Source organism: Chinchilla lanigera, unplaced genomic scaffold (assembly GCF_000276665.1).
Source record: "Chinchilla lanigera isolate Chin_1 unplaced genomic scaffold, ChiLan1.0 scaffold00009, whole genome shotgun sequence".
Classification (NCBI taxonomy): Eukaryota; Metazoa; Chordata; class Mammalia; order Rodentia; family Chinchillidae; genus Chinchilla; species Chinchilla lanigera.
This window is the reverse complement of record NW_004955410.1, coordinates 24,844,251-24,905,718: the sequence shown is the minus strand read 5'-3', so window position 1 is coordinate 24,905,718 and position 61,468 is coordinate 24,844,251. Positions and strand designations below refer to the sequence as shown.

Below are 61,468 nucleotides of genomic sequence, written 5' to 3'. Positions count from 1 at the left end.
AGAAAAACAAAAAAAAAAAAAAAAAAAAAAAAAAAAAAGACTACGAGCTGGCCATCTCACAGTCACTGGCTACCTTGTAGAATCTCATCTGTGTGTGTGTGTGTGTGTGTGTTTATACAAATTAGCAATGATTAGTAGTAAATGCAGCAGTGAAAAACAAAAAATTTTAAAAACTGTATTTAAAAATTTTCCATATTGTATTTTGGTGTGTGCAAACTGACCTTTCATGATAATGGATCTATTATTAAAATAAAGCTTATATTTAAAGAAGAAAAGCAGGGATGATGATAATAATAATTCAAATGATGGCCAAAATTTGCAGCAAGTATAATTAAATGCATCAGTACATTTTCTACTATTAAATCAAACATCAACAATTTAGCAGCAACAAATAACATCATCCATTACTCTAATCTTGATAATTTTCACTTATTAGTTATTTCACATATTGGTTGAATAGTTTGTATTTAATTTACAAACATGATTTAGTTTTAGATTTCTATAAAATAGGATAAGGCATTTAGACTTCATTCACCTTAAGGAAACATTTTAATTAAAACAATTTAAGCCAGTGCTGATTATTTATAATATTTTCTTTGAAGGATTACTTCATTTTGTGTTCAAGAAACACTAACCTAATGAATAAACTCTTATAAATACAAAAAAAAAAATCTTAAAGTAGGAATAGGAAGAAGGTAGAAAAAACCATACTCTAGGGCCCATTTTTTCCTTTCAGAGATTTTGCTGATGGGCTTCTAAAATTCTGAGTCTGATTATTCTTGTTGTGGTGATCTATGTTGCTTTTTAAAGAGTTTGTAATCATTTGTTTTACCTATGTGGAACATAGCAGAAATTTAAACATTTATCTTGAGGTATGTTTTATGACTTTTCTACAGAAATTTGTTCATTTGTGCTCCGATGATATCAATCTACTTTCAATTCTAAGAATATGGTGAGCTCTTTCTCAACACTTTTATATTCACTGAGTCATTTCGTTTCCAAGCACCAAACCCCATGTTTCTTTCTTTCAGATCTTTGGGTCTGTATTTAAACATCACTTCTCCCAAATGCACTCCCATGACCTCTTCTGTCTAAGGACGTTTTTTGTTTTCTCTCATCACTTTCTTTATCTTTCCTGTAATACAGTATCTCCCATTTAAAATATTCACTTTAGCTTTTCATTGCCTATTTCCCTCATCAGACTGTAACTTAAACAAGGTCAGGACTCCACATTCATCACCTTTTTTTGTTTTGTTTTGTTTTATTTTATTTTGTGGTGCTGGGGATCAAACCCAAGGCCTCATACATGAACAAGAGCTCTACTGCTAAGGTCCACCCTCAGCCCCACAGCCAGGATTGTGGCCATTGTATTCCCAGTGGCCAGCACACTCTTGGCGCATAATAGAGACTAGCGGGCATTGATTAACTTTGGAAATATGGTAATCTCTGCTTTTATGACTTAATACATTCCTGGAAACCTTACCACTTCCTATCACTTAGGAAACCATTGTGAAAGAACTGAGAACTTATTCAGTGGTGGAAACATTCAGTGAGGAAATTTAAAGAACCACTAGAAGGTCAAGGTGTATTGGTTGAGCTATGTGGTTCAGACCAATTAAAGTAGAGGCCAACTCCCCAATAGAGTGTAGCTTTGGTATTTGAGCTACAAATACCTGTGCTCATTTGCTCTCCTTAATCCCACGGGTGCTTTTCTCCATGGTTTGATGCGAGGGTGGAGAGGAAATATTGGTCCTTTAAGGTTCTATTCCGTTAGAAAGAAGGCAATGATGAGTGCCTGAGTCAGGATGAGATCAAAGCAAGTTGGTACTCAATAGAGTCAGTGATCAAAGAAACAACCAGTTTGTAAGCCTCAGTTATTTATCCTTTCATCTTAGAACTCAGCTGAGTCATATGCTGGATAATTACTATTTCTCATTAACTCTACCATGCACATTTTTCCCACCTTTGAATTGTCTCTGAAATTGATCTTGAAAATAAATGCAGTGTTTCCTTGGCCAGTCTACTTGTTCACGTTTTTCTTTATAGAGTAGTCTGATGACAGTACTCTGGAACATTTACAATAACACAAGAGGCAAGTCACTAATATCAGTTTGCCCAGGGGAGGAACTTAGAAGCCCCTTTCTAGCAATCAGCCACTGTAGTAACCTTTCAGCGAAATATAGCCCCTAGCAATTCCTAGATTGCGGTTGCTTTTTCAGCCAGAAGTGGTCTTCTCTCAGCCTGATTCTAGCTTGATCCTGTGCTTTACTCTGATCGATACAATGTGAGAGAAGTGTACTGTATGACCTCTGGGCCTTGAGAGGGTTTCTAGTTCCTTTGAGAAGCCTCAATGACGAGAGGTTCTGTGGGGACAGAGAGGCACTTGGAGGAGAAGTGAGCAGGCCCAACCAGCAGCCAGCACCAGGCCCCAAGCATCTGATTGAGGTGTCTGAGCATCTTCCAGCCACCCTTGGTCTCCGACACCACCATGTGGAGCAGAGGTGAGCCACCTCCACTGAGCCCTGGCTGAGCTCCTGACCCCCAGGAGCAACAAGATGATTTTTGTTTTAAAATATGAAATTTTAAAATGTCTTCTAATGCAGTAATAAATGAGATACCACAGAGGTAGGATTAGAGTCCTTCAAACTGCTCTCTCTGTTTCCCCAAATTTTGAACAAATTCTCTTCTAATAAAAAAATACCCTGCGATGATGTAAACCTTAGAAAAATGGCCCATGTTTCTCCTACCTCCGATTTACTGGCACTAACAAAACCATCATAAAGTGCTATGAGGGGTCACAGTTTAAAAACAAAGGCCACTGGAAACATCATTTCTCTAAATCACCTTCTTACTTGATTGTTTCCATGTGATAGCACTTCTTGAAGTATCTGGGGCTTTCAAAAGAGATTTTCATGCATAACCCGACATGAAACTGTATAACTGATAGCAGGATCACCCCTAACATGTTTAATCCTGATTGCCTAGCAACTCCACAAGACAGCTACTTTGGACAAGTATTGTTCAAGACCATGATTAGTTGATGATCTGGGGCTAACAAACTACAATGGCACAGGCGTGCCCCTCAGACCAACTCTCCTGAGAATTGCCACTCAGAAAAACTGACCTGCTGATCAAGCAGGATATCCTGAGTGTGCGGCAGTTTCTCAATAGGAAGTATGAACATCAGGAACATTGCAAAAGGGAGGGCAAGAACTCTGACAGATTAATATCCGGTGAGGTGTGAAAAGGAACTGTAAGCTACTTACTTTGCAGTAACAACTTCAGAATGAAAGCTATTTTGGTAACCAACTGTCGTTATCCTAACCAAGTAAAACTGCAGCGTCATAAAACTAGGAATGTGCAGGAATCAATGAGTCTGGCTTTCCTAATCCCATTAGTTCTTTTGGAGAAAAAATTTCCTCTATTGCTCCATGAAATACAATATGTGTGTGTGTGTTTATACTTTGAAATAAGCCACATTATGTCATTAGGCCCTACTCTTCCTATTCCAGTTTAATACATGAATGCATGCCATCATTCTAGTTACTTTAACATTTCTTTGAAAGTAAACACAGCACTTCAACTCTGTGCCCACCTCTTTTTAATGAGGCACTAAAATTGAAAAGGAATTAACCTTTCCAGCTTTTGCTTGGCTTGCCTTCTCCAGGGATTAACCAAGGTTATAAAACCTTCCACTAGTGAGAACCCAAATCAACCTGCCATTCTAGAAAACTCTCACAGCCATATGGGATCCATTTGGATATCAATCTACTGAGGGATGCAGTCAAGACAAGTATCAATACCATCCTTATTACAGTTCAGTACGGTGTCGTACTTAGATATGTGTTGCTACATAGCAAGGAGAGACGTAAACCCAGAAAAAAACCATGGGATGGAATAATTACTGAAAAAAGCAAGTCACAGAGGAAAGGAGAGTGTAATATAGGAAAAGTTGAACCTGACAAACACTGCCATGGATGCAGTGATTGCCAATGAGGCAGGAGCAAAGACATCCTCTAGCGAGTGCAAAAGCTCCTAGCCAATTGCCACTGGGGCAAAAGCACATTGAGGACACGCAGGAGGCACTGAGACCTCCTGGCCTTTACTCTGGCCTCTACTCTGGCCTCTATCAGCAGACTTAGGGGAAACAATGCCAAATATTAAATGGCCATCTACTACAAATTCTCATTTGAAGATTAAGTTCTCTGTTGGTTTTTCTTCAAATTAATTTAGAAAAAAAACCCAGCTCACTTTATTTCTAGCAAATGATGCAGGGGAATTCACATCAGACCAGAGACCCAAAGTTGAGGCTCCTCAGGTGTCACCCTTCTTTTTTGACAAAAATAGTTGAAAGCAGTGTCGGGAGGTAAGAGTGAGAGTGAGCAGTGACATGGCCTCGTGACATCTCCCCAGTCGTCAGGGTTTCCCTTCACAGCACCTGAGGGTTTTCACTTCTCTGTGTGGCTCTCCGTGAAGGACCACCAATTGTGCCTGCTTTTCAAGAGGAAAATGGCCCTGACTCTCAATCAGGGTTGATAGCAGAGAACAGGAGAAAGCTAGATCCAGGCTATATATTGAAAGCTTGAAGGCTGAATGTACCTAGGACAGTGGTCTTTATGGATACTGTCCAACAGTGTGGACAGGGAGGCTGAGGAGAAGGGTGGGTGAAGTGGGGTGATGTGGTTTAGGGGACCCATGGGTCTGGGAGAGGGACCTTCAGAGAAGGAAAAAGGTGCAAGAGGTTTGTGGAAGGGAGACTTTCAAAGGAGAATATGATCTGAGTCAGCACCCCCAGAATGAAGGAAAGGAGGGAGTACTCCTCCTGCACCCATGGTTTAGGTTCAGCTAGAACCATTAGCTTAGAGACTTCACTTCCTAATGGGCTTCTTCAGCCTTTCTGGCATCTGGGGACAGGTCTCACCAAGCTCGATCCCCTATTAACTACCTGTATGACATGGCACATTATATTCTGCAAACCACTGGCTTAAAAACACCATCTGTCACCTGCTTTTAGAGTGAAACTCTGTCCATAGCCTATATAAGATTTTTGAGGGTCTGTCTCTTGTGGTCATAACCACGGCCTTGATAGGGTGAAGCCCTCTTGGTTTAGGGAGCCATTGGGTTTCAGTCAGGGATGGGTTTGGAACAGTTAAGCAACAAGGCAGTTTTCTTCATTTTCTATGCATTTTTAGCCGTCATCATGATTCATATGGCATAGTTCCTCGAAATACTGCAAAAAAAAGGATGAAACAAAATTCACAAGATATTTCCTATTGCCTGTGGCTCATGGATACATATTTTAATATTATTTATAAGTATGTAAGTATGTGTAGGTATGTTCAGGGTTAGGAAAAAAAAGTAAGAAATATTTATGGTGATTAAATGTAAGTACCGGGTAAGACTGTTTCAGATCTATTTTTTAAACTCCCTGAAAACAAACTGAAAGGCAGTGACTTTTGTGACAAAGCTGACTTCTCAAATGCAGAGGTAGAGTTAAGACTTTGGAGGTATGTATATGACACAGATCAGTTTTTAATGTTATGTTATAGACTAAAATTGTGAAGTTTAATTCTCCTTTTAACAGCATATTTTTTTAAAAAAGGAAGTCTAATATGAATGTAAGAAGATTATAAAGACATTAGGCCAGCTGTTCTCAAAGTGTAGCTGGAGGGTCCCTGGGTTCTTTCTAGGAGACTTCAAGGTCTTTCCATTTCCAATGACAGTTCTGTGTACAGTTAGATTTTTGTTATATTATTCAGCCAAAAAAAATGTAACTAACATATTAAATCAGAGGGCATAGGGACAGAATTCTAACTGTTCTCTAATGCCGGCACAGGAAGATGCCCATCTTATTATCTTTTTTGGGCTAAATGCAGTTAATATATATGAAAGATGTTATTTATGTTGTTATTTTAAGTGAATAAACACATATTATGATAACTTTTCTGTTTTAATTTCTAACATGGAAATATTAATAAATATAAATCATATAAACAAATGACCTTTAAGGTCCTCAATAAATTTTTAAGAGTGCAAAAGGATCCAGAGGCTGAGATGGTTGAGAATCCTGGTTAATTTTTCTCAAGATAATTCTCTAAACTTTGTACCTACGTGCTCTGGCTTGGATATGGTTTGAGTTTGCTTCCTAAGGGTTCATGTGTTGGAAGCTTGGTCCTTGGTGTGCTTGCTAGTGGTGAGGTGGTGGGACCTTCAATAGGTGGCCAAAAACTTGGCAGCTGGCATGGAAACTAACCAATCCAAATGTTTGCCTAACCATAGACAAAGTTTGCCTAACCTGAAAACCATAGGTTCAGTCCCACTGTCTCTGAGCTTCTGAGTCTTCCCTTCCAACTTGCAAATTTCATCTATTCTTTAGTATGTGAGAATTTCCTCTCCCACATAAAAGACCATTCTGCTCACAGGTCTATCCTGTGGCTTAGTATTTCATAGGAGCTCTTGAACCTGCACTCATTTATCTGTCTCAAGCACAAACTGTGCTTCACCTAGAAATTTTCCTCAAAATTGTAGAAGAATACCAAGTAGGATTTTACTGTAATGAAAGAAATGGAAAGGTCCCTAATGACTTTCATCACCAACGTAACTTATCCCAAGGAAATGGACCTTTAAATAATCTAATATTGTGTAATGCCTTGAACATCAGAGTCAGATTTATTTAAGTCTTGGAAAAATGCTAACATACTTCAACGTCCTCACTTTAACCCAATCAATTAAATTATTCTAAATAAGACCTAGTTAACACATTTCCTGAAGTGGAGTAGAATGAGCTTGTGATTAAAAATGCATGGAATGTACTTAGATATCTAATTTTCTGGTGAGATGAGATTACAAGAATTGGGAAAACTAGATGCAGGGGATTTCCAAAGGTCTGAGGCCAAACACTGATAGACTTTGACCAAGTTGGCAGAATGTATGACTCCTCATGCATTTTCCTTGTCACTTGCTTTCATGGATTGAATTGTGTACCCCTACCCGTCCCTAATTTGGATGTTGAAGTTCTAACCCCCAGTACTTCTGAATATGTTATTTGGAGATAGATAGCTCTTTGTAGAGATAATCAAGTTAAAGTGAAGGTGGGCACCAACCCCGTTTGACTGATGTCTTTGGACACAGCAATACATACAGGGGGAAGGTGATGTGAGGATACAGGAAGAACACCATGTGAACACCAAGACAGATGTCCAAAGCAAAGCAGAGAGGCCCACAGCAGATCCTTCCTTCCATCCCTCAGGAGGCACAAACCTTGCCGATACCTTGCTTCTTGCTTCCAGAATTTGCAAGATAGTAATTTTCTGCTGTGTAAGCCACCTAGTCTGTAATGGTTTGAAGATTCCTTAAAGGTTTGTGTGTGCCCTTGTCTGATCTTGTCCTTGTTCCTGCCCCCATTTCTTTCTCTCTTTCTCTCTCATTCCCCACTGTCATGATGTCAGCAGATTTACCCTGCCACACCCTCTCCCCTCTGGGTCCTCACCACAGACCCAGAGACAAGGGAGACAAGTGAGCATGGGCTGAACCCTCTGAAACCATGAGCCAAAATAAATCTTCACTTCTTTAAGTTGTTTTTCTCAGGTGTTTTGTCATAGCAGTAAAAAACTGACCAATACACAGCCTCTGGGACTTTGCTAAGAGCAGCCTCCGTGACCTTGCCTTCTGATTCCCAAACACAGTCCCATTTTTTTCTCAGGGGGAAGAACTTTCAGGGAAATGATTCTAAAGAGTTCTTTATTTCAGCAAGTGATAGTTAGAGGAATAATGGGCATTTCCTTATTATAGCTCTGACAACTGCCTCAGCCACACATGGCTCATGTGATGAATGCCTCCTTTCACCTTCAAACTGAAGAGGTATTCAGTAATAAACAAGTGGAAGTGTGGTCCCTTTAATGCTGGAAAGTAGGGAGTGTGGCCTGGCACATATGAAAGCCAGATCCCACAATCTTTTGGACATCACCTTCATTTGGGGACTTATCCCTTCTTGGGTACTTATTCCTCTGCTTTTCAGGCCCTCCAGAACCTGACCACACATGTACCCTGCACTCTTGAATCACCAATCAAGTGTGAATCAAGAGTCAATCAAGAGTGATATGAAGCTAATCAGGACTTTGACATTACTGCTGACCTAGGCATGCTCCAGTCACAACTCAGCCTCTTCTTTCTATGCCCACATCTTCTTTTGCTCCTCGCTTCCCTAATGCCTTTGCTCTTGTCATCACATGCTGACCAAAGAGTCATCTTTAACCACTTTAAATGTCCCTCTGCTACCCTGTGTTGCCAAGTCTCATGGATTTCTCTTTTGGTTTCTTCTCCCTGTGACTTTCTGTATATACCCACTTCTACCAGTTTTTGTCAGGCTATTGGATGATAGTAGGACACTGGGAATATTTTAATGTTGGGGTACCCAGTAGGACAGGATAAAAGATATAAGGAAGTCAAGAAGGAACAGGATGAGAATCAAGAATTGGCTTTGGGTTAGGGACCAGGTAAAACTAATAGCATGGGGGAAATAAAGGAGGGATGGAATGATGGCATCTGTTACATAGATATCATGGTAATAAATGGAAGTTAAATGTTCAATGGCTTGAGGAAATTAACAACTGGTGTGAATGTCAAAATGTCAACTACTCACAGAAAGGCAGTATCAGAGTCCTAGGTCATTGCAGAAGTGTCTTTCTACTTGCTTAAAGTTTCTTTCTCTAATAGTATACATATTTACACATGATTAACTGCACCATTGTATTTATTCATAAATGAACATTTTTGAGCAGACTTCTTGATACTCAGATTTGACAGGACGTAAGACTGACCTAATGAATCCATTATTTTCCTACCATCCTCTCCAACAACTCCTACTCCAAGTGATTCATAGTCACAAATGTTTAAAAGCAAATTTATCACTGAATCCCCAAATTTTAACTCATTTATTGTAATCAAAATAGAAATTAAAAGGCAAAGATATTGAATGATTACTGGGGTGAGCACCGCACAGTAATATTATTTCCCTCTGATCACTTTTTCCTTTCTAGGACAAAATGAAAAAATGAGGACATTCTGCAAAATGCAGAAATTATCTATCCTCTCTGCCTTGTTGTACCTTTGTTTCCTTTGTTTACCATTTTTGTCTTCTGAGCTTGAGAACTTCTAAGCCGACTTTTTGGAATCCATACGAGAACAAACCAGGTGCTTGATTTGGTGCTCTTCTAACTTTAACGCTGCAGTGTGACGCAGCTTCCAGTTTCTAACCCTGAAAGGCTGGGCGATAAACCACTGCGTCCACCTTTCTCTCAGTTTTTCTTCTTCAGATTCAATACAACAAAGGCCCAAGCAGGGTCCCTCTCCTCTAATCCCAGCACAAGAAAGCTTTCAATTAGTCTCTCTCAGTTAGCTGTCTTTTATAAAAATATCAATCGTACATTTTTGGAGAAGTCAATCCATTAAAAAATATGATATTTAAATTAATGTACTTGATTTATAAAAAGGATTGTTACACCGACCTCACAGAAGGTCAGAGGTAATGAATTATAAACTGCTGAACATTTTTTAGGTGAAGCCAACTAAGAGAAAGTTTGGTTTATACTGGGAAAGCATAAAGATGAATGCCATCTGCTATGAAGTATTTGATTCGTCACACTGTAAGTCTCCTTCCGGGCCTCCGCTTGCTTGTGTGGACTTGGAGGGGGTCCAGGGGCGGAAGTTGGGGAGAGGAAGTCCATGGAAAATGCCCAGTTTTCATTATCACTCAAGTCTTCTAAACAGATGCGACTTGTCTGGACCTGTTTGAAAAGTTTTGAAGAAATACTTTACACATGACAAATGAAATTCTGGTTATAGAAGCAGGAACTTAGCTAGACTGTCCCAAGCTCATGGCAAGAGGGAACAAGAAAGAGAAACTTTGGTTTAGGTACATATAAGGAAGTGCGTGTGTATGGGTGTGTGTGTGTGTGTGTGTGTGTGTGTGTACGCGCAGACAAAGAGTCGTACCCATGGAAAGATGGGTATTTGGACACGTGGCTATTATATCATCAAGCCACTAGGAACCCACTTGTCCGCTGAGCCCGCAGGCCTCAGGTACAGGTCCCCATTGCAGCCACACTTGACACATGGTCTTAAAGCTCATAATAATTGAATGAGCACTTACCAGGTGCCCCGAATTGTGCATTTTACAGATACTGTTGGATTTAGTCCCCTTAAGATACCGAGACTAAACTTAGCCCCAGTTGGGAGGAGAACCCTGATACCCAAGAAAGTTAAAAGATTTGCCCCAAACCACACACTTAATCTATCCATCGCCCAGAGCTGTGTAAGCACCATCCCAGCTCCTTCAGGGCTGTCTCTGGTGGCTTTTTTAATAGTTAGATGATTCTCTCAGAATAAATACAGAAACCTCCCATCTGCCATTACAAACGTTCCTGAGGATTGCTATGTGCTAGATTATGCTAAGAGAAGATGAAAACGTATTAGTATATAGGGCTGAGGAGATAACACTCACCTGGCACATCTGAGGTGCTGGGGTTCATGCCCCAGGACTAATTAGTATGTAATGCATATATAATATATAATAACATAATATATATAACATATATCTGAAATAGCTCTTCATTCATTCATTCATCTGTTTAGTAAATTTTTCTTAAGCATTCAAGCACTGTGAGGCCTGGTGTCTCAGACACTATGTGATGTGGTAGGGTTAAAAAGCCAAGAAAGAGTCTATGCTTAATGCTAGCAGTGATAATAACAACATTAATAATGATAGCTAACATTTACTGAGGGCTATGCTAAGTGCTTTCGCTATTCTAAGCACTGTGCGCCCATTAACCCACTCAAGCTTTTCTGCGAACATTTTGGGTACTTCTACCATAATCTTCAGTCAACAGATGAGGACACTGAGGCACAAAGGGATTAAGAAACTTGTGATGGATCCAAGAGTGAAACACAGTTTGAAAACTGAACATCATGTAGGAAGCAAAAGCAACAACCAAAAAAGTTTTTCAAAATGAGAGAATTGAGGGCAGCCTATGGTCATTAGGGCCAAGGGCAACCAGTGACCAAGTATGCCTGGCTAGGTAGCTTGTCCTCCAAGTGGGCTTGTGGCTCTTGGCAATTAGGTTAGAAATGTTGACAGAGTATGATAAACTGGGTATTCAAGAGACAGAAATGAAATTCTTACAACTTCTTTCAGCATCATTTCAGATGTATGTGGCTGTTTCTATAACAGCTGAACTCAGGGTCACATGGCAGAGGTGATTTTGGTTGTGTTTGGAAAAGGGTCAGCAAGATCCTAGTAGCCTCATACTAGTAGGAATCCTGAGGTGGTTATTTCTTTTATTAGGATTCAAATGCAAGGTGTTCCTGTAGTGTTCATTCATTTGTTTAATAAATATCTATTATTTATTAAAGTATCTATTATGTACCTAGAAACTTTTATGTACCTATCTATTATGTACCTAGAAACTTTCCTATACACTCAACACATGCAGAGAACAAAATAAAAAAAAAAATGCTTGCTCTTCTGGTTACATTCTTGTAAGTGAGACAAACAGTAAACAAAGCATAATAAATATGTATATTACAAAGTGAGTTAGAAGATGATAGGTGTTATTTAAAAAGACATAGCAGGAGATATTTAAATTAAGCCCTGAAGGAAGTAGGACTAGCAAGTGCCAAGGTCCTGTGGCAGGAGGTTCCTGGTATATTAGGAGACCAGCATAACTAGCGTAGAGTTAGTGAGGGGCAGAAGAGCAAGAGGTGAGATTGGAGAGAAAATGCCTGCTGGGCACAAGGTAGGCAACTATGAAGACTTTCTGTTTTAGAACCAGTAAGGTAGGGGAGGCTGTTAGACATTACGGCAGAGAGGTACAGTTGGGACTTGGGAAGTGGGCGGTGTATAAAACAGAATAACAGTCCTTAGTACATGGGTGCTACTGAAAGCCACAAGGACAGATGGAATCACAAAGGGAAAGAAAGAAAAAGAAGAAATAAGACCAAAGGTTGAGCAGTGGCCCTTCAATGTCAAGAAACGAGAAGGATGCCACCACAGGAACTAAAACGAAGCGGTCACTGCTGGAAGCAGATAGGAGAATGTGGGGTCCTGGGACAGGTGGAGAACATGGGTTGAGGAAGAGCATGCAGCTGTGTCTGACATCCACTGGAATGACACATCCAATGAAAGTCGTGTCCAAGCCTTTCTCCAGTACAGGAGTCAGGACTTAGGCAGATAATTTAAGGGACAGAAATAACTTTCTAATGGAAAAAAAGGTAAAACAAAATTTCATAATGAGATGATAGGAGAATAACAATAATTAATACATCGTATATTACTATCTTCAAAGTAGTTACCCAGAGTATAAGATATGGGCATAAAAAGTTCTCCAGTCAATATTAGAGCAACCTTCCTTTTCTATGAACTAAGTGACACTAATAGTATAATTAACTTGCATTTTTCTCCCTTTTTCCTTCCTTCCTTTCCCCTTTCCCCCATCCTAGTTTCTTTTTCCTTTTTAGCAATTTCTTCTCATTTTGCCACACCTATTGTACATTTTAAACTTTATTTACTCTCTCAATTTCTCACACCAGGGAGATACTACAGTGTTTGTATATTTGAGTCTGATTTATTTCACTAATGAGTATGGTCTCAAGTGGCATCCATTTACCTATAAAAGTCTCATGCTTATCCTTCTTTATGGTTGAGAAGTACTCCATTGTATAAAAGTACCACATCTTTTTTTTTTATCTGTTCCTCAGTTGATGGGCATTTGGATTATTTCCAAGATTTAGCTATTACAAATTGTGCTGCTGTAACATGGATGCACATATATCCCTGTGGTATGATGTTTTTAATTCTTCTGGGAAGATCCTCAGAAGGGGAATAGCTGGGCGAAAGGGGTCCTCCAATCCTAGCTTTTTGAGGGATCTCTATACTGATTTCCACAGTGGTTGCACCAGTCTCACTCCCACCAACAGTGGAGAAGTATTCTTTTTTCTCCACAGCCCCTCCAGCATTTGTTATTGGTTGATTTCTTGGTGATAGCCATTCTTTCCGGAGTGAGAGGAAATCTCAGTGTTATTTCAAGTTGCATCTCTTAAATGACCAATAATGTTGAACACTTTTTCCTGTATTTATTTGCCATTTGTATTTCTTCATCTGAGAAGTGTTTGTTCATCTCAGATGCCCATTTTTGGATTGGGTCATTGAATTTGGGGGATCTTATTTTTTTCAGTTCTTTCTATGTTCTAGATAGAAGTCCTTTGTCTGAGGAACAATTGGCTAAAATATTTTTCCCAATCTGTGGGTTGTCTTTTCACTCTGTTGGTGATTTCTTTTGATGTGCAAGAGCTTTTTAATAAGATGTGGTCCCAGTTGTTGATTCTTTGAAGTATTTCCATGCACTTTGGCATTTCTGTATGCAAACAACAAACTCACTGAGAGAGAAATTAGGGAAAACGAACCCTTCATAATAGTATCCAAAAATACTTAGTAATTAATCTAACAAAGGAAGTAAAAGACCTTTACATTGAAAATTACAGTACTTCAAAAAAGGAGATCCAAGGGGATATCAGAAAATGGAAAGATATCCCCTACTCATGATAGAAAGAACAAACATTATGAAAATGGCCATACTCCCAAAACTGTTATACAGATTTAAGACAATCCTGATCACAAAACCATTAATATACCTCATAGAACTAGAGAAAATATTCTTAAAATCCATTTAGAACCAGAAGAGACCTAGAATAGCAAAAAACAATTCTGGGCAATAAAGGCAAAGCAAGACCCATCACAATGCCTAATTTGAAATTATGCTGCAAAGCTACTGTGATAAAAGTAGCATAGCAGTGGCAAGAAAAACCAGATCTGAGGATCAGTGGAACAGAATAGAAGATGCAGATGCAACTACAAACATAAGGTGGCTACCTTATCTTTGACAAAGGGGCCTAACACAAGATAGCCTCTAATAAATGCTGCTGGAAAAACTGGCCCTCTACATGTGGAAGATCAAAACTAGATGCATGTCTATCACTACTGGCAGAGAAATTAGGCAGAAATCTTGGAGGCATAGGTGTAGGCAGAGAGTTCATGAACAACTTCTTTTTTCTTTGCAAGAAGACAAAAAATTGCTTCAGCAATTTGCATAAGTGCACCCTGTGAGAAGGACCCATGTGAGTCAAGAATGAATGGAAGAGCTCTTAGCAACATCAATTAGTCATAAGCCCAGTTCTTCACCTCATGTGTACATGTGGTTTCTAGCCAGTCTGGAATTTGTTTAACAAAACAACCCTGGTCTCTGTTTCCCCCTTGTGATTCTTAAAGCAAAAGATTATTTTTGAAAGTATAGGTCATACTATAGTGTAGTACTAGAGGTGCCCTATTTTCATTTTCTGAATTTCATAGAAAAAAAGGATGTATGGATCCTTGGTGAACACACTTCTAATTAAAACCAAGTTTCCTTGTGTTCACCAGCATCTTCACCTTCACCTCCAAGAAGCATTCTCCAGCCTTGGCGTCCTTAGCATTGGTGCCCACTAGAGACTTTACACTGCCCATTCTCAAAACCATCTCAATGTTCTTTCACCCATTCTGGCTACCTTCTCTGGTTTGGAATGGAGTCCAGAGAAACCAGATTTGGCCTCATCAAAATATGGACTTGAGACTAGTGGAAACCAAAGTCTTCTGGGTAAGCATTGGCAAGAGACAGGAAACCATCCAAAGACCTCATTCCATGGTGAGCTGGTTGGGCAAGCAGAGTCTGGGGTTTTCTCTAAAATGACAGCACTCTGTGGGCCTGGATTCTCGAGGGGTTGTGTCTGGGTAGGAAGGGAGCTGATAAAAGCTCCTGTCTATCCAGGCATCTAAGATTCACTTACTGCATAACTCCGATGTGTCATGCATGGAGTCTCCTTTTTGTGAGGTAATAATATATTTATTTTGTCATATTGAAGAAACAAGACATAGTCTAACAATGAGAGGTCTGGGAATAGATGGTATAGCATTGGGGTAACAGCATCAGCTGGTTGAGTCAGGCTGGCTTGGCTTCAGATCCTAACCCTAGCCAATTTTCCTTTGAAACATTGCTTAATTTCCTTGGGTCTCAACAATTTCCTCCAAATGGGACATTATAATATACTCTTGGAGAGGGTATTGTGAAGAAACCAGATAATCTGTGGAAAATGGCCGATACTGTAGTGGGGATATAATGTCTGCTAGTTCAGTGGGGAGTCTATGTGCCACAGTGGTTATCATTCTTTTATCTGCTGTAGTAAGATGTAGGTGAAATAGCCTAAGTGAGTCTTCCCATTAGTGGCTGGGGAAATGAATTATTGCTTAGGAGAGTGGTGGCAACTTCATCATATTTTGCCCTCTGTAGATATTTATAATCAACCACCATGTTTCTTCTGCTCAAGCTAAGTGATGGCTTCCAAGTGATGGCTGTAGGACAATATCAGTTAATTGGAGTTAGCTTGTATGGTGTAGCCTGTTTTCCACTCGATTGGAGAAGAAAGCCCCAGGGCAGTATTTCTGAGAGCTTGTATCTTGACAATCATTTTAAAAAAGAAAGGAGAATATGACTCAAAGACAACACCCAACAGTGAACATTAGGAAGAATCTTTAAGCCTCGAAGGCAGCTTCTAGCTATGGAAGGCAACGCTCAGTGAGGAACACACTCAGATGTATAAAAGCCTCTGGATTCCCTTCTCCATGGAGATGAATAGTCTCACGCTAGTGTCCATGCCCCAGGAAAGGGTAGATACAGCTATAGGCAGTGAACTTGCCGAACAGCCTGGCTCTTAGGCTACACAGTGTCTTTCAAGGCCTGAGGCTTCCCAGGGAGTGGGATCTCGTTTCTCCCAGCCCATAAGAGCAGTTGCCTGCCTTTCTATCTCCCTCCATCACTGAAGCCCAGCCCTTCTGGGACTCAGGAGACAGAGGGAGTCAGTGCTCACTTCCTTCTCCACCAGCGCCAGACTTCAGCCAGAGTGGCCAGGGGTGAATCGGGAGTATATTCTCCCCTTGTCAAGGTCAGGCCCGTGGGTTAGCATTCAGTGAAGATCCCAATAGGCTAAATGTCTGAGCACAAGGGTGATGGTAATCCACCCCCAAGTCCAGGATACTGAAAGATCCTTAATAAGAAATACATCTTCACTGCCTCACAGATGGCCCAGCAAGTGGGGAGAGGCAGAGGATTTTAGGTTTCAGTTTCCTAATTTGGTCTAATCCTGGGTGTTTCTGCTGCTTATTAGACAGAGTTGCTTCCCTGACTGGGGGAATATAATAAGGAGGGAGAGGCTGTGGCAGGTACTTGCTGAGAACTCACTCCTTCTCAGGTTCTTTTAAAACGGCATTTCCTGATGTGTCACCTTTTCCCTGCAACACTTTAAAGACCCAGGAAAGAAACAACTACCACCCCAGCCTTTGGACAAGAATTCCATATGCTAATATCACAGTCATGCCACAAACATCCGTTATACTGAAGCAGGGTACAGAGGTAGCTCAGAGGATACAAGGTTAACAGGCACGTAGCAAGAACAAGTCTAGAGACTGAATGCACAACATGAGGCCTAAAAAGAGTAGTGCACGTTTAAGGAAATACATAGAAAAAGACAGCAACCCCAAGAGTGAGCACCAGAGTCCTAGCGCGTAAACATAGGGCGAACTGGTCTCACTTGATCAAAGCAGGCTCTGGGGCCTTGATGTGAGGGGGAGGAGAAGTTTGAACCTCAAAAACCACTTGAGGAAGTTCACTGAATTCCAATCTGAATCATAAGTTTGAGAAGATAAAATTCTAATGTGTCAATAGCAAAAACTGAGATTAGATCAAACTGTCAATTCACTGACTAGTCATTGGAAAGTGATTTCTAAGAAAAAAAGCAAGAGCTTCTTGGGCAGAGAGATAAGAATAATGGATAGAATGACTCCATAGAAAGGCTCGGAGTTGCTTTCTCCTAGCATTCTGATGTCTTACTTACACGTCACTGATAACAATCCTTTTCTTCCTACTGAGAACCATGTGCAGTATGTTTGGTTATTCACTTCCAATAACAAGCCCAAAGAGGATGCATTATTTCTCCCAATTTTCCAACGGCAGTACAGGCTCAGAGTTTCGGAATGGGCCCTGTCTGCCCAGAAGGGAGGGAGCTTCACCGAGAACCCCTGTGGTCCTGACTCAAATCTACTCTTAAAATGAGTTGAGCACATACTTTCTCAGTGACAGCAGACTCAAGAGAGTCAGGCCACCAGCCGTCAACTCTCCACATCCTTGGACCTCCCTTTAGAGGGCACCCTCTTCCTCTGGTTCCATGATTGTTTTAGGGTACATCTCACAGTCACCCGCAGGGTTGGTCAAGTCCGGGAGACTGGCCCCCATCCCCACATCCTCAGCCCTCTTTGGAGCCTGAGATTTTTGCATTTCAAGCCCGTTCCCCAGATGACGCTGGTGTGGGGACTCCACTGAGGTGAAGGTCAGTGCTGGTATTGCAATGTGGCTACTCAACAAACTTGCTCGTTTTAATTCATAAACAAAAGACAAGCTGTACAGTTTTGTTTGGTGATTGGTGCAGTCACATTTCCTCTGTTCTAAAGAAGAGCTTTCGCCAACTGTACAGTTAAGTAGGTCCTGCGGGGACGGCCCTCACCTCAACAACAATTTGCAGGATCGACACATTTTCCTGTGCGAAGCATCCCTGGAAGTTCTGGTAAGAGACCAACAGCAGATGTGTCAGCACGCAGGCTGCGTGGAGAGCCCAGAGATCCTGGGGCTCTGCAGTCCTCGGATCCCATCAGCCTGTAAGCCCCTGCCCAACCCTGCAGGCTGCAGGCTGAGCATGTCTCTGTCCAAGGCCTAGCGGCCCGGACACCAGGCCCGGTTTTGAGGAACTGCGTCAGAAGGCCGTGCACTCAGGATTTAGTCCCCAGTCCGATTTCTACTTTTCCTCCCCATTCTTGCCAGTTCTTTACATCCGTTAGCAGGACTGTCCAATAGAAATACCTTGTAAGCCACATGTTATTTAATTCCTTTAGTAGCCGTATTAAAAACAAAATAGGTGGAGTTGATTTTAAGAATATTTTAACCCAATATTAATATATTTAATAATATACTAAAATAGTACTTCATCTAATAAATATAAAAAGAAACTAATGAAATATTTTATATTTTCCCCCTACCAAGTCTTTGAAATCTGATGTTGCTTAACCCTGATACAGGTTTCAGCTCAGACCAGCCTTCTTGTAAGTGTCCAGTTGCCAAATGGTGACTGGGATCACCCTTAGAGACTTGTAGCTCTTCTGCTTTTGCAGCTGTTATGAGGTCAGAACCTAGAAAGAGCCACATGGGAAAAATCTCCAGATACAGTTTATTAATATATGGGTGCCAGCAGCAAAGCATGGCTGTGCCTCAGAATTTCCTGGGACACCTGCTAAACCTAGAACTGCCTGTGCCTAACCCCAGAGCTACTTATTAGAATGGGGTAGGGAAAGAGGAATTGGCAATTTTAACAAACTCCTTGGGTAATGTGGCTGCATGTAGCCCAGAACTTTCTACAGAGAAACAGTCTGAATCACCAGAGGGAGAAGCATGAAATCCCACCCCGGGTGTCAGGAGAGAGGGCTGATGCCAACGTTCACACCTTTTTCTGTCAGCTTATTTACTTAGTCTTGTAGCTTGACTTGCATGGGAATGCATTCTTAAGAGAGAAACCTTCTGATTATTTGTCAGGTTTATGTTATCATCCAGTTTGTAGAATAAACACAGTTCTTGTGGCTTTCTAATCTTGCTTTTGCGATTAGTTTTTATTTATACGAGATTTGTGCATAGATTGCTATGCAAGTGCTGCCACCTAGTGATAGAAAGCACAATGACACACGTTGGAATGAACGTCACTGCGCCCTCTGTGGGTAAAGCTGGGTCCTGTTTAATACACAAGTTTACTGCCCCCGTGTGGACCTATTGATCAGAACCGGCTCCTGATCCCAGTCTTGCCTTAGAGTAGGGGTGAGAGATGTGGGTGGAGTGGAGATAAAAGGCAAAATATTATTCTCCTATGTGGTATCAAAATATAGTCCTGTTCAAAATATATATATATATATATATATATATATATATATATATATACAGTCCTGTTTGGCTGTCCAGGTCCTGTTTCTATGTGCTGGTTTTTAGAAACACTGGTATCCTGTGCTGTGGCCTTCTCTGGGTTAGAAAAAGGTGCCTTTACTTAAGTAAAATCACATTCATAAACACTAGCACATTTTAAATTTTTAGTAATAACAATTTTCAACAATATACAAATACTTCCTATGCAAAACAAAGTTTATACTGGTTTTGTATAGATTATGCAAATCAAATTCTTTTTTTTTTTTGTCTTTTCTTCTGGTACCAGAAATCGAACTCACGACCTTGCGCTTGCCAGGCAGGTGCTTTGCCACTGAGCTAAATCCCCAACCCCGCAAATCAAATTCTTGATGATGATAATAAAAACTTGAATTTTTCAATAGAATGAAGAATTCAATACCACCGGAATATGATTCTTTGTTGCAAAATAGTTTCTTTTCCTGTCTTCACAGAATCAGCATCGTTACACTTTAGGTTGTGACAAAATACCAGATACAAACCACTTAAAAGGAAGAAAGGTTTATTTGACTCACGGTTTCAGGAGTTTCAGTCCATGGTCAGTGAGTCCATTGCTTTTAGGCCTGTGGTAAGGTAGTAACGTGGTGGAAAGGTGTGATGGAGGATACTGTCTCCACCTCATGGCATCTAGAAAGCAGAAAGAAAGGGAAAGAGCCAGAGAGGAAGGAGAAAGGGCCCAGATATACTCCCCAAGTTCATGCCCCGGAACCCACTCTCTTCAATAGCTCCCACCTCCTGTTTCTATCACCTCCCAAAAATATCATTAAATCACGATCTCATCAGTGGACTGATCCACTGACCACATTAGAGTTTTCACGATCTGGTCACTTCCACAAAGCCAATCATCAACCAATCTTTCAAAAGAATGAGCTTTTTGAGGAGCATACTAGATTTCAAACATAACTATCATTTAGCAATTTCAGTGTCTACTTTTTCCAGTTGTCTCATTTGCTGTAGAGATGATTGCAATATTTGACAATCTTCCTTGTGATATTGTAATATTTAGATATAGCATAAACTTTAGTTTATAAATAAAATTTAATTTTGAGAAGCTATATTTCCTACTGATTACATTCTCCACTGGCCAAGTTAACTATATCCTGAAAGTTACAAAAGTACTTGGAAATTTCTGATAAATTACTGCTACAAATACACTCCAACGTCTAAAGAAGACTCATGTTAGAATTTAGAAAGCAATTTAAGGTTTTACTAGCTCCTCATATATCAACAATCCACCAATAGCACATCTTGTACTATGTTTATAAGCTATAATTGCAAGTTTGTAAGTAGCTAAATTTGCTTTTTGGCTTAAAATTTCCAAGTCATACATCATGCAGAAAGCAGATGTCTATAATATTCTTTTAGCATTATAAATCTATCTTTTAGTAATGAGATTACCACATCTATTGTTTAAAAAAAAGAAACTGATTTTAAAATCTAATTCAAGACATGAAAGAACTGATCATGAGATTTTTCATTTGAAGACCTTTTAACTTTATTTTTTATGGTAGAGAAGATAGTATTAAAATCAAAACTCTGACTTGCTTAGCATCAGTAAAAGATATTTGATAAATGTAATCACTGGTTTTCTTCAAAGAACTGTTTAACTCCTTGGATGCTTTTAAGAGCATAATTCACATTGAATTTGGTACCTGCCTCACTTGGCTTAAGTGAAATCAAATAATTTCACTTAGTACATGATCTAAAATTAATACTGAGTAAGTAAGTTAATTTTTAGAAGTACAATTTTGAATTGAATTCTGAAATCTATACAATAAAATTATATTGAATATTGCAAATTTCTCCTTTATCTCAACCTTTTCATTGTACTGTTGAAAATGGCCTCCACTTTAGGTTTGATATGAACGTTTTTAATGCATTTGTGCATTTCATATAGCCGCAAAGGTCTCAAGCAACATGTTTTTAAAACTCTGTCAGAAGGTACAAAGATATCTTTGTGCACTGTTTACTATCAAATGAGTACAGGATAGGAAATACAGTGTTCTAGGAATATTTTAGAGGCTTTTTTCTATTACAATTCATTGTTTTCTACCTGTCTGCAGCATTATGGTGTCCCTGGCCTTTAAACTGTTTTGAAGTAGTTTTTATGAGTCTTCAATTTAAAACATTCAATTTTCTTTTGTACACTAAACAACACCCCCACTGAAATATGAATTTATGGAAATGGTTGCATTTGGAAAATAATGTAATGGTAATTATCATTGTTCACAAAATCTACCTCAGGAGGTATATCCAAAATGAGAGAGACTTCCTTAGCCAGGCAAAGATGTGTGGCTGAGAAATCAAGCTTTATTTTCATTTTCTGAAATATGACTGGAAGAAAAAGCTTTCATTAAAGCAATGAAATCTGAAGGTGTTATTTCTAAATCCTCAGTGACAAAGTGAGCATGTAGTGGAAGGTGAATGGGGCTTCCCAGTGAGAGCTCAGTGCTGGTGGTCTCGGTGTGTTTACACCAGGTCTTCTTTGTCAGGCATCCTAACGAAGACAGCTTCCCGTAGTCCCTGCAAACCACCTAACTGGTGTTCCTAGAATCCTGGAGCAGCTGGCTCAACAGCGCTCAAGAACCAGGATAAGTGGCACTGGGCCAGGTTTCCTACTTTCCCGTCTTTCACATGGTTCATCCTTCTGGGTTTCTCCCTCCCCTCCTTACATATCACCTAGTGAAAGGCAAAAAACTTTCAAAAAATGAGCTCTTGTACCTTTCATGCTGAGGTCACTGTAGTGTGTAGAGTTGGACTTGTGGCCTTTCTTCCCTTGCATCTGAGCCTCACTCACAGAGCCAGGGAAACGCAGTTGCCTTCCTGGCCCTTCCAGAGCTCCCGGCACCCATCTCATGACATTCCGACTTTCTGTCTCCTCCTTCCAGAGGGTCAGGAAGGGTGTAATACAGCCTGGAGCTGCCGCAGAGCACTTCCTCTCCGTTCCACCTGCCTTTACCTGAGACTTCTCCTACCACCCAGGCCTCTTGGCCTTTGCCTTGACAATTGTGGACCTTCCTAGTTTTCTGTTTATGAATATAACAGCAAGAGGTTTTCCTACTAAAGTCGATTCAGTGTTCCAGATTCCATGGCCAGAGCTGACTGAGATGTTGATTTAATCCTTTGTCCTCCTAGCACCTCGTCAATGCACTTAGTCTCCTTACTCTCCGGCAACCTTGCCTTCCTCAGAGTTCAGGGGCAAGAGCCATGGTCTAAGACAGTGATGAACTATGGCAAGTGTGATACATTGGCTGTTTGCTACCGTTGAAAGCTCTAAAAGGCTCTCCATCACTGGTCTAGGAGCTTAGACAAGTGGGCCATGCTCATTTGTACTTGAGCCAGGAGAAATCTAAGCACCAGAGATGGGGTTGACCAGCAGGTGCTCCTGGAGAGGATCCCACCTGGTCCCAGCTCTCTCTTTGTACTTTGCAGAGACCTGGAGCTGCAACTGTGTAACTTCATCACTCCTTAGACTCACACTGGTTCCCAAACTTCAGTGAGCCTTAGAATCACAGCAGAAGCTTTTTAACAACATAGGTTCTGCACTCCTGGCACAATTCTAGGCCACTCTTTTGGTATGGTGCCTGGGAATGTGACTAGTTCCATACTCATGTGTCTACCAGTCCTACTCGGAATTTGTACTCTATGACAAGCAACGTCCTAGGCCCTCAGGGCACATCAAAAGACAAGACAGAAAAATCTCCACCCTTGTGTAGCTCACATTCCAGGGGTACCAGTAATAAGCAGAATAGGGAATTTTATGCTATGTTAAATGATGGTAAGTGCTTAGGGAGAATGTAGCAGGGGGTAGGGGTAGAAGAGGGCCATCAGAAGAAGCCCGGCTGAGAAGGTGACATCTAAGCAAGGCCCTTAGGACAGCAGAGTGAGCTCACCGGCATCAAGGCATTTTCTGCCATGGGAATTGTCCTGGTGGGCTCGAGGATCAGCGAGGAGGCCAGAGCGGCTGATTAGAATGAGCTGGGGAAAAGCAGAGGAGATGCGGCAAGAATGGAAACTTGGGCCGTTTCCTGTGGGGCATTGGTACTAACTGTAGCTGGGAATGAAAGCCTTCAGAGCAGCTTCATCCATGCCCGCCATTCTGTTTCTAGGCTGCCAGGACATGGAGAGGGCTGTGTGTGTTTTAGCCTCAGTGTGAGTAGCTTAATCCCATCCCTATCCTCACATAATTTATATTGTGTTCAGAAGAATCACCAGGCCACTGCATTTACAATAAACTGCAGTGGGTCGGAGGTGGAAATGCGTGGGTTGAGGGGTCATCCAGAGGCATACAGGGCAGGATGGAGTCGGGGCCATATGGGGCAAGGAAGGCTGAGAATCCGCAGGAGGTTCTCCAGGTGACTTCCCATTTTTTTTCTTAAGGTACTGGTTCTGAACTGATGGGGACAAACTTTTAGGGGTGGGTGCCATTGCCAGGTGTGCCTATGGGTAAGGTGGGGGTGCAGGGGTGAAGCAATGCATTTAGCCTTAGCGGAACCCAGTGACTTAACCCCATTTCCATGTTGCTCACATGCTTACAAATGGAATTCGCTGGGATATTCTAGTCCCCCCGATGTTCTTCTGCTTGGAGCCTGAGGGATGGGTTGCCTGGTGATTTTGCAGTGATTCCCCTAGCCAAATGAAAGCCTCAGCACCATGTTTGCCTCATTGAAAGGTAAAGTCGGATCGCCAGGGCCTCTGTCATTGTTTTAATTGAGTTTCCTCATAATTTCCTGTACATCAGAACACAAACAGGTCTTTGCTGATGTTAAAATGGGGTCATACTGGGCTATGTGACTGATGTCCTTCCAGAAGGGAAAATTGAAGACAGGCTTATGAGGATTTTGTTGTTGTTTTGTTGCTGTAATGAAATATCAGAGGTAGGATAATGCTGTAAATTAAAAAGGTTTGTTTAGCTCAGCTTTGGAAGTAGAAAGTCCAAACAACATACCATGTTATCTCTGGCAAAGGCCCACGGCAGAGGCAGGGGTGCATATGGGAAGAAAGATCACATCACAAAACAGGAAACCAGAGGGAAACTCAGGTCAGGCTCAGGCCTTTAGAACAACTTGCTCTCATGAGAGCCTTCATCCCTTCTAAGGGCAATGTCCCAGCATCCTAAGTTTGGCCCTGTGTCTTAGAGGCTCCATATCACCTCCCATCACCACACTGGAGACCATGTTTCTGAAATATGAACTTGGGGGTGGGGGCAACATTCAAGCCAAAGAATAGACACATGGAGAATAGCATGGAAATATCCAGGCAGATGTTAGGGTAAGATATCTATGAGCCGAAACCCCAAAGGCTGACAGCAACCGTCAGAAGCTAGGAGACAGGCACAGAACAGCTTTGGCCTCACAGTCCTGAGAAGAAATCAACCCCACAGGCACCTGGATCTTGAGCCTCCAGAACTGCGAGACAGCAACATTCTGTTGTCTGAGCCACCCAGTGTGTGGTACATTATTACAGCAGCCCCGGCACATGATACTCGCCATCTTCTCAGACCAGACGTGTCCTCCATCCCCTCGCACCGGTCCCAGTCCCGCTGGGTCTTGCAGATGCAGCTCCCTGTCTGAATGAGAAGCGGTCCTGGCAGAAGGTCCCTGGGCTGTGTCACTGCTCCCCAGAGTCATGGTGCTCTCATGTGGTGTCAACAGCATCCTCCAGGACCCCCTGGAGAAGTCTGCTTGTGACCCACTCTGGGGCTTGCAGAGATGTTTAGCCTATCATTCCTATTTGCGTGGGTGGCCTTCCTCTCGCACACTCCAGTCATTTCTAAGCTTTCTGAACTGAGAGATGCTTCCACACGGGTTTCCCCAAGGCCAGTGTTGGCTGACAGCTGCCTGTTGGCAGTAAGAGTACTCACTGCATGCCTCAGCTTTCCGGACCTGCTGGTGTCCTCTCCCGCTTCTCTCTGGCACACACCTCCTCTAATCTGTGTTTTGGAACTTTGTCTTACAAGGGCTGTTTTTAAAGGAAAGTCACAGCCCACAGGACCTGGCCTCCTGAGCCTGGCAGACTCCTCAGCAGCCCTTTCACTGCCACAGCAGTGTATGTGGCCAGAGCATTCTCAGCTGGGGGGCTGGAGGTTTCACTTCTCCAGAGTCCCACTCAGGTAGCTGGGTGCTGTACCTTTGCTAGTACCAAGTACCCCTGTCCATTCTACAGCTGCCTCTCAGGCTCATGCCCTCTCTTTGCTAGAGCGTGGGTGTGAGCTGAGGGGCCATCAACCCCTTCCACCTCCGCCGCCCACCTTCCTGTCCACACTAGGCCTGCCTACCACGCCCCTGTAACGTCCCATAGCTGCAGCACGGTTGCCCCCTACCTTCCCCACTGTGAGGCCAGCAGGCGCTTCTTTTCCTTCTGTAACATGGAAACATGCAGATTCCTGCCCCACCGAGACCCCGTGGAGTCTCCAGCCCCTCCTCTTGGGCTCGTTTCAGCCTGTGTCCCTGGGTGGACTCCCCAGTGAAGTCCTCGCTATGGCAGGAGAGGGACGCAGCTTGTGCATGCTCCCACCTGCTTTCATCACACGCTGCACAGCACCACGGGACTGCTGCAAAGTCATGGCACGTTCTTGGTCCCAGTGTCACCAAGGGAGCACCCCACGGGTATGACTGGCCAGTGCCAGACTCATTTAAAAAACTAACACATACATGTGGTATAAAGGTGGCTTCAATACAGATGAGCTCCTGCCCACTGCCCAGAAGAAATCGACCCCAACGTAGTACGTAGATCCTTATAGCCATTTTTTGTGCACCAGTAAGCTTGTGAACATAATCAAGTAAGACATACCTTTCAGTCTCTTTTCAATTTACTATGCTGTGGAGAATCTTTCTAATCAGCACAGAGAGCTACTTCAGGCCTTGAAAGCAGTGGTTCTCTAAATGTGGTCCTCGGGCCAGCTATCCCAGCCTATGAGAGAACTGCGTAGAAATGCACGTTCTTAGGTCCTGTTCAAACCAATCAGGTCTGAGACTCAGTTCTAGGGTTTGTGAGTGATGTAAACCCTTCACATTCAGATGTGGGGTGGGAACAGTTTGTTCTGGTCATTATTCCATTGTTTTGATGTGCCATAATTTACTTAGCCAACTGGAAAAGATAAGCATTTTAAATTGTGTTTTAAATAATGAATCTTGCATAAACAGTGTTTAAAGATTATGTATTTTATTTATATAAACTGAGGGGGTTGCCTGAGATATGGGCTGTGAAAGCCAAAATAAAGATACATTCTTAACTCCGTGCAAAGCTGCACAGATTTCATATGGATTTGTTTATTATTACAAGGCACATGAGGTCATAGTGGTTTAGTGTCTCAAGTTTGATGAGCAATCAAATTTCATCTGCAAACACAATTTAAAGGAGAACATAAACATACCTAGTTTTGAAGTTACAGTCAGCTAGACAAAAGCAAAACAAAGCAAAAACAATAAAAAGTATACAGGGCTTCAAAACAAAATGATAGGAATTAACAGTGATTGTTATATTACATCTTGTTGTCTTCAACAAAGTTGACCAGATTACCAGATGTAAGAATGCAAGATTGATCAAACCGTTAAAGAGAATAAAAAATTAATAAAAGAAAACATTAGAAATAATACAGAGCTTCACTAGACAGGGTGGTAGGAATTCACCAATGGTTGTTATATTGCATATTGTTGTCTTCAAATTAGTAAAACTGCTGTTAATGGAAACTTGGCTTCATCCACTCAAGAGATAGAATAAATGTAGACTTATTTTAATGTTACAGTAATTGGTTGGTGAATAATCTTTAAATTCTTACCTTCTTAAACAATGGGTCATAGCTAGCTGGTAGCGTCACTTGTCAAAAACACTTGTAGCAACAATTTCTTCAAGGCTTTCATTACAGCTTCTTCATTGTTCTGAGGTACAAGGTGGAAGGGCTGAATCTGGTGATGGCTTTCTTGCTGGTTGAGTCCCAAGGCGCAACAGCACCTGCTTGGCCAGAGAGAGGGAGTGTGTTGTGCACGTGTGTCTCAAGGGTCTCTCTTACAAAGTCTCTAGTATCCAGCTGTAAGAGGACCACGCTAGTGACCTTAATCTTAATACCCAAAGGTCCTACCTCTAAACTTTGTAATTAGATTAAATTTTCACCCTCTTAACAGCTCATAATGGGGATTAGATTTGAATACATAAAGGCTTAGGGGACACAAACATATTCAAACCATAAATATTTTCTTTCTTTCTTTCTTTCTTTCTTTCTTTCTTTCTTTCTTTCTTTCTTTCTTTCTTTCTTGTTTCTTTTTTTCTTTCTTTCTTTCTGGTATTTTTGAAACAGGGTTTCACTAGGCAGTTTAGGCTGGCCTCAAACTCACTATGTAGTCCAGGCAGGCTTTGCACTCGTAACAATCCTCCTGCCTCAGCTTCTCAAGTTCAGGGATTACAGATATATGCTGCCATGCCTCACCAATCATAAATCTTAAGTACAGAAAAGTTTGCCTATGTTTTACCTTGGGATTGGACAGCTATGTGGTATGGTGATTAAGTACATGTGCTTTGGAGTTGACATCACACTTGCTGTGTGATCTTGGCTGAATTACTCAACCTCTCTGGTCTCACATTGACCATTTGTACGCATCACACAGGCTACTGTGAGGTAGTATTTGACAGGATAAATGCTGAGTTAATATTACTCCTTTTTATTTTTAATTTGGTGCTTTCATAGTTTTGTTTACTTTAAATATTTATTCATTTAAATAATGTATTCAGTTAGTTTCTATACAAGATGCAAAGTAGGGATCTCATAATTGTTCTCAAAATTAAACCTTAGGAGTTTCCTACCTAATTTTTGTATGTGGGAAATTGATCAGTTATTGCAACTCAGTTACTTGCTTATTTCTCTTAACTTTTGCTAATTTCTCAGTTGATTCTTTTAGACTGCAATGAGATCTACAGTGTAGCTTCCTCCTTGCAGTGTGTAAAGCTTATTTTTCTCTTCTATCTAATTACATTTTAAAAAGCTCCAGGACAACGTTGAATATGGTAGGAATCTAAGGTTGGTCATTCAGGGTCATCCTGGATTTGCTTGAGACAGTATTTTAACTGTGAGCATTTTCTGGGGGCCTCTCTGGCATCTGTTGCTTTTCCCCTTACCAATAATTCCCATATATTACTTTGGAAGTGACACCCATGTCTTATTCTCAGCCCTGCCGTTTTGGGAAGAGAGACCCCACTCGTACCTGTGTAGAAATGTCTTTCCTGAATTTTTCAGGGCACTTGTAAAAAGCCTTGGCCTCTCAAGACACAAAAATGCATACATTATAAAGGTAATATTTGTCTTCTGACAATATTTTACTTTGCACATACTGTAAGGATTAGCTCAGTAGTCATTTTTTCTAGTTGTTTGCTCTAAAACAAAGGAAAATGATTTTTTCCTATCTTGCCAAAAAGGCCAAATGGTTATATTCTAGACTACTTCTCTAGGTTAGTGGTGGAATCTATGGCACGCTGGCCACAATAAGCTGTTTGTTACCATTGAAAGCTCTAGAAGATTCACCACCACTGCTCTAGGTCAATCCTAAGGTGCTGCAAATTCTAGAGCCCTGAGTCCCTAAGTATTTAAGCTTCAAGGAGGAATGAAGTGGGGACTTTGGAGATAGCTCTACTTTATATGGAGCTACACAAGGTGACCTGGTCCCTGCCGAAGTTTAAAGAAAGAGTTAATATGAGAACCCCCACTGCCTTCCACCCTATCTTCAAGAAGCGAGTTTTTTTTCCATCTTTCAGGAAGAAAAGCGACAGCTGCTTGTGTTCTGTATGTAAACAGAGATCTGTTATTCTCTGTCCTTTGCCACACAGAGTGTGCAGCCATACTTGTAGGGTTTTTTCAGCTGGCTTTCCTGACATTGCCTAGGAGTAAGGATGAGGGCAAAGGAGGATAGCACAGGTGTTATGATGTAGATCATAAGACTAATCTAGCTCTGATCTGGAATATCCGCTGTGCGTATTCAGAATTAATAAAATGCATAGTAAAAGTCCAGCAGTACTTAATTTGTGAAACTACACTCTCCATGACACAGCTAGAATTTGCACTAGCCCAGGAGGATGCAACAGATGTCACCACCCCTGTATCCTTCAAGATACCATGGCAATATCAATTTTGGCAGTTCCCAGAGGGGTGGCATCACTGTTGATTTATCAACGTGGCAGAGGGGTTAGTTCCAGAAAACTCCCTTTCACCCTTCCAGCCGTAATAGTCCCTGCTCCACAGGACAGGAAACCAAGGGGAGCATTTTTCTGCTCGCAAATGCGATCTTTGCACCTACACATCCTGAGAATGAGGATGTGTCCATGTTGGACCCAGTGTGAGAGGGACATGGGCAAGTCCACTGCACACCTCTGGCCTCCGGAACTGCCCTTCCACCAGCTGTGGTGGTATTTCACATCTTTGGGGGAAATAAGTCACTTAAGAACAGGTACATAGTAACTCCTTGGAAGCTGTATATTTCTCTTTCTCGCAGTACAGTTATCAGGGTAATGGCCAGTTTGCAAGGCACACTTAAGAGAAAATTCTTACTATATGCTGTGGCTGCTTTGCAGTGTGTTTATTCTAAGGGCTGCAAGTCAGTGGGAGAGGTCATGCATCTCCTAGTATGATTTGATTTAGGATTCTGCCCCCAAATTTTGCATGATTCTTTCTTGCCTATATCTGTCAAACAACATCTTCGTATGTTACACATTTACTTTATTTATAAGGACACCCTCATTAACAGTTTTAGCCACAAATCCCTGCAGTACCATTCTGTCCTTGTGATTTGTTGCAGAAATTATGGTCACCTTGTCTGCTTTGGATAAGTGGTGCCACTGGGTGCCACCACACCAGAATTGTTATTCTTGAAATCAAGAAATCTGGTTCTACCACAGGCTTTTCAAAGAACTTTGTTCAATTGGCCCATCCCCAACATGGACTTTCAAAGCTTTTGTGGAAGGCAATTACCCCAGAATAGCAATTATCCCAGTGAGGTGTGGTTGGCTGGGGGGAGGGGAGAGCCGAGCAGGTTGCACATAATAGATTTCATTCACTGTCCATGTTTCCCTGAGCCTTCGCAGGAAGGCCCTGGTGCTTCACTCTGACTGCAGGCCACTGCGACAGGAAGAATAACTGGCCTCGGATTGAGAGTTGCTAGCAGTTGACCTTAAGATTCCAGGTAATGGCCCACTTTAAATAGAGAAGAGAGAAGTAGAAGAGTCAGAACTGCAGAGTTGTAATCAAAAAGAAAGATTTTCATTGCTGATTCTGCAGGTGCAGGAAGGCCTTCAAGTCAAGGAATGTGGAAAGGGATAGCCTTTAGATATTAGAAGAGAGAGCATAACAGATTTCTGTCTAGGAAGTCCAAAAAGGAATTCAAGCTTACCAACACATTTCGTTTTATCTTAGGGAGACCCAGTTTCAGACCTGTGACCTCCAAAACTGTGAATAAGTTTATGCTGTTTTAAGCTACTTAGTTTGTGATCATTGTAACAGCAGCCACAGGGAAAGAATATAGCCATTCTTTGATCCCAGGTTTTACACTAATGTCACTCTGAGGTTTTGGAGCTGATATATTAGATACTAAATCGCAGATGAGTTTACCTGTGAAAATGAATTTAGCCTTATCGAGCCTTGTATTCCATGGGTTGCTGACAAGTGTTTAGCTTTCAGGGGAACAAAAGAGTCCTGATTTATAGCGTTTTCTGACTTCTGATTTGTAAACACACCATGGTTCACTTCCAGCTATAAACATACAACTGAATGCAGCACTGGAGCCTGCTATGATGTCATGTTTTCCTTCTATAAGTACAATAGAGTTAAGTAACTTCCAAAACATAGATAATAACAAAACAGAAAGATAACTAAGAGTTTGGAGTATTTATTACCTTTATTTTTCATATACTTACTTTTAAGTTTACATAAGCTTTAATAAGAGTTATTTTTAATAACCATCTAGTAAAATTTCTGAAAATTTATCAGTCAACCCTCATGAGCTGGTCCAAACCATCTCTCGCACACCATTGGTGATATTGCCTCATTTCCTGTCCATCACCCTTAGAATAGAATCAGTTCTCACCTGTGCCCTGCAGCACGCATGGGTACGGTCAGAACAAGTTAGGTGTTATCCTTCCGGGCTACCCTGGGATTTAGCTCCTGTCTCAGACTTGGAAGTGGGATGCCTTATGGAGAGAACTGGCATCTCCTTATGAGTCACTGCCTGCAGGCAGAGATGGAAAGATTTTATGCAGGTGGTTTCTTCAGCGGGGACTGGAGCTGCTTCTGAGGACAGGCAGATTTAAGGGGCCTTGGAGGGCTCCCACACTTCGTGTTGCCTGATGTCCTCATACTTTATCATAGAGTCCCACTCTTTTCCCACTACCTTGCTTAGTGTGGGTGATTTTCAAATGGGAACCTGCATCAGAATTGCCTGGAGCACTTGTTAAAACTTGGGGGCTCAGCCCCACTCCTAGAGTTTCTGAAGCAATAGGCCTCCTGTGGGGCTGAGAACTTGCATTTATAATGAGTCCCCATTGGCACTGTTGCTGCAGGTATGGGGACTGTGCTTTGAAACTGTCTTAGTTTGAGAGACCCTATGGGTCCCAATACCTATTGCTGTAATTTTGCAACCCAAGAATCAGGTGCTGGGCTTGGTTCCTGGCCAAATCTACCTGAGATAATAGGAGAAGCCAAGTTCCTTGAATGCTGCCAGAAAGGATGCTGGCTTTCTACTTGTTGTCTCAGCAGAACATTTCTGGCCTTCAATTTCTCCTTTTCCCTTTAATTCCATTAAGAAAGTCCTGTGGACCCTACAGTCTGTAATTCCTATTGCCATCACACCTGAAGTGTGGCAAACCGCTCCAAATGTAACGGCTTAAGATAACCATGTTATTTGCTCACAGTTCTGTGGATCAATTGATAATTTTTTTTCTTGATCTGAACAGCTTGACTGGGACTATCATGTCTCAGATGGTGTGTTTGAGGCCTTAGCTGGGATACTGGAGATTCCTGAAGTAACTCTCCTCACGTGGCTTATTCTCCAGGAGGTCACGCAGGTGTCCTTACATGGTGGCCATAGGGTCCCTGGCAACTAGCAGAAGAAAGGCATACCACAAATGCATACGTACACCTTCTGTTTGTGTCACATTTGCTAATATCCCATCAACAAAGCAAGGTGGTTAATGCCTGAACCATGTTTGCCTGTTTTCTCATTGTAAGTAATGCAAAATATTGTGCCCATTTTTTGAAACTGTCACAATCAGTACTGTCACTGTAGGAAAACAGAGCCCTAATCCCTTGACTGCCCAGTATCTTACCCTTGTATTTATCCCTGCAGCCACTGCTGGATAATTTGATCAGTCATGATGGGCTGCATACAAGTTACCCGTGCTCTGTTTGCCTCCACAGAGGTTATCTATGAAGTCATCTAATACATGAACAAAACAGTCCCGTGGTTTTATTTGGAAGCTCGGTGTCCTAGAACCACTTCTCAAATGAATTCCTGAGTGATCTGTGGAAGGCAAAAGATGGCGCGCTCAAACTGGAGACTTTGAGGCAAATTTCCTAAAGGGGAGTTTACTATTTGTCAAGGTGTGTGCAGAATGAAAACAAGTGGGTCATGTTTAATATGGTTCCCTTGCAGGGAGCTGTCAGAATCCAAGTCTGAAGGGCCAAGAGGGGCAGAAATTTCCAGAACTCCAACAGGAACACTGTACAGAACAGTTGCCTGGAAGGAGCTGAAGTTTTCTATAAATAATATACCCAACTCCTAATAAACCAACAGGGCAATAGCCCAGGTGAAAGCCCTCACCTTGTGCCACCTGGTCTCTTACGAGTGCTTCCCCTTGACAAATCCTAGTTGGTAACAGTGATATAGGGGATAAAACTCCCAACCTGAATGATATCTGGGATGAGTTCAAGTTCTCTAAAATTGAAGAATGAATTTTAGGGATAATAGAGGTTAAGAGCAGAACATATTTCTTGAGGGAAAGAAAGCTTCTGTCCCATAGAGGGACAGAAGGGAGGCCGGAGTGGGTTGCCCAGGAACCTGTCTTTTCTAGGGACTTTTATAGAACAAAACCACAAGGTGAGGCAGGTCCAAGGTGGAAAACATGGGAACTTGCCAGGTGAGCTTGGGGTGGGACATAACTATAGTCAACCAATAAGAATTGTTCATGTAAAATTGATTAAATTGAGATCAAATGGGGAAGCGAGTCACGTAGCAAGAGGGCACAATACAGAAGAGGGGATTTTCCTCTAGAGGGTTGGGCTAGTGATGCTTCCTGGCTTTTTCAAGGTGATTGCTACCTATGCAGAATATCAATCCCTGAGTTCCTTCCCTAGGGAAGTATGTGGGCGCAACTGTTTAATCTTTTGTCCACAGCTGGAGGTGTCTGTCTCCCCCACCATTGCAAAGTATCTCATCTTCCACACTGGCTTCTTCAAGGACCTGGCCCTATCTGACTGCCTATAATTATTTTAATATTTCTATCTAATTCAGCTGCCTATAACAACAGAAGCAAAGGAGAGACCACTAATGTGTCCTAAGGCACAGAGTAAAGTGGTTGTGGGGTCACGTTAATGGCATCATTCTGTGTAGGGTGGCCAATTTGCTGATTCCTGGGTCCAATTTATAGGCCATGAGTCAAGTCAATTTAGTACTATTTGGAAGTTGTACCTTGGCTATATTAGGTTCCCTGAAAGTGCACGGTCCAAGAATGTTATAACTGCAATCAAAATATGTTATAATTAGAATGATGTCACACCGGCTTGTACCAGACAAGTGAGAACTCCTCAGAAAACAAATAGAAAGATAGCAACAGACCCCAGCTTTTGGTTTTATGTAATTAGGGTAGGTGACTCCGCTCAATGGGAAAGTTCTGGTTTCTGATTTCACCTTACCCAGTGCGAAGCTGTTCTGGACAGCAGATGGCACTGTTGCCTACGCTGATTGTTTGCAACAAAAAGCCCTGGGTAGAAGAAATAGTAAAACATTTGTCCGGTGAGAAAACTTGTCCAAGACTACTGCAGTCCCCATCTTGTCTTCACCTACTCATGTGATGGGGAAGTTCAGAACAGAGCCTGTGTGGCTCAAGCCTGCATTTCCGTAGGTCCCTGTGGCTGCAGTCAGCAGCGGTCTCCTCTCCAGGGGGCTGGTGGAGTTGGAAAAGGAGGTGGCTCCTATGAAAACGTGACCAGGCCTACTAAGACCAAGAGTCTCCATCTTCTCCTTTTGTTAGGGTTAAATAAATTCTGTACTCACTGTATTCTTTTGAAAGGAGGGAATATTACGCCAGAATAGGGTGAGGAGTGTGTGGAGGGGGAGCACTTATTCAAGTCTCAGTTCCCACTGTGCCCAGCAGGCTTCCTTCCAGGTTGATCAGGAGTGCAGCTCTTTTTTCTGGCTTGTGGAGATGAGAAGGAGGCACACCCCTAAAGGTCATGGCTCAGATAATAAAACTCTTCCTTTCTTTTCTCCACCCTCAAACGCAAACTGCAGCCCTACCGGAAATCTGGGAAAGTATCCTGGGCTGCAGGAAGGATGGGCAGGGCTGGGAAGAAGAGGAAATGGTATCAGCCAGGCTCAGTGGCAGAGGCCTGGAGGCCATGTGCGTGGGGCAGCTGCACCTAGGATGGTAGAATTGAGGAAAGGGCGGGAGAGAAGGGAAACAGGGGTCAGGGACAATAGCATGGCCACCTGTTAGATGTGCTTGGAGGTTTGTGCAGCCGCAGCAGTTTCTGTGGTAGTCTCCGTTCATGGATTCTCAGCCTCGTGAATGGGTTAGAAGGAGAGTAGCCATTTGTCACTGCAGGAGGACGTGATCCGGGCCAGTCCAGGTCTTAGTTACTTAGACATAGACCTTAATTTGTTCAATTTTATGTTTTTTTATGAACACTATTTTGCCCTTGGGAAAATTTAATGTAATACACGTGTAACAAAATGTGCCTTAATTTTTACACTTTTGCAAGAATTTTCAAAAACATTCCTTAAACCAAAGCAAGTCTCTTGTCAGTAGAGTAGACCTGCCATCCTGGTGACCTCTTAGGAAGATCTCCGTGTGAATTCGGATGCAAATCACCCAGAGCAGGGGTCGTGTCCTCATGTTTATGCCACATGACTGGGAAACACACAGTGGGCACTTGATAGATAAGGGGTAGTACTTATCAGTGAAGACTTTCTACCCCTTCTTGCTTTCTTCCTCTGTCTATATGGAAAGACAGCAAGCCAGCAATGGTTAGGGTGACTCTCAGTATTTATATTACTGGCCATCATTATGCCCAGTCTTTGGGGAGAGGAGCACAGTTTTGGGGACATCATGGTGAAAGCACTGGATGAGAAGGCTCAGCAGGAGGCAGGGTCTGGGAGGAGTCCTTGTCCCTGGGGAAGGCTGTGTGAAGGCCCTGAGTGAGGATCCACTAGGGAGGTGCCAGTGGCTCCAGAGAGAGGGAGGCCCCCATGAGGATCTGGTGCTTTAGCAGGATGCCTCTTTGGCAGCATGAGGGTGAGCAAGCAAGGACGTGAGGACTGGTGAGGTGAGAGGACCAGCTCAGGAGAGGCCACAGGGCTCAGGTGAAAACCGGTGAGGACGCAACAGGAAGAGCACTGGAGTGAAAAGGAGTGGACTGAGGCCTACGAGATCAAGGAGGAGGTGGAGTGGACACACAGCACAGGGGCTTGGGAGGGCTGCTCGGCTCAGGAGAGAAGAAGGGAGCTGGAGACTGTGAGAGGTGAGGAAGAGACCTTTTTCTCCCTGCTCCTGAGGACTAGGGGACAGGCGACAGGCTCTGGTGACAAGCTCAGACCATTCAGAGGTGGTGGATGGAGAAGACGATGAGGTAGAAATAAAGGTGTCTGGGCCTTGGATTTGGGTACATGTCTGGAACTGGCTTCCCTTGCCCCTGGCCTCTCTTAGAAGATGGAGCGTTGCAGAGTCATCTCCACAGGGGCAGAGGTGTCCTGATCCTCTCCAGAGCAGGCCCCTCAGCAGCTACTGGAAATTAGTGTTCCATGAATGTAATGTGCGTGGCTTTCTCTACCACCTTCCACTTACAGCAGTGTACCCAAACCACAGCTGCACACTGGCACTGCCTGAGGAGCCTCGGAAAGCGAGGTGGGTTGGGCCCAGCTTACTTTACTTGGTCCAGGGTTCAGACTGAGCATTGGGATTTTTACAAGCTGCCCAGGTAATCCTGATGAGCCACCTGAGTTTGAGAACCAGCGAGTGTGAGAACCATGGCATCAGGCAGGCTTGCACATGCCACACATCCTACTAATAGCTCTGCCCATGCACTGTCTCATTCCGGCCTCCTAACTGGTGGGTTGCAAAGAGAGGTTCCCTAAACCAGCAGCATCTTCTGGGCACTTGTTAGGAATGTAGTTCACAGATTCCTGCTGAATCAAAAACTCTAGGAGTAGGGCCGAGTGATCTGTTTTAACAAGGAAAAGAGGAAGGTGAGACAGCCCCAGGGGAGAACCACTGACTTACCTCAAAGGAATAGATCTCTACTGATGGAATTTCAGGTATCAGTTAATTATGTTAAAAAATATATTTGGGACAGAAAGATCTACTCAATGTGTCTCAAATAATACCCAAGGAAATTTTTACACGTTTCCAACTCTTGGGATTGAAGGAAAAACAAACATGTTCTGTCTGTGCCCCTCATACATATACAGAATGAAAGCATATTAAACATGCCAGAACAGAAAACTGGTCATTGCTTCCTTCTAAGATGACTTCCCCAGATGTCAGAATGAGCAGGGCTTGTTTTGACCTTTCTCCTCAGTATAAGTTATGCAGTTGCTTGTCATTCTTGACAAAAGACCAAAGACCCAGTCCCTCCAATTCCCAAGCCTGCGGGCACACACTGAGATGGTTCCCTCTTGTCCTGAGAGCTCTCCCACGTGGTGGCTTCCTGAGTGACCTGGGGCTTTATGCCTTTCCTCACTCCCAAATCATTCTAGATCTGGGCGTTGAGTAGAAGAGGGCCAGGAATGGTGTGAGGGGTAATTGGATAACTGGTGATAATTGGCTTGACCATGTAAAGGTTACCTTTCCTTATTCCTATTTATCCTTTAACTACTTTCAATCTTTTTTTTTTTTTTTTAATCTAGGAGAAACTAGTAATGTGGAATAAAAGAAACCACAGGAGGCTGGTCAGTGCAGATGGTAAAGAGGGTCCTGTCGCAAGTGACTGCCTCTAGCTCCTTTCCCACGAAGGCTGGCATTTGCTACCTGCACAACTCCTGGTGTTTTGCAAGCAAGTAGATTTGCAAAGAGCTGGGGTTCTTCACTGCAGGACTTTCCAGGACCTTAGCAATATAAACAAATTCCATCAACCTCCAAAAACATAGTTCCATCATGCAGGATTTTTCAAACACTTTTAAATATAGAAGCTTATTTACATGGGTTCTCTATGTAAGACTCTTGCTCCCTAGACCATATCCAGGGGAGACTTTTCCAGCTGTGGGTGGTGAGGAGCTAGCAATGACTAACATGGTGGTAAGAGGAGAGGGATTCTAAGTTTTCGGAATATCGTTCCTATAGCCTCATTGCTGGGCAAAAGATTCTCTCTTTATCATAAATGACACATTGACTTTTTAAGTCTTTGGTCCTGACTACACCCATGCATCTCTAACTTTCTTCTGGACCTTAAACAGGAAGTACGAATCAAACACATCCCCAGGAATTCCTTTAACTGCTTATGTATGATTTATGCTCAATCTACAAGCCAATGCGGGCATGTTATGGTCCTACAGTGACGTCAGCTGAGCCAAGGACCTGAAGGCTGCCAAGACCTCATTTCCTGGGAGGGGCTGTGGGTTGGAAGCTTCTCCTCCCCATCATTTCCTGTCCTAATGAACCAGTGATCCTGTTCCGGAAGTGCCATGGAGCAAAGTGCTCAGCCCAGCTCCTGGGAGTACCAGAGCAAACCAAAGTCCAGGGCGCCATGCTGATCACACAGATCTGGGAGATCATGTAGATCTGGGAGATCATGGACAAAGCGAACCCAGTTTTACTTTTGGAAGCTGTATGTATAGATCCATTCCCACTGAAATGAGATCGGTGTGGATCAAAGGTCCAGGGGCACTCCCCAGTTCAAAACCACCAGGAAGGTGACACTTGTGTCTCACAGGCCAGAGGATGGCGAGCTGGACTTAGGGTGCGGGGGTGCTATGAGCAGTGGAGCCCCACCCTGATAGAGTAGTGGTTGTTGTAGCCTCCAGCTTCTTCCTTCTCTGGAGAACTGCCCGAGGCTGGATGGCATCCCCCTCACCCCCCTGCCCTGGCCTATGGACAGCACTCCTCCCTTTGTGCTCAGGACAGACCACGGCCCACGGCCGAAAGGCACCAGAGTGTGGCTCACTGGGCTCCCCTGGGCTCACTCAGAGGCGGGGCTCCCGCTGCACCCACCTCTTTGCTCACTTTGCTCTCTTCCCTGCTCATTCTGCTTCTCTTGTAACTGGGCTGTCAGATTTAGCCAATAAAAATAACCATAATAACCAGTTAAATTTCAGAAGACCAATGAATATTTTTATGTCATATTCAATATTTGGGTGATACTGGTGTTAAAAAGAATTCATTGGTTATTTAAAATCTGAAATTACCTGGCACCTTACGTGGCAAGCCTAGTTCTACCCCTTCTTCTGACAGCAGGCCTCCGGTAAGTCATCTGCAAGGAATTCCCATCTCGAGGAAGCCCTGTTGTGGGAACCCCAAAGCAAATAGTGGTGTGGAGGGCAGTAAAGGAATGCATACAATTTGAGCCCCTTTATTCAAATCTGCTTGGTGAGGTGCCTGTAAACAGAGTCCCTTACCAGTGGAACTATGGAATCCTGAGGAGCAGACAAGGCTGTGCTGGGCCTGGGAAACAGCGACCACTCAGTCTCCCCAGGACCTTGCATTCCTGGATCTTACCCAGGGGAGCACCAATCTCCATAGGAAGTTGTGCCAACAGACATTGACTTAACCAGTGTTTCCTCCCCAGCCCTTGGCTTCCAGGAGATGACTAGGAAAGCCCCTCATTGACTTTGGTCCCTTCATCTCCCCAACTTTCTGTACAACCATCTGGCTGCGCACAGCTGTGTTCACCTAGGGGTGTCCATGATGGCAGAGCCTCTGAGTACACATGTGAAGTGTGCCTAGACCTGTGCAATAGGGCTGGCTGTACAAAACAGACCCCATGGGACTCTGATGTGTTCTACAGACTAATCTGTCATAATGCAATACTATCTAGAATACCAAGGTGCTTCTTAGACTCCAAAGTGCAAATAAACCTGGGATCTTGTTAAAAGGTAGGTTCTGACTTTGTTTATGGTAAGGCCTGTGATACTGAATTTCTGACAGCTGCGGAGCGGGGGCATGGTGGGGTGGTGGTGTCCCAGTCATTGATAGATCCCCTTCACAGTTGAGAAAGCTACCTCGGAAGGGTTAACAGCAGAGATGGTGTTTGTACCCAGAACATACGCTCTTCACCGCTACATCAGGTAAGTGGGGAAGCTGATCAAAGGCTGGGGAGACCGGACAGGCAAATACATGAACCGACAGGATTCTGGACCAGAAGACTCAGAAGCGTGGCTTTAGTGTTGAGCACTAACTCTCCCTGCCTGTGTTTGGGATGTCGCCTAAATTTCATGTTGCTACAAGATGGAGTGAGAGCAGTGACCCCCTCATAGTCCATGGCATCATGCATGTCAGTTGGCAGATGCTGAGCATATCAGAAAACATGCAACAACTGGGAGCGGTTTTTAACATAGCCTCAGAGGCAATCATCCTTGTATAGCAAGGCAGCCCCCTGTGGAGGACTTGTCAGGTCACACAGACAGGCAGCTGGACCTGAGCCAGACTGGGACCAAACACAGTCCTCTCCTCTTCCTGTCTGCTTTTCCCATTGTCTTGCAGTGGTTTCTGTTTCTTTAGGGTGGAATTTAGATGATTCTGTTCTGGCCCTGCTGCTGCTAGAGGGCTGTGTGGGCATGCTGCCGCTGGCTCCTATTGAAAAATATAATGGTTTCTAATGGGAGGCGGCATCAGGCTCAAAGCTCAAATGCAGCAGCAACCACCCCTGTGCCATCTAGGGGCATGTCACTGCTGGGAAAATGCAGAGGCGCATCAAAGCATTATCCAGACAACCTACTTGGGTAGATGCTGCCTGTACCCAGGCAGTTCAGCCCCAAGCTCATTTTCTCTCTCTTGAGTCAATAGCTTAATGCCCTCATCACCTGCATCCTAATGGCACCTTCTCCCTCACTTGCCATCTGCAGGCTGAATTTTCTTGGGGAGAGCAATGAATTGCTGTAAGTTCAATCTGTGTTGGCAGCAGGGCATTTCCAGTGCCCACCTTAAGCACAGACCCCTGTGTTCTTCTTACTTTTGCAGAGTACCTAAGCCTCAGTACAGAAAAGGCACTGTCACTCACGGACTGTGATGAGATTCTTAGCACATCATCAACCCCCAGGAAGCAGAACACTTAAAAGCTTTCAAAAGAGAGATGACTGCTGGGTACCTGGGAAGGTATAGCTTTTCACCCCTATCTGTGAATTATACATAAGATAATGACTATTATGATTCATTAGGATTTCAAATATAGGAAGGTTTATTCCTGTTCTTTTTTTAAGTACAAAGTAAGCTTAATAACAACAAAAAGTGGTCACTTAAAGCGCTTTTCCAAACGTGTGTATAATGACCCTCCTTCCTGGAGCAGCGCAGCGTGATAGGACTCACTGCTCCCAGGGAAGCAGCCCTCATACACGCTCTCCAACAGAGCCGACTTGAGTCCAACATGGCCTGTAGGACTGAGGATAAAATTTGTAATCTTTATTATAATTATTTTTTAATTTAAATTTAAGTAGCTGCCCATAGCTAGTGCCTTGCACAGCGCAGTTGTGGAGAAAGCATTTTCTGCAATCCAACCCTCGGGAGGCTTACGGTTAGCATGTGGAATAGGAAGGGATTCTGAAGTCAGCAAGTTAAATGGAAAATATTGGCCAGCCAGCAAGTTGTTTCCCTGACCTGCCCGCTCCATGGGAGGTTATCTACAAGGGTAATAATGTAATGAATGAAATTTGTCTTCTTTTCTACTTACCCAGCAGAGAGAATTAGTTATTACGGTTCAGAGGCTATTAATGAGCAAAGCTGAAAATTGTAAAACACCGTACAGTGTCATGTGAAGCTACTAAGGGAATGCAAAGAGGACTCTTGGTATGGGAAGCTGGAACACTCTGTCTCGGAAAGGTAAAGCATTTCCCTCCCCTTTACCCATTTTCTTTCCTTCTGTCCAGTGTCTTCTTTCATTTCTTTCCCCCACTCTCTCCCTCATTGCCCACCCTAGTCTACGAATCAGTCCCAGTCCAAAGCCCTGATGAGGACATCTCCGTTCTGGCTGGAAAGGATGAGGATCCTGTAGCAGAGGTGACTTTTACTCCTGTGGGACATGAAGACAAGGCATGGCTTTATTTTCTTTAAGCCAAGCTGCCACGCTGATGGAAAGTTGGCCTCAGATGCGTTGGCAAGAGCCCAAGAGCAGCCTTCTGGGTGCCACACTCCGTCCTTCTCCACTGAGGTCCTGCGGCCCCTGTAGAGCAGAGCTGATTGAGGATCCTGGAGCTCCAGGACCCACTCTCCACTCTGTCACAGCTTTGTCTGTCCTCCCAGGGTGACTTCTCAGTGAGCACTGGTTTCCTGAAACCACAGACAGAAAGAAAGGTGGTCAGTGTCTGTGGCCTGGGGGAATATAAGGGCCTGACAGTCTTTAGAATTGGGAGGGGAGAACTTCAGAGAATGAAACCCAAAGCAGCCACATTTTCGGTGATCGGTGGGCACATGTGGCTGGTGCTACTGTATTGGACAGGGTAGATCTACAATATCTGCATCATTGTGGTAAGTTGTACTGGTCAGTTCTGAAAAGATTTTACATGTATTGAATCATTTAATTTTAGAACAGAGCAGTGAGTTATGTACAGTAAGTCCCTGATTTATGAGCATTCGCACTGCAAACTTTCACAGGTGCACCATTTAGGATTCACAGGTATACTGTACAAAACTCACTTCGTAGGATTACAAACAAATCTGACTTCTTCTTCTAGAATGGAGCTCATTCATAAGTCAGAGACTTACTGTAATAACATTACTCTCCTTTTAGAGAGTAAAAGACAAACCCAGAAAGGCAACCAGGGAACCAGGTCTTCAATAGGCAAGTTAGATTTTCAGTCCAGGTCCCTCTGATTTTTGATCATATATTACTTCACCTTGAGAGGCTACGCACTTCTGTGACCACATGTGTTTATCACAAGACCGTGTTAAAGCAATGTGCAGAAAATCCTGTGAGAACATTGCGATTAGAACACACAGGTGGTATTTAATAACTGGAGGAATGGCTTCTTATCTGTAAGTGGTAGGCTGCATGAGAGAATAGGAATCTTTGTTTGTTAGCAACCAGTCTCAGTGCCAGAGAGATGTGGGAATCTCTGCAGTCTGTCCTCACTGCCTGAAATAACCAGAGATAATCCCCAGGCTTGACAAACAATGGTGTGATTGTTCTCCTCCCTGCTTCTGAGCACAACAGTGGTTATCCAGCTAATGGAAGCCTAATTTGTGACGGGGTTCAGGTCTTGGTGGTTTGTTAAGGCAGGAAACTGTGAAGGCCTGAGTCTCAGCAACCTTCTGGGGACCCCCACCCAGCGGCTTCCAGCAGCACCAGCTCCCCAGTCTGCTTGGTTAAAGTCAGAGAGGATGCTGGGCTCAGACGGGCAGTGCAGGGCCTTGGCATGGAGAGGGTAGGCAGACTCTTCACTTTTCTCTGTGTTTGTGGGTATCAAAGGGGGTCTGAAAAGACAGCCTGCTTCTCTGCGGGTCAGTGGTGCATTCATGGCACTCAAAGGTCTGAATGGGATACATACAGAGAAAGCAGAAAGAACAAAGGAAGACTGGAAAAGGAGATTAAAGATTTTTTCTTTCATTAATTTTTCCCCACTTATGCTTTGTACACTACACACTGGATTACACTGGGAGCATTTTAAAAGGTTTAACTCTTGTTAATGTGCCACGAAACTGTGTAAACAGAAGTTTTCCTAGATGCAAGATTTTCAAAGGGAAAATACAAGTAAGCATCCTTTTTGTTAAGAAAACAAAACAAAACAAAATCTATGCATTTAATGAAAGGTGCTTAATATTTGCACTGTATTCTTTCATTTATAAAGTACCTTTCCATAGATTATTTCATTAATTATCAGTCCCAACAATTATTATCACTATTATACACCCTAAAGCAGATTTACTATCCGAGTGACCTTGGGTAAGATGTTGAACCTTTCTCAGTATCAGCTTTTTTTGGGTTGGGTGATATATGTTTTCGTTCTTTTATCTTTAAAATAAATAAATGAGAAAAAAAGACTTTAGGCCACCAACCGGTTAAACTGTATCATTCAGAACCATGTGGAGGTGGGGAAAAGGGGGGCACGCCTGGAGATAGTAGGACAAATCAGGGACCAGTCACAAAAAGCTTAGTCCTAGCTCAAGCCTGGCAAGAAGAAGCAAAGAGGAAATCCTGTAGTCAGCGTCAAATACCCAAAGGAAGTGGCTGAGGGTGGCAGACACAACCTGACACGACCACCGAGTCACACCCTGTGTAACACCCTCCCCCGAGTACAAGGGGAGCCTGTGACTTGCTTCTGAGTAATAGAAGATGGCAAAGCCCACCGATGTCACCACCTCAGGTTGGGTTGCATTCTGTTATGGGTGCTTCTTCCTCAACTAGGTTGCCTTATATGGCAGAGGCACTAGATGTCTTTCCCACGACTAGGTTATTTTACAGAAGAAGGAGACTCTCGCTGGGTAGCTTTGAAGTAAGCCGCTATGGGTGAGAGGGCCACATGGCAGGGGATTGTGGATAACCTACAAGGACTGAAGGCCTACAGTTCCCCCAAAACCAGGACACTCGGGAACAGGGCCCCAAGGAGACAAGATCTGCCAATACCTTGAGGCGGGTGTGGAAGCAGATTCCTCCTTTGGTGAATCTCTCAGTGAGAACACAGCCTAGCTGGCACCTTGACTGTAGCTTCTCGGAACCTGAGCAGAGCACAGCCCAGCTAAGCCATGCCTGTATTCCTGCCCCACGGCAACTCTAAGATGATAGACATCACTCAAGCCACAGAATTTCTGGTAATTCGTTTCATAACAAGATAACTAATACACAAGGGTTTGAGGAACACTCTGTTCCACCAGCTGCCTGACAGGGACATAAAAATCCAGCCGTTCAAGGTCCCATGTGGAGGCAGCATGGGAACCCATTTTGACCACCCACAGAAACACGTCATGGGGCACAGTGTGGTCTTGGGCAGGAGCGTGTGTGGGGCCCCTGTCCTTGGCTCCAGGCTGAGGTATTTTTAAACCCAGACTATCTGAATGGAAGGAGCTGCTGATGTACTGGACACCACCCCCTGGCTGACAGAGATGGCCTGGTGCCTATTGGGAACAGTCCCACACAGGCCAAGGGAGGAAGCCGCTTCTTAGAGTAGAAGTGGGGGTGAAACGGGTTGACGGATATAGACACCTAGTTTCTCACCTGGAAGGGCTCAAGATTCTAATGTTAAATGGTATTTATTATTCTTCTCCTCCACAGGAGTTGAGGATATTGTGAGTCAAAAGGACAAAGAGAGAGCTACCAAGGAGTTAATCTTACTTCCAACACACCAGTTCATTCAAAGGATAGGTGATTGGTTGGAGATCAAATGTTTCTAATTTGGATTCAGAAATCTCAACCCATGCTTAAAGCTCTCGGTCTTCTCCTAGGGAAAAACTTCGCACCCCCACTCTCCGGGATTTGAGCTTTCCTCTGAGACAGGCAAACTTTGAGGCAGCGGTGTTTGGAAACCTCTAGCCAAGCTGAAGAATGCTTAGATGCTTCAAATGACACAAAGTTGTAGCCGTCTATACTGTTACCTTATTTCAGTTCTTCAGCGCTGCTCTAACGTCTCTCCAGACAGAAGGTCAATGCCTGAACCCTGACAAATGTGTAGCTGTCCTTGATAATGGATCCGGGGAATGTAACATCTGTGCACAACAGTTTCCCTGTATGAGCTGACCACGGAGCGTGTTCAACTCCCATAGCTGCTCTCGCTGGCCACACAGGGAAGGGCATTACTGGTTCCCTATAGAAATTAACAGCACTACAACTGTGGCCTTTACACTCCAAGTAAAGCTGAATCACAATCTTGAATGCACATTAGAGTGTCCTGCCATATTTAGAGGAGTAACGTTAGAATCTCTGAGGAAATATGCATGACATCAGATGTCAGTATATTTAAAAAAAAAAAAACTCTTTGCGAGATTCTAAGGTTCAGACAAGGATGAGGCTCACTAAAGTAAAGGGTCATACATTCAGAGATGGGAGGTATTATCTTCAAAAATAGAGGCAAGTCGGGACCCCTCAGACCAGGGTTTGCAACTCACTTTAGATAAGATTCCTCTGCAATGCTTTCTTCACAAACTCTTTTCAGATGTTCTAACTATAGGCAGCACCTCTGAGGATGCACCTTCCCTGGACCACACTTAGGAAGGGGAAGCATGGTGCTGAGCAAGGGTGCAGCTCCCCGCTGACTCTGCCCTGCTGCTCAGGCAGTGAGCTGTTGCAGAGAGCGAGAACAGATCTGCATCCAGTGGGAAAACCTGATTTAGAAGTCTGGAGAAGGAAAGAGAGGACTATAGATTTGCCGGGATTCCTGACCCAACTTAAAGATGAAAGGCAAGCCAGGAAAATAATTTTTTAATGCAAAATGTTGAAGTCTGAAACTATTCTTATAGGCCCAAAATGGTTGTTTAGTATATTTTTCCTTTTGCTAAAGTAATGGATAAAATAAGGTTTTTATGGACTTTGGGGGAAGGGCTAGTATTTTATTTTGAGATACTTTTAGATGCAGTAGTTGCAAAAATACTGTAGAGAATATCCTTGTATGCTTCACCTGATTTCCACTTTTCCTAACACCTTAGTCATAAAATATTTAGGAAAACTAAGAAATTAACCCTGGTACAACCCTATTCATTAAACTACGACTTCTATTTGTGTTTCACCTCCTTCTCCACTAATGTTGGTCCTTCTGTTTCAGGATCTGGTCCCGGATCGCGCGTCTCACTTAGTTGTCCTTGCTCCTTAATCTCCTTCTGTTGATGAAGTGCCTCAGTCTTTCCTTGTCTTTAATGACTTGGATAGTTTTGAACAGCAGGGGCTGGTAATTTTGTAGAACGCCCCTCAGTTTGGGATCGCCGGGTGTTCTCTCACTAGGCTGTGGTTATGCAGTTTGGGAAGGACACAGCAGATGGCTTCCCATCAATGAAGGTGTTCGCCAGGATTCTCCCGTAGAAGCCTGCCATTTCCCCTGATTTAGAAGGCTCGGACTTTGAGACTGTGCGAATACCTTGTTTCTGCTGGAACCCCCTGCCACGCGCACTCATTTGCCAGCCCTGGCCTGAAGCAGTCATTACGTGGTTCTGGCGGTGGCTTCTACTTCTGTCATTCCTATGTTCGTTCACTGGAGTTCTTCTGGAAACTTCTTTTCAGCCCTTGATCATTTTTTAAAACTATGCATGTCTATCAGTATGGACTCATCGATAGTTCTCTTTCTTTGTAATAAGCCAATCTGATTGTTAATCTTGTCACTCAAGTTCCTCCAGCTTTGGGAAAACTTGGTGGCTCCTTGTGCCCATGTGTTGTGCCCACACCCTTCTCAAAAATACACTTCGTAACTTTCTAGCGCAAGTAACTTCAGGATCATTTTGTGTTTTCTGTATTTCAGCGCTAGAATCAACCTGTTCTTTAAAGAATCTCACTTCCTTTATTGGACAATGTTAGTCAGAGACCAAGGTCAGCCCAGGAGGGGAACTCACTGCTGCTGGAGTATTACTACCCCTAGACTGTCTCTGTGGATAGGAGTAGGTAATATCTGCTTATATTTTAGCTCATAATAATATCTTTGACTCCAATCAGGTACCCAAGAGTTTATTCCAGCTTTCCTCTTTCCTTACCTGGAACTTCTTTCTCCAAGAATGAGAACTGGCTCTGCAATACATTTACTTACTTTGCCTCTCTGGTATACAGATCATTTCTGAATTCCTAATTGTGCAGTACAGTGTTTGTGTACAGTCTCTCTTTGTTTTGGTAGCTGATCAAGTAGACAGGGTCATACAGTAGATAGGGTCATATGAAAGGTGTAAGTTTAATTTAAAAAGCTGTCAAGCAACCTTCTAAAGTAGGTATATCATTTTGCATTTCCAACAACAGCGTTTGACAGTTCTAGTTGCCCCACATTTTTACCAGCACTTGCTATTGCCAGGTTTGTTGGGCAAACTACTTAACCCCTCTCTTCAGTTTCCTCATCCATGAAATCCACATGTATGAGCATTAAATGAATCAGTATGTGCAAAGCAGCCAGAGCAGGATTGTCAGATGAAATGCAGGATACACGGTTAAATGGGAATTTCAGACAAACAATCTTTTAAAGTATAAATACATCCTGTGTAATATTTGGCACATACTTATACAATACTATAAAAGAGTTGTTGAAATTTAAATTTAGAAAATGAAAATGCACAATGACCAAGTTTGAATTTCAGACGGACAATAAATATTCTTCAGTATCAGGATATCCCAAATATTACACGGGATGTATTTATACTAAAATTTTGTTTTTCCGATCCTCTAGGAATTGCCTATCTGTTCAGTTTTAAGCTTAATGCTAAGATCAGCGCTCTTTACCAAAGGAATTTTTGGATACCCATGAAGAAGATAAAAAGGCTTCAAAAGTTCTTGGGTGAGCTTGGATCGTGTCTCTTGGTAAGACCTTTGTTTTGAGTAGAGTTTTACTGAAGTTGAATATACATGCAAACGTGTGTACAAAGCACAAGAGCACAGCAGGAGCAGATTTATGAGATCAACACACAGGCCAGGAAGCAGCCCACTTCTAATCCCCTCCTCCCGATCTCCAACAGCAGACTCATCTGGAGCTGGCTGGCTTTTCAACAGATTTAAGATACTCGTATTTTCTCCCCAGCAGATTCCTTGGGAGTTTCTTGAGAACTTTTCCTTCCATAATGGCTTCCTCGGCACTTTCTACCTAAGTGGGTCATTATCTTTTGAATAAAATTGGCGAAGGGAAACAAGTCTGAACCAAGGAAAGGGATCTTATAAATAAGGAGTCTTATAGAATGCTGGCAAGTGCTTAATTGATTGAAAGAACCTGTAATTATATTTCCTTTTAAGTCTTTTTTTCAGAGACCAGGCAACAGCAGATTCGTCCACCGCATTCACTGTTCCAGGTGTTGCAAGCATTTTACGTTTATTAACTTTTGTAATCCTTACAACAGCATTACAAGAAAGGTGTTATTATAGTGTCTATTTTCCAGGTGAGGAAATTGAGGCACAGAGACGTAAAGCAACTTGTTCAAGGTCTCATGGGCAGCAAGGTCAGGGCTGGGACCTGAGCCCAGCAGTTTGGCTCCAGTCTATGTTTTCAACAGTCACAGTAGAGCCTCAGAGATCTGGTGGGCTTCCCTCTCACAGTCCTAGTCTCTAAGTTGGAAATTATTTTGTCTCTCAGCTCTTAATTATTTTGTCTCCATGCAGTACATTTTGTATTACCTTTAACAGTTAGTTGAATTTTGCCTGTCTCTGTTTATTAGTTTGCTAGCGTTGCTTTAACAAAATGCCAGGTTAGAAGGTTTAAGCAACAGAGGTTTATGTTTTCATTGCTCTGGAGGCTCGAAGTCCAAGATCAAGGTGCAGACAGGGTTTGTGTCCTCAGAGAGCCACAGGGAAGGATTTGTACCAGGCTTGCAGATGGCCACCCTCTCGCTGCCTCTTCACACACTCATCTCTCTGTCCACACATCCCTCGGGTCTCTGGGTCCCCATCTCCTCCTTTTACAAGGCCACCAATCAGATTGGTTTAGGATCCATCCCAACACACTCCTTTTAACTTAATCACCTCTTTAAAGGGCTTGTCTCCAAATACAGTCACACCCTGAGGTCTGGGGTGAACTTCAACATGTGAATTTGGGGTCACAATTCAGTCCACTGCACCAGTGGGGCAAGTGGGCCCCAGCTCAGTAGCAGATACCATGAAAGAGCAGCTGGTCAGATGGAAGGTGTCTGAGCTGAAAAGTGCGCCAGGAGAGCAAGTCCTCAGAAAACGCAAGAACAGACGTCCAGACAGCAGTCAGGACAGAGAAGGATGCATGTGCCAGGTAATGATCTGAGCCAGAGGCCGCCATACTTACTGAAGAGGCACTGGAGCTAATGGAGCACTGATTTCTCATTGCAGGTGATAAATCTTACTAATGGCATTTCAAACACGTTATTCTAAATTTGAATATTTTAATATTAATTTATTCTAATGCCCCCTCAAGTGGATAATGAACAACACCATCCGTTGAATTAAAAAGAAAAGACATAGGCAAAAATCCTTGCAAATTCCATGCTCTGAAAGTGAATCTAGGGGAGAGTAAAAATTATTCCATCAAAACTCATTTCTCAGGCAGGCCTGGGGAAGCATGCCAATAATTCCAGCACATAGGAGGCTGAAGCAGGAGGATCAGAAGTTAAGGCCAGCCTGGACTACATGTGAGGGACTTTGTCTTAAAGAAAAAAGGCCCTTGTTTTTCTTTTAGTTGGTAATAATGATACTCAAAATTGTAATAAGCATAAATGCTAAAATTTTATCATTGTGAAGAAATCACCAACTGAGTTTGCTATTTCTCTGGGAATTTAAGTTTGGACCTTGGCATAGTATTGTAATAACTATTACTAAATATTTACTATGCATCTGATACTTTCCACGTATTTGACACACATTATCTCAATCATTCTAATACTCACAGGAGCAAGTGATTTTACTCCCATTTTACAGATGAGAAAACTGAGGTCAGAGTACCTACTACAATTTAAACATTGGATATAATGTACTTCTGGTTTTGGAATCCTTGCTCTTAGCCTCAGACTCTCATACTTAGAGCTTAATTATGCCATCAAGAAGATGGAGCAGCTGCACCAGAGCCTGCTTGTGTTCCCAAAGTGACACTGTGGGAAGCAGAGTGTGTGGCACAACCCAGTGTTCTGGAACTGCAGGGAGAAGCGTCCCAGAACAATAAGCCAAGTGATGGCATCAGTAAAAGCTGGAGAATTGCCTAGACGGTTCCCTGGGGGAGCAGAAGGAAGGAATGAAAGCACAGAACACTATCACTTCAAAACTATATTGGAAACTGCAGTTTGTAACCATATGCCCCAGCTAACACCTAGAGTGAGTGGTGAGCAATTGGGTGAAGTCCAGGGCTGGTCTGAGATATCCAGCACAGCTAGCTATGGTAGGACTAACATGGCCAGGAGAGTGACCGGGCTTTCCAGTTTCCTGTAGAATGAATGCTGGACCTCTTGTGCCCTTTATTGACTTGCTACCTCTTAGCTCCAAATGCCTTTCTATATATATATATATATATATATATATATATATATATATATATACATATATAATGGGATTCCTTTAAGTATTTCTCCTTTAAAAGGAGCAATAAAATAAAATTGTATTTACTTATCATAAATGTGTATGCATATATAGTACAATTAAAAATAAGAGAGCTGGAGCTTTTTTTTCAGTAGAGGGCACTGGAGGGACACTGTCGGAAGAAAGGCTCTTCAGCTGTCTCGGGTGGCTGGGGGTTGGCAGTGTGAATGTGAGGGCTTTTGGTGGAACCTGCCCCAGCCCCGAGCATGATCCCTCTGCAACCTCACTGCCTCGACCTCACGATGTAACCTTTCTGCTGCTGTCCCTAAGGAAACCCAAAGCCCCCTATAACCCTGGACTCCCGCGGTACACTCCTACCACCAGCCCTGATGACAGGCTCCTCGGTCTGCAGCCCAGAACGCCTCTGGTCTACTCAGCAACCCAACAGTGCTACAGCAAACTTCTGTTGTCTGGTAGCTGAGCTACCCTTGTCTAATTAGAGCAACCCTGGTCAAGTCAGTCCTTCCTCAAGGGCTCTCTCCCAGCCTGAGAGCACTCTACAGAGTTCCCTTAGATCTCTCAACCTTTTTCTCATAGCTAATAAACCTTTACATTAAACAGGTACTTAAGAATGGGACCCAGGTGGCAACACGCATGATAGGTCGCCCACTGGAGTCAAATTAGGCTATGGTGCTGGGTGATCTAATCCTGAAATAAAACCTTTTGCTTTTATTTGCTTAATTTTGATTTTTGTCTTGGTTTTTGTTTTCAGGGTGGTTTTAGGATTATACTTTTTCACTCTAATCTCAGTTTGGATTATATATTTTTCTTCTCCAGGAAAGCTCAAAACCACTAGAAATCAACCAAAATGCAAAGGGAGATTTGCAAAGAAAAACAATACAAGGACAAAATGGCAGGGAGTGCTCCCTGAATACATAGGGTTGCAGAGCGAATGAAAGAGTCCTGAAGTTGGGGGCCAGGCGAGGAGAGGATGGAATTGGAGCATAAATTCATGGCCTGAAGAATCCTGTCCCAACAATACACGAGAAGTAAGGCATCCCCTGACTCACATTCTTTATGCCAGGAGAAGAGTACATGGAAAGTGTAACATCCAGAAGAAATATAGAAAGCATTTACTTGTCATTTTTGTCACTCTTTACCATTTTTTGTTGAAAGGGACATTTTCCTCTTAAGTGGGAAGTTGAGCAGACATCGTTCTTCAAGTCAATTTGCCATGGCATGCCCCAGTAACCTGGGGCATTTTGCTAAGAGGATCAAGTTTTAAAGTGACTCATTTACAGTTGAATTGAAAACTTGAAGCTATGTTTGAAATGTAACAAAGAAAGCCAAGGACAGCATCCTTTTCAACTGACCCAACACTCTCTGATTCTTCCCTTTACAAAATTAGAAAAATTTATAAAGTAAAGGGCCAGCTTCAAAGTTCAGCCCTGTCCATCAATAGAATCAAGACATTGAGTCCAAGTCTGTGTGGGTGCTCAAGAGGAAGCTGATGTTTCCCACACTGACTACAGTGTGGTCCGGAGCGGATAGTGCATGGTGCCTTGGGAGAGACCCTTCCTCCGTGGATGACACACCCACAGCCACAGGTGGGCCAAAGCGAGAGGTGCTCTTTCTCTAATGTGTTGCTCTTTAATTTTTGGATTTGAGAGTGGTTTCCAGGGAAAATTCTCTTTCATCTCAATTTGGATTATGTAAGATGTTTCCAACTTACTATTAAGGAGGGGCTCCAGAGGCAGAATATTTGGATGTTTCCAAGTGGAAATCTTAAGTATATCACACCTTAGCTTGACACACATTTGCTCCCACACTCCGTCTGGAGTGAAAGTCAAAATCACACAGTGCCATGCACAATCCCCTCCACAACCTAGTCCTGGACGCCCTTTTGCTTTTATCTTCTGCCATTTTAGTTGTGCACATTATAGCCTAGAAAAACACCTGTGTGTTTTTTTCCTTGCCTTTGCATGTGGTGTACATTTGGCCTGAAACATTTCCCTCCTTCCTGGTTCTGGCCTTCCCAGTGGTGTGCTGGCAAATGTTTATTTTTTGTTTATTTTATTTTTAAAATTTTTTGGCAAATGTTTAATAACAGGCTCTCCAGGAAGAAAAAGCTTGACTTGTAGGTTTGCTAATTTCAAAGGTGTAAATACTCATGCCATTGCTGATTTCAAGCTAACAATCCAGCCACTGAAGACAAGAGTTGGGAATAAATACACTTAATTGTCTCTTGCAAGCTGTTGTGACTTCAGCTCTGCCTCTATCTCTAACTCTACCCCTCCTTTAAAATTCCACTTCGGCATCCAGTCCTCCTAGAAGTCTGCTCTGACTCCAAACTCCTCTGGCCCTAAGACTAGGCTGGGTGCCCCATGACATTCTTGTGTTTCTCTCTCACTGCGCTTTGGGACACTATGCACTCTCTTTCTTCCTCAGACTCAGATCCATGAAAATAGAATCACATTTTTTCCTTGGTGATTTTTGACACCTACCACAGTGCCTGGCACAGAGGTGTCATCCAGTATATGTTTATTGAATGAATAAGTATAGCATTCTCTTGCCACTTTTTCCTCCTCCAGTTAGGTTATATTGCCTAATGTTCTTAGAAGGAACCCTCCACCAAAAATCCTACTGGAGCAGCTCATTCAGACTTGTTATAAATTGAGCCATGAATGTTTGGCTGGGATGGGAAGTAGCTGGAGAGCTGGTTTCTCCAGTTGATTCTTTGGGACACAGAATCTCCAGACTTTCGTGTAGAACACTAACAGTAATTACAAGGTCTTTTAACCACATTGGTTTTCTTCTTTCTAACACCATGCTATTATCTGGGCAGGAAGAGACCTTGCAATTGACTTTATACTTTCCTTCTAAACCTCAAGGTTACAAGGCTTAAAATTTTCCCATCGGAGTTCTAGTTCTCATGCTCAACCCAAACCCTGCCAACGACTGCCAGTTGCACTCACATGGAAAATATGACTTACTAAGCATGTTGGCAGGAGCAAGATAGATGTGAAGAAGATGGTGGGTATCGTGCCAGGCATGGTGGTGCATGCTCGTAATCCCACCACTCGGGCAGCTGAGACAGGAGGATAGCTGTGAGTTTGAGGCCAGCCTGGGCTACAAAGTGAGCTCAAGACCAGCCTGAACTTCATAGCGAGACCCTGTTTCAAAAAGACAAATGCTAAACGTGAGTTACATCAAAAAATGGGTACAAAGGCCCATTTTTAACTGATGTTGGTGTTGACCGTAAATGAGGGGAGAGAAATAAACCTGGGAGGAAGGTCTAGTTCCTGAGGCATGAAACATGGGAAGTGAAAAGTGCCGGCTCAATCCTTTGGAAGTGCGGACTGATAAGAGAGGGGAGAACTAGCCTGGCTCAGAGCAGGAAGTGATCAGAAGGCATCTGATGACATAGCACAGGAGTGATGGCTAGCAGAAGAGAGAGCAGAGTGCAGGGGAGGAGCCCAACTGAGAACCCCTCAGCAAGGCTGGCAGCTCTGGCTCCACATTAGATGCACCCACCCAAGGAGTTTTAAGTAAAACCAAAGCCTAAGATTCACTGCAGACCCTTGATTGAGAATGGGAGTGAGGGGGACAGCTCTGTGTGTGTGTGTGTGTGTGTGTGTGTGTGTGTGTGTGTGTGTGTGTGTTAGGTGATTCTGATGCATAGTGGAGATTCAGAGCCCATTTTCTAGCAAAGTGAGGATGGAACCTCTTGCAAACATTGACCCTACGGTCTATATGAAGAAAATGCTGCGGAACATAAATTTCTTTGGACATATCTAGAAGATGCAGTGACAAAATCTAGAGGTTCCCTCAAAGTGGGTATTTTTACCTAGATCTGGGGTAGGTTTAGCCTTTGATACTGAGAATTTTTTTTTCATTATAAACAGAAAAGCATGAACAGGGAGTTCTGTTTTGGGCTAAAAGTATAAAGATAAGGAATTAGGAGCAGAAAAGTAAAAATTCACAATTAGTCAATTGTATCCTTTTTTGCTGTGATTGTTACAATTAGCCTATTGCATTCTTTTTGTACGCTGAGACTATCACAATGTGGAGAGGTTATTTAGTGATAAATGGTTGTGCTCCAGACATAGAAGGCTTTGCATGCTAAGGTCAGGAGGGTGACCATTCACTAAGCAAAATTCTGCAGTCTGGGAACTCATTCTTGGGGAAGTTGGTTTCTCAATTCTGCAATACACACCATTTGATTTTTTTTCCTCCCTTTTTTTTTTTTTTTGATGTAACTCAGTTTTAGCATAAGTGATTACTGTGATTCAATCAATCCATTCAAAGAATTTTCTTTTCTTTTTTTAAACTTACACTTTTATCTTTCAAGGAACATTCTTTGACTGTACAGCACCAGCCATTCCTGCTTTTAAGAAACCTAATGAGAGAGCCATGACCAGGGAGGGAAAGTGCCACTGGGGTGGTGAGAAGTGACACTGCTTTTCTGTGGATTTTTAAAGTGTCTCTCTCACAAATGGAGAAAGAATATCTGATTCTAACAGAAACTTTCACAATCAGTCCAGACTCTTTATCTTTCTTTCATCTTCAAAATTTTCTGACTTCAATAGTAGAGCTGGCAGAGTAAATGAAGAATGAATATTTCAAATGGAATGAATAATTATTAAAATATTTGTTTACCTTCTTAGGCAAGTACACAGGCCAATTCCAAAAGATGAATTTACTCTACACCAAGTATATAAACATGTAAATGAGGGGAGAGAAATAAACCTGGGAGCAAGGTCTAGTTCCTGAGGCGTGAAACATGGGAAGTGAAAAGTGGTCACCATGACCCTATGCTACTGATACTAAGCCTCAGAGGGAGAGCACCCTGGGAGATACAGTACTGTGATCCTCTGTTTCTGGATATATTTTTTTTAAATAATGCAGTCAAATCACATGCTGGGAAAAGATATTCGCAATGCACATATCTGATAAATGATTTTTAACCAATCTATACCATCCACTACTACACTACTATAAATCAATAAGAAAAAAAGACACCTTTTAAAAAATGAAAAACGGATAGACTCCTTCCTACAGTGAATATCTAAATGTCCAAGAAGCATATGAAGAGGTGCTCGGCATCATTACTCAGGAAGGAAATGCTAAACCACACACACTATGAAAAACCACTCCATACTCACCAGAACATCTACCATCAGAAAACTGGCAGTTCACATGTTGGCAAGCACCTGAAGCAACTGGAATTCTTTTTTTTTTTTTACAGTTGAATTCCCCTTTATTTGTTTTATTTCTCCCAGCCTTCGACCCATCAGGCACCTTTATTTATCACCCAAGAACCACACCCCCTTCCACAGCCCTCTAAGACACTGTTACCTCGGCCCCACCTTCTTCTATGCCCCCAAGCACGCTGTGCTGCAGAACCACTTTAGTTGGCCCTCGTGGAAGAGCAGCTCGGGGCCAGGACTCCTGGTCTTGGTACAGATGTAAGCCCCACAGTGGTCATAGCAGTTGGTTCTCAGTCCTTTGTTGGCCCGGAATTTGGAGAAGCAAGAATCGCTGCAGAGCCGGTGCACCATGCTGCCATTGCTGACCTTGTGCAGAACCTCTCCAGTCTTCTAGCATATCAACTGGAATTCTTGTACATTTCTCCTGAGATTGTGATTCAGTGAAACCCTTTAGAAAACCAAAGCTGTGTGTGCAATACCTGAGTGAGCCAACGATCCCGCTCCTGTGAGGACCCCTGCACCTGCTATGGCTTTATTGTCTCTTGACAACTGACCCTTTCTGACCACTCATTGAGATGAATCTCGCCTCTTTAAATATTTTTTTCTTTATCAGCTGGTGTTGAAGTCCGCTGAGCAGAGACTGCTGGTGAATCACCATGGAGGAAGAGGTTTGCTTCCTGGTTCTTGTATGCTGATTCCTTAGGTGCCTCCAGCCTCCCACTCAGGGAAGCAGGGGCAGCTTCCCTAGGAACCAGCTCCTGCAGGGCCTGGCATCTGGTAGCTCCTGGTGGCTCATGGCTACCCCAGCCAACCCCTTTCACCAGTTTTGTGGTAAGTGCATCAGGTACTACACTGTCCTGAGATCAGCTTTCTCTCATACCCTAGAAGATAGATTTCCAAGTTCCACTATTCATTAGATTTTTCTTTACTTCCTATTAGCTAGTCCCTTATTACACTTATAAACATTCTTCATATTACACTTTTCCCTACTCAAATTATTATGTAGTTTTGCTCTTCTGATTGGATTGATGTAATACTCAAGAAAATATATTTCCACCTAAAGATATTTACACAAGGCTTAATTCGTAAAAGCCAGAAGTGGAAACAACTTAACTGTCCACCATCAGTTGAATGGATAAACTGAGGTAAATTCATATAATGGAATACTACTCAGCAATAAAAAGGAGGGAGTTACCTGGGAATGAATCTCACAGACAGTGTTGAGTGAAATAAGCTGATATGACAGAGTATGTACTGTAAGATTTCATGTATATGATGTTTAAGAACAGAAAAAACAACTGTAGTGATAGAAGTCAGCATAGTTGTTACCTGTAGGGCCAAGATACTGAGAAAGGGCACAAGGGATCTTTTAGGGATAGTTTACATACTATGTTTTGATTAAAAGGTAATTATAAAGGTATATATTTGTGTAAGAAATCATTTTGTGCACTTTACTATATGCAAATATATTATAATTTAACAGGAAACTAAGTTTTTAAAATAATGTAAATAAAAGGTAATTAGAAAAGAGCTATGGGTACAGAGCTGTGTAGACATCCCGCTAATTCCCTTGGCCCACACCAGGTGGGGTGGCACACGTCTGTAATCCCAGCACCCAGGAGGCTGAGGCAGAAAGGTCACTGTAAGTTTGAGGCCAGCCTAGACTACATAGCGAGACTCTGTCTCAAACCTCCCTCCAAATAAATCCCAACTAATTCCCTTGGCCCACCTATCTCATTGATACTCAGCAACATAGACACAGTATTAGTCTCTCATGAGATTCACGATGCTAGCCGTGGTCCCGAGGCCTCCATATTGTTGGGGGGGTGGGTCCCAGAAGCTGAAGAAGGTGATGGGAGCCAGTTTTCTCACACACAGCCTGTTAGTGATGGCAATGGACACCCTCAGCCTTCTCTTCCCAACCAGGACACTTTCTGCACATCATGTAGCCTTTCAGGGGCTCTTTCTAAAGATGCCTGCGATGAGTAATTGGTGATTTACAGAACAGAGCTGAGCATGTCATCCAAGTAAAGCCAGCGGAGAATGATTTTGAAATAATCCTGTCACAGCTGGTCAGCACTGACACAAGTTGGGGTTTTTTCATAACGTCTTCTGAATGCAGTGACAAAGACTGTAGGGGAGTTGGTGAAAAGGGGAACGTGTGCCATTTTGGTGGCTGTGGGAAATCCTTTCACTTCACAACAGAGCAGAAACACGAAAAATCAAAATAGTTCATGCCCTGCTCCCTGCCTTTCTACTCCCCTTGGGCAGGAATCCAAGGAGAAAAAGCTCAGCAGCAAAGCCATCTCCACAAACGGGTCAGGGTGAGGGCTGAGTAATTCCACTTTCATAGAATCTTGGGCTCACCGTGCCTGCTCACAGAGGCAAAGCCAGGGCTTTGTGAGCTTCGGGTGAGAGTCTCAGCCCTGGGCATTACTGCAAGGATTCATTTAGCTTCTAGTTACTCCATTTTTTACAGTGAGCCAAAAGGAGTTAACTCAGGATCCTATGCACAGTCTATTAATTAGGGAAAAAGAGGCAGTAAAAGTCATGTATCCTTTAACTTTACTTTTTTCTTGACGTTTGTTCCATTTGTTAATTTATTGCCTTGCAGCTCCAAACCTACCCTTTTTGGTTTTGCTCTGTGAATCCCAAGCTGGACTCTATGCCTGCATTTCTCCTTTGATACAGGCTCAATGGTAGGGTTCGCCAATAGGGGGCGCTGCAGGGAGACAGCCGAACTGCAAAGGAGGGAGGGACCTGCTTGTAACTGTACTGTTTCCAGGCAGTCGTGAGCAACTTGGAGTGCAGAGTGTCCCCGCAGTGCTCATCTCTGTAGTGACAGATCTCAGGGAACTAGGATGAGAGCCCCCCAACAGCAGATTTTTTTTCTTCCCTAGCAGCCACGCCTTCTCTTTTACAGTCAGCTTGCCGTCCTTGCTGTACCCTCCTCTAAATCTCCAAAATCTTTGCTTCAATTTCTACTGCTGTTGCACCCGACAGTTCTTTATACCCTTTAGCAGTTAATCATCCTTTGCCTTGCTCCAATTCTTCGTACTAGATTTCCCCTGTTCAAATTACTAGTGGGTTTGTCTCTTGACTGGTCCGACAACATGTAATGTATACTGCGTCTGACTCGTGCTGTGGTTGTTCGACCATGGGGCCTATGGCGCCTTAGAGAACCTCAGTGCTTTGGACTCCTAGCAAAGCAGCCGTCAGCTGTACTGTGCTAGATTGGATACATTTCAGGGAATTAATTTCCAGATCTTAGACTTTCACATGTACACTTAATAAGATCAACCTGAGACATACCTGCAGGCAGGTATCATGAGGAAGGTAGCTTGCCTTGTTTATTACAAAAGCAAGACATACCTCATATTTCCCTGATTTTATAGTACATTGCCTATAGTTTGTATTAATTTTATTTTAATAATTTTAATAATAACTGAATGCAGAGGAAAATTTTTACATTTAAAGCCTTAAAATTATAGGAAATTTAAAAATCAATGTAGGCCAGGAGTGGTGGATCACACCTGTAATCCCAGCACTCAGGAGGCTGAGGCAGGAGGATTGCTGCAAGTCTGAGGCCAGCCTGGGCTACAAAGTGAGTTCAAGGCCATCCTGAACTGCATAGTGAAACCCTGTCTCAAAAACACCAAAAAAATCAGTTTAATTTATATTAATTATTGCTACATAGAATTGTGATAAGGTGATTAATAACAGATTTTCAAGCATGAACTGCCTTACAATGGGGTAAAACTGGGGAAATGGAATGAAAATATGGTTCAAGGAAGAAAAGGAATACTAGGTATTTTTACTATGTTCATGTGTTTGTGAATTTGGATTGACATGAATATATAACTGCTATGATATCTCTGCTCCTTTGGACTCACATGAAAGTGTGCATTAACATTTTGACTTTAAATTATTAATATTACTACATGCCAGAATTACATTCTTTGCCATTGTTTAAGGATAGGAAGACCTCATCTTTTCAAAATTCAAGAGGGCATGTGGTCTTATAAAACAGTTTTAGGAGATACACAAATAAACTAGTTTGCCTCACTTAAAATAAACCATGAAAGAGTGCAGACCAAATGAGAGAAAATAAGTGAGCCAGCTGTGGGAAGCAAGTAATGTCTCCTAGGACAAAGGCAAACAACACCCCCTGTTTCCTTGCTTAGGGTCAGTGCCTCAGCTCCTTCTCTTGGGGAAATATATGGTGGAAAATGGCAGGCACCAGAGCATCCTCAACATAGAGGCCCAGGCCAAACCAAGTCTCTCCTCTGTTCTTGTATCAGAATGGCCTGAGGCTGCATGAGCGCCTTATAATGGTGCATTCCTTTAGAGCCTTGTAGTTTACCTCCATCATATCACCTGTAAAATGGAGAGAGAAGTTCCAGATCAGTGCCAGTTGGAATATTCATTTTACCTTTGTAGGGAAATGACCGCGGCACAGAACCGCACTGGGCTTGGAGCCAGACGGCCTGGGCTGGTGCAGCGCTTTGCTAGTTACTGCTTGCACGATGTTTGTCCAATGCTTTCGTGTCTCTGCACCTCAATTTCTCAGCTACAAAAAGCAGGTAGTGATAAGCATTTGTGGGAATAGATGAGATCGTGCATGTCAAAGAGCTTAACACCTGGCAGGCCCTCGGTAAATGTCTGGCTGGAGCTAAAGTGCCAGCTGGCAGTGTGGAGTGGGTATCCAGCTCTCTCTGCCCTAAGGATGCGATTAGTCTACCATCAATTAACTATTTGGCTGCCACGGCCGCCCACTGCTACCAGCCTCGACCTTACTAAATGTCCTGCCATCCAAATGCAAAGTATGTGGAACATATGATCCTTGCACATGGATGATTCCCACTTCACTCTGCACATGTGGCTGGTGCAAGCTCACACTCCAAGTGGCATGTGCTTCATTCCTTTTCTCAGGAGACACGTGTTTCATCTTTAGAATCTATTGAATTGATCATTGTCAATTATTTCTCTAGAGTCAATAGCATTATCATGTATTATATAAAATATAAAACACAGACAACACTTCTTGCCAAAGTGATCACTCAATCTGTTCTCACATATGTGTACAGTACTGACTGATCCTCTAATCGACTGAACTACAAGCGAGCAAGTACGCACACACACCCAGATGTTACTCCTTTACAGCTGTTGCTGACAGACCTCTGCCCCCGAACTGTGGGGGAATCTGGCCTGGCGTTTGACAAGGAAAAGAGATCAACTGAGAAGGTAAAATGCTTGTGTGAAGTGCCTAACAACGTTAGGGGTTAATTGCCATTATAGAGATGTTGTTGCAAGTAGAATCAGGCTTAGCCGAATTAGAGCAGCTTCTGCACACAGACCAGCAGCTTTCTCTAAGATCAGGATTGCTCACTGAGCTCTTTGTACCTTTATTTTAAACAAGAGATAGATTTAACATGCGTCTCGTGATGCTCTCTGGAGAGAAAATTATTGAGCTCTATTCCAGACTTGTATTAAACTACAAGAAGTAATGACTGCAGAGACAGACATGAAGATGGAGTTCCCACCATGTGCTAGACCCTGGATAAGGTCTGTCCTGGGCAGGGTCTCACCTCTTCTCATAGCACCACTATGCAGCAGGTAGCATGGCCTCCACACCCTGGAGCCAGGACTTGAAT

General features: G+C 42.9%; 1 long non-coding RNA gene across 1 annotated transcript; it reads right to left on the bottom strand.

The window, feature by feature from the left end:
- Positions 1–8,902: 8,902 nt before the first annotated feature.
- LOC102008387 lies at positions 8,903–22,872 on the bottom strand. The gene is made up of 2 exons (XR_001232709.1): positions 19,649–22,872; positions 8,903–9,785 (listed from the first exon to the last, which is right to left on the bottom strand). It is a non-coding gene; the product is annotated as an uncharacterized LOC102008387 (long non-coding RNA).
- Between the last annotated feature and the right edge of the window lie 38,596 nt (positions 22,873–61,468).